The sequence below is a fragment of the Pleurodeles waltl genome, chromosome 2_2, assembly GCF_031143425.1.
Source record: "Pleurodeles waltl isolate 20211129_DDA chromosome 2_2, aPleWal1.hap1.20221129, whole genome shotgun sequence".
NCBI classification, from domain to species: Eukaryota; Metazoa; Chordata; class Amphibia; order Caudata; family Salamandridae; genus Pleurodeles; species Pleurodeles waltl.
The window spans coordinates 787,781,087-787,853,175 of NC_090439.1; positions in this window are offsets into that span (position 1 = coordinate 787,781,087).

Sequence of the window (72,089 nt, forward strand, 5' to 3'; positions counted from 1 at the left end):
CATAGTCATGCCACTTTTCGTGTGACTCCATTTTATTAGAATGCGTGCAGTTCCTGATGCTTTGCTCATCTTACTCCTGCTCATCCCCTCCTCCCACTCAGAGACTCGCTGCGAGGCTTCTCTCCTCATAGTTTCTGCGGAGCGCCGACGTGAAAGCTAATTGTATTAGAAAGCGTGTAGCGTGAACAAAACTTAGCGCCATGTACCTGATGTATAATTTTAAATAAGTTGCACTGAGGAAGGAAACAGAAGATTTTGTTTTAAGTTAGGAAATGGGTTACTGCTAAGAGTTGTAATTATTACAAAGTTGCTTTTGCTTTGCCAGTATGACCTAACGAGCTCTATACCTTGCTGAATCAGCAGTTTTGCTAATTTATTCATAAAACCGTTTGAAGGTTCAAGGGAGATTTAGGTATGTGCATGTTTACCTGCATATGTTTGTATGTAATCCACACAATGGCAACTAGACTGCTCCTGGTAATGTTGAGCCAAACGTCACCTGTGGGAGTAACACGCTTGTATGAGGGCCCGTCTCACAGACTGTGTGAACATTTAGAGTAAGTGGTGTATATACTTGTGGGAAGTAAGCAGATGGCATTATGGACTCCGATTTGCATAATTCATGAGTGAACTATGCATATGCTCCTGAGAGAACTTTCCACAAAGTTGCCCAAGTATTCCTCTGTGCACCTGTGTGTTTGTATGTGTTTGTGCATGCATGTGTCTGTATTGAGTGTGCATGAGTGTTTGTATGGGCATATGTGCGTGGGCAGGGTGTTTGTATGGACATATGTGGGTGTGCAGGGGCAAGGTGAGTCACACAGGACTATAGGGGGACAAGATGGGAGGGTCGTGTTTGGAGAGGCGGGAGAGCTATAGGTAGTCTTATTTGGGGGCAGGGTGGTGGCAGAGGAATGCCCTGGGAAGTTATAAGGGACATACCAGTGATTTTTGCGTTTCTCTCCAATCCTACCATCAGCCTCAGAACAACATTTCACCAACAATCCTGCTGGTCCTGGGCAGCGGAGGTGAGAGAATCAGTCACGAGTAACTTGACCGGCCAAAAAATCTATTAAAATGTCCCCCGCCTGTCTCTGGGCAAGCCAGAGGCGTTGAGGTTTATGGGCAATTAGTAGAAGCCTCCTTGGCCATTTCACTGACGCAGGAGTGTTTGGAGGGAGTTGCCTGCTGCCATAAGTAGCCTACTTTTGAATAGTCCTTTAGCAAATTCCTTACTGATGCTATATACAAGGCCATGTTGTTTTTTGCTTTTTCCCCTATGATCATGAACATCCAGTTTTTTTTCTTGCATTTGGGTCCTTTCTTAAGCAGGAAAAACGCACATGCATATATGTATGTGGCTTTGTGCACCTTTTTAATTTTATATTTGTTATGTATCCTGTTTTTAATCGCCCCCCACACACTTCTAAGTCATGTGGGTATATAATGGCAAGATTCACCTTCAGATTTCAGGTGCAGCAGGTTCCTACCACCTAGAGAGCTGAAGCATGTCACATGTGAACACTGAGGGCAAGATTCACAAAGGTTTAGCATCAGGTTAGCGTTCCTTTTGTAACACTAATCTGATGCTAACCTTTTTGGGGAATAACAAACCAACGCAAATTGGTATTTGCATTGGTTTGTATGGAAAAGAAATGCAAAGCAGCGCAAAATGCTGCTTTGCATTACTTTGCGTAAACGGGGCGTTACATGGATGGTATGTGGGCGTTCCTGTGCTACATCCCATGCTTTTTTTATGCTAAGCCCTGTTCACTAATGTAGGAAAATGGCTCCTTGTTGCAGTTATCCCCCCCACACTTTTTGCCTGATATTGATGCTGACTTGACTGAGAAGTGTGTTGGGATCCTGCTAACCAGGTCCCAGCACCAGTGTTCTTTCACTTAAAAATGTACCATTGTTTCCACAATTGGCACACCCGTGGCACACAGATAAGTCTGTGTAAAAGGTACCAGTGGTACTAAGGGCCCTGTGACCAGGGAAGGTCCCTAAGGGCTGCAGCATGTGTTGTGCCACCCTAAAGGACCCCTCACTTAACACATGCACACTGCCATTGCAGATTGTGTGTGTTGGTGGGGAGAAAAAGGCAAAGTCGACATGACACCCCCCTCAGGATGCCATGCACACAAACTACTGCCTGTGGCATAGGTAAGGCACCCCTCTAGCAGGCCTTAAAGCCCTAAGGCAGGGTGCACTATACCACAGGTGAGGGCATAGCTGCATGAGCAATATGCCCCTACAGTCTAAGTCCATTCTTAGACATTATAAGTACAGTGTGGCCATATTAATTATATGGTCTGGGAGTTGTCAAAACGAACTCCACAGCTCCATAATGGCTATACTGAATACTGGGAAGTTTGGTATCACACTTCTCAGAATAATAAACCCACACTGATGCCAGTGCTGGATTTATTACAAAATGCACACAGAGGGCATCTTAGAGATGCCCCCTGTATTTTACCCAATCCTTTAGTGCAGGACTGACTGGTCTGTGCCAGCCTGCCACTAAGAGACGAGTTTCTGACCTCCTGGGGTGAGAGCCTTTGTGCTCTCTGCGGCCAGAAACAAAGCCTGCACTGGGTGGAGGTGCTTCACACCTCCCCCCTGCAGGAACTGTAACACCTAGCAGTGAGCCTCAAGGGCTCAGGCTTCGTGTAACAATGCCCCAGGGCACTCCAGCTAGTGGAGATGCCCGCCCCCCTGGACACAGCCCCCACTTTTGCAGCAAGTCCGGAGGAGAAAATGAGAAAAACAAGGAGGAGCTACCCTCCAGCCAGGACAGCCCCTAAGGTGTCCTGAGCTGAGGTTACCCCTTCCTTATAACATCCCCCATCTTTCTTCAGAGGATTTCCCTGAATAGGATTAGGGATTTGCCCCCCAAACCAAAGGGAGGAGGCACAAGGAGGGTGTAGCCACCCTCCTTGATAGTAGTCCTTGGCTACTGCCCTCCAGCCCTAAACACACCCCTGAATTTAGTATTTAGGGGTGAACCTGAACCAAGGAAGACAGATTTCCTGACGACCTAAAGAAGAAGAAGGGCTGCTGACTTGAAAGCCCCATAGAGAAGATGGAGACAACAACTGACTTGGCCCCAGCCCACTCTGTCTGTCTCCAGACTCAAAGAACCTGCAACAGCGACCAATCCGCGGGACCAGTGACCTCTGCCGACTAAGAGGACTGCCCTGGAACCCAAAAGACCAAGAAACATCTGTGGACAGCGGCTCTGTCTAAACAGCAAAGAATAAACCATCTTTAAAGGGACTCCAGCCTCACTCCTGAAGCGTGAGTCCCCAACACTCTGCACCCAACGCCACCGGCTTGTGTCCAGAAAAAACAACAATTCAGCGAGGACCCCCAGGTGACTCCCACAATGTGGCCACCCTGAGATGACCTCCCTGCACCCCCACAGTGACGCCTTCAGAAAGAATCCAGGGTATCCCCCTAACCACGACTGCCCGGTAACAAAGAACCCGACGCCTGGAAGAAGCACTACACCCACAGCCCCCAGGCCTGAGAGAAACCAACTACCGGTGCAGGAGTGACCAGCAGGCGACCCTTTCCTTTGCACAGTCAGTGGCTGGTTCGAGAAGCCTTCCTGTGCGCTTCCTGCATCGCCATAGTGACCCCCGGGTCCCAATTGAAACCAACACAAAACCGGACACCTACTTTGCACACTGCACCCGGCTGCCCCTGTGCCACTGAGGGTGTATTTTGTGTGCCTGTTTGGGACCCCCCCAGTGCTCTACAAAACCCCCCTGGTCTGCTTCCTGAGGGCGAAGGTACTTACCTGCTAGAAGACTGGAACCAGAACACCCCTTGTCTCCATAGGTGCCTATGTTATTTGGGCCCCACTTTGACCTCTGCGCATGACCGCTAAACTAACTTGTACTTACCTCCCCCAGGAACTGTTGAACTTTGCATTGCCCCTTTTAAAATAGCTTATTGCCATTTTTGCCAAAACTGTGTACCTTACTGTTTTCATTCAAAGTTCTATATTTACCTATGCCAAGTGCCTTACAATTTATGTACTTACTTGAATTCTGAATCTTGTAGTTATAAAATAAATTAAGAAAATAATATTTGTCTATATAAAAACCTATTGGCCTGGAGTTAAGTCTTTGAGTGTGTGTTCCCATTTATTGCCTGTGTGTGTACAACAAATGCTTAACACTACCCTCTGATAAGCCTACTGCTCGACCTCACTACCACAAATAGAGCATTGGTATAATCTATTTTTGCCACTATCAACCTCTAAGGGGAACCCTTGGACTCTGTGCACACTATCTCTCACTTTGAGATAGTATATACAGAGCCAACTTTCTACGACGAACATTAGTAAACAGGGTTTAGTGCTAAAAATTAACACTTTTTAAAAACAAGTGTTAAACTGAGAAATGTTTTCATTTGTCCGTGCTTTTCTGACTTTGCATGTGTGCTGTACTGTACAGCACACATACAAAGTAGGAACAGCTTTTAAGCTTATCTAGACATAGCATTTTGTATCGGAAGGGTACCTTTCCTGTACAAAACCTATGCTGGGCTCATGCACACACCCTAGCACTTTGGCGCTAAGGTGTGTGTGTGGCACTGAAATCAGTGCCGGCACTAGGGACAGGGGAAGAGAGAGCCATATCTCTGTGCATATGGTGCTTTCCTGCTCTCTCCCTATCACGCAAATCAGTGCAACATCTTTTGGTGCTGCGCTGCATTATGTGACACCTTTAAGAACCTGGGCCTGAATTATGAAGACAGCGTTCACATTTGGTTGTCTTCAGGGGTAAAACGCAGGACCCTGCAGCCTTGCTGGCACAGAGAGACCCTCAACCATTCTGGGACCCCTCGAATCTTCAAAGGGGCCCCATTCAACCTCAGGGGGCATTCTTCATATTCTGCTGGGGGAGGCGCATTGTAGTGTACTGCTGGACACGTCATTCCGCAGCTCCTTCTTAGGGGCAGTGTTAAAACACACCCCACACCCATCCAACACAGACGTCACGAGTCAGTTGACCCTGCTAATAAAAAGGTGCACATGCCATGGGTCAGTTTACTAACCATATATGCAGTGCCTGTGTTATAATTCCTTTAGCATGTGGGGCTAGGGCTCAAAACGTTACAGGCATCATTTTGCCTTACGCCACTGCTTGTCATCTGGTACTCTTTCTGTAGCTGGCAGCTTGGAAGGTATTGAAGTGTGTTCCTGGAAAAGCTCGGATCTTGAATAGACCCAACAGTGCACCAAAGGGTGCCATACGCTCCCCAGATAACCCACGTGCCAGGTGCAGCCCAAAGCAACTGCCATTGCCTGGCTTTTGGCACTTGGTACTGCATATTGTCAATTCCAATCTCAACCTGCTTTCCCTCTCCATGCCTGGTTTCTTCTTTGTTTAGATGACTACAATGTCATCAATCTTCAAGTATAAGTGTTATTGTAGTACAAAACCTTGACACAGTTTTTGTCTGAATTTTCACAAGCTTGACAATTTCTTACTTTCCTTTCAATTCCTATATCCAAACCTGGCCACGTTTACAAATTTTTGACTCTACTTTTGGTCTTTCCAATGCCCAGATGTCACTCATGACAAATATTCAAAATTTCCGATCTTAGACATAAAGGTGAAATTACTCTGCCATTTCTCGTAATTAAACCTCCTTCAAAAGACAATTCATGTCTTAACTCCCAATATGCACAGTCTTTTTCCTACAAAAAAATCAGGCCAACCTTCATTGATCCTTTTACTGATAATACTTATATTTCATCTGAGTTCTGCACCTGTTCCCATTTATCTTTAGAAATGTCAGATGCTTCTTCAAGAACATTAGCTACACCGAATGTTTCCACATCTGTTTCATCTCCTTTTTTGAAGGCAACTGCATCCTACTTAAAAAATCCACCACTATGTTTTTAACCAGGTACATACTGTACATCATAGTTGCAGTCCATTAATCGTACAGACATACGTGCTAAGCAGGGTGAAGTAGACTGTAGTACTTTGGTGGTTAAAACTGTAGTGAGCGGTTTATTATCACTTCTCAGTGTAATTTTGTACCCCAAATGTATTGTCTGAAATGTTCCACACCCCAAACTCAAACTAATGCTTCTCGTTCAATTACTGAGTACCTTTCCTCAGTTGGGGTAATTGAGCGAGAAGCAAAAGCAATTGTTCTTTCCATACCATTGTGTCAACACTGCTCCAATACCTTCCCCCCTAGCATCTGTGGTGATTATGCTACGCCATATGGGGTTAAAGCCATGCACTGGTGGTGCTTCAGAAATTTCTCTTTTAATATCCACAAATGCTTTTTCACATTGTTTAGACCAATTGAACTTATTGTTAGATTTAAGTAGTTGCCTTATGGAATATGCACAATCTTGGCATAGAATTCTGCTAAGCCTAAAAATGCCCGTACATCATCTATGTTTTTTGGTGAAGGTACATTCTTAATGGCTTCTAATAACTCTTTTTCCAGTTTGATTCCTTCTCCTGAAATTTCATGACCTAAAGAAATAATTTTTATTTCCGCAATTTTACACTTACTTAATTCTGCTGTCAAGCCCTCCTCTTCCAATACTTTCAAAACGTTTGTAATTTTCAGATCATGTTTTTGCCTATCACTAGAATATCGTCTTGGAATATTAACAAATCTTGCACATCTTTGTGCATCAATCATTGGAACATTGCCACAGCAGAGGCCAATCCAAAGAGTACCTTTTTAAATCTAAAACATTTGAATGGTGTTACAAAATTAGTGAGGCATTTGCTCTCCGGGTGCAACGGTACTAGATGATATGCGAAGCTGAGATCAATTGTGGAAAACCATTTAATACCTTCTGGTACGTGAAAGCATCTCACTGATTTAGGTACTGGGAACTGGTCAATTAAGATATTCTTGTTGAGATCATGAAGGTCCACACATAATCTCAATTTTCCATAACTTTTTTTGCAACAACTAAAGGTGCTACCCATTCGGCAGATTCCACAGGTTCCATAATATCTGCTTTTTGAAATTTCAGTAATTCCTTCTCCACCTCTCCCTTTATGGAAATAGGAATATTCCTTACTTTGTGAATGTTGGGAGTCAAATTTGACTTAAGTTGTAATTTGTGTTGAAAACCCTTGAGTTTCCAGAGTTTTCCTGAAAATACTTTCAGAATTGTTTTTGCAATATCTAGATTCAATTGTGTTTCAGGTTACACTGCTATAACAGGTTCCCGACTATTAAAGTTTAATGTAATACCCAACTCACCTTGTTCCATCCACTGAAGGACCGATGGACTGATCCACTGAGTGACAGATACATACAATTTACTTAGAGTTTCTCTTTTCTTAAATTTAAATGATAATTTCCTGTACCCAATCATATCTATGGGTTCCATTGTGAATGTTTTAGGTAAAATGTCTGATTTTTCTAAACCATTTCAAACAACTGCCACAAATGTTTCCTGCCAAACTTTCTGATTCACAATGCTATGTGGCTCTCCAGAATGGAGACTTCCACCCCTCCCATAGACGTTTTGCACATTGTTTTTTTCTTGTTACCCTTTACACACAACAAATCTTCATTGACATTCAATATACATAAATTCAAGTCAGATTCTTCTGAAGAACTGGAGTGTGTCTCCTCATCTATAGCTACACATTTCACCTGTGTCTTACTTTGTTTTCTTCTGACACACTTCATCTAAATGATCAATTATACCACAATTTGAAAATTTCTGATTGCAAGCTTGACACGCCCTTTCATTGGCTAAGTGATATTTACTACCACATCTGAAACATGTTTTATTACTTATCATTTTGGTTTTGTTCATCTTCATTGTAGCTCTGTAATCATCCTGTGCCATTGTCTTTTGTGAAGACATTTTCATTTTTCTTACTCTAGCAACTATGGAATTTGCATCTTTAGTATTATGTGTTCTTTCCTCAGACAAAACAGCCTTAGCACATCTCCCTGTTAATTCTGCATTCTTAACTATACCTTCTACCTCTTGGAAGGAGGATTCTCCTTTGGTCCACAGTTTATCCTGTATGTTTGGAATTACAGTGTGCATCACTATTTGGTCTCAAATCCATTCATCATGAAAAGTGCCAAACTGTTTAGAGCTGCTACAAAGTCTTCAATCGATTCATCATGTTTTCTATAGAAGAACTTATAACAATCAATTATGACACAACAGTTGGTTTAAAATAATTTGTTAGATCTCCTAATGTATGTATACACACATCCCTTTGACCCTCTGGTCTAGGTTTTTTGTTTATTCTATTGTATACTTTTAATCCTTGTGTTCCTAAATAATGTAGAAATATTTTCATTTGTTTTCTCAGCTGTACTTTCTTCATCCTCCTCGAATGTAGAAATATAGCTTTCAAAATACTCATGCCATTCTTCCCTTTTCAACTGTGGTTCGCCGCAGATGGTAAAAATGGTTGAGGAGGGGATGGGTTCCATACATTCCCAGACGCCATTTTAGTGCAACTCAAATAACCTAAAAAATGAACTGATGACCCTTGCGAATTGAAACATAATTTCTTTCTGTGAATATTCAGTACTGCCCTAATGCAGGGGGGGACATTTTTTGCTGAATTAGTAATCAATGATAAACGAAAATGAAGTGTGTGTATCACTGAAACATTGAGGATTCCAAAATAATGTGTGTATCACTGACTTGATTATAATGTTTTCTGAATAAATAATCAATGACACATGAAAATTAGGTGTGTGTCTCACTGGAAAGGTAGAGGATGCCAAAATAATGTGTGTGTCACTGAATTACTTGCAATGACACACTTTAGTCCAGTGTGTGTGTCACTGATCATGCATAATGCTTTGTTGTGCTTAACAAAAATGGCTGACAGCTTTCTCCCTCAGAAATCAACTGGAACGCTCTTACTGCTTCACAAAGAATATGATTCAAAAGCTCCTTTATGTGCACCACTGCATTCAAATGACGTGTTTTTCAGGTGTATGAAAGTGATGTCCATGTCATCTTAAGCATGCCCTCCCATGCATTTCACTTACACTGTGTTCCACTGACATGCCACGTACAACATTTCTCCCTGCACATGGCTATTCATCCAAACAGTATTTAATGGAAATGTTCAATAGAAATGTTTCTCTAATTATAAGGCTGCTAGGGCTGCAGCGCAATGTTACACGGTGGAAACTCATAAATACCTTTACACACAGTTAAATAATTATCTTCCCGCGATGCTCAATAGGTTATGTACCACAGTCAACGTTGCACCACACGCTCGGCTAATGATCCAAGCACAAAATTATTATAAATATTACTTACAATTGTATTTTCTAAGTATAAGCTGCACATGGTTGCTAGTGTTACACAATGAAATTTCATATAAACCGCTATGCGGACAGTTCTGTGATAGGCATGCAGTGATGGTCAGCAGGTTACAAGGATTCTCGAAAGTGTCAGCGTTACTGAAGTTCATCGCCAACTTTGTTAAGATGACCACGACATTGTCAACTTTCAAGTATGAGTTTTATTGCCCTGATTACTTACAGGTAATCCCCATTACTCTTACTCCTACTGATCCTCGACCCCGTCCTGAGGTTTTCTCCCACCCACACAGGAAACAAAACAGGCAACACTCCCTAGCCCCACCCACCCTCCGGGTCAGGCATTAACTCAGTAACCAATAGGAGGACGGCCTATTATACCAAGCTCACAAAGGCCTGCCCCGGGAGGATGGGAGGGAAAAAGGACTGGGTTGAGTACGAGGAGGACTAAGAGTGATGGGGATTACCGGTAAGTAATCAGGGCATTATCTCTTCGTCCCTCGTCCTCAACCCAGTCCTGACGTCATGAGGCATCCTGAAGTAAACCCCATCAGAAGGCCTTTGTGTAGGCCCGTAAGGAAAGAAACACACACCACACAGCCCAGTGAATGCAGTGAGTCATGTTTATTAAAGAAACAAAATCAGCCGAACTATGGGTCACCGGCAACAGCCCGCAGAGCACCATGACCAAAAACACCAGCAGCGGGCTAGACACAATTCAGACTATAATGCCTGATAAAAGTAGAGTCCGAAGCCCAGGTTTTTCCCTACAAATCTCCACCAACAAGACACCCTGAAAAGCAGCCCAGGAGGTCAAGATACCTTGAGTGGACCGCGCCTGGATGGACACAGGATAAGCCTACCCCGCACTTTGATACGCTAGGCGGAGGGTCAATTTAGAGGCCGCTTTATCACGGCCAGCAACACCAAAAGTGGCAAAGAGATTGTTGGAGGTTCTGAAAGGAGTAGTGTGATCAACATAGATAGAAAAGGCACATTTCACATCCAAAGTGAAATGAAAGTGAAAGTAGAACTTCCTCTGGAGAAGAGGGAGAAGGACAAAAGGCAGGAAGAATCACTTCCTGAGTAGAATGAAAATGGGAGTCAAACTTAGGAAGGAATTCCAGATCCATACAGAGGACTGCAGTATCTTCCAAGAAGTACAGAAAAGGAGGAGAACATTACAGAGCAGTCAACTCTCCCAGCTGCCTTGCAGAGGTAATAGTCACCAGAAAAGCAACATTACTTGACCGAAACTTCAAATCAACAGAGGCCAGAGGCTCAAAAGGAGGAGAATGAAGGGCAAGGAGCACAACAGAAAGGTCTCAAGAAGGAACCAAGGATCACACCATAGGCACAGAAAGGGACAAAACTCCAAAACAACCGAGAAACCAAAGAAAAGGAAGAAGAGAACCAAGAAGAAGGGTCTTGAAAGACTCTAATAGCAGCCCATTGGCACTTCAAGGTGGAGAAGGCATACCCCTTAGGAAATCCATCCACAAAAACTGGAGGACAGCAGAAACTGGACAGGAGACCGGAGGGAAATCATGAAGGGAACACCAAGACGCAAAGTGAGCCTAATGTTTGGAATAGGCAGACAGAGAGTAGATTGCCTCCTAGAACACTGTACCAAAGAAACCAAAGGAGCAGGCAAACCATCCCCCATCAAGGCTCTCCATTCAACATCCAGACCGCAAGAGTCAGGAATGCCAGGAGAGGGGAACCCAGAAGCCGCAAGGGGGAGTGGTCCCTTGGAAGATTCCATGGAAGCTAAACCCCCAGGCTCTGCAGCAATGGGAACCTGGACCTGCAGGGCCAATTAGGAAGGACATCCACCCCCCAAGCACCCACCATCCAGAACTTCAGCAGAAAGGATTGGACGAGGGGTAAGGGAGGAAAGGCATACAGCAGACCCCAAGGCCAAGGAAGTGACAAAGCATCCATTACCCAGGCACCCCCCTCTGGGCTCATGGAGCAGACCGGGAGCAAAAGGGAGTTCCCCCTGGAGGCAAACAGATCCATGCGAGGACACCCAGATCATCTGCAAACTCCTCGAAACACTCAAGGAGAGAGCCTCAGGTCCAAGGAAGAGGGGAACTTCTGACTCAGAGAGTCCGCCACCACATTGTCCACTCCCCTGATGTGTTGGGCACAAAGGGATTGAAGATAATGCTCTGCTCACTATGCAATAGACAAGCCACCAGATTGAGAGAGCAACGGTGCGTGCTGACAGGATGGTTGATGTAAACCACAGTTACTGTGTTGTCTGACCAAACCAACACATTCCAACCCTTGAAGCGAGGCTGGAAGTGAGGCAGCGCCATGTCCACAGCTGACCGCCAGTTGGATGAATGACGTGACTCCAATAGTAGTCACCTACCTTGTACCACCTGAGTATCCAGTGTAGCCCCCCAGCCCATAAGGCTCACATCTGTCACCAATACCACCAGATGGGGAGGATCCATTAATACCCCTTTGGTGGAATTTGAGGTGTCCTGCCACCATTGTAGACAGGGAACCACTGCAGGGAACATTGTAACCAACAGGGACAGGTTTAATACACGCCGGGACAGAAACTGGCAGAGATGCCACAGCAATGGCCTCAGATGAAGTCGGGCACAAGGGACCATGAAGACTGTCACCACCATATGCCCCTGCACCTCCATTCACAGACCCAGGGAGGGAGAAGGGCAAGCCAACAGGGAACGAACCAGGGTCTGGAACTTGAGAATCTGCAACTGAGGAAGAAAGGTCTTGCCCAGAACTGTGTCGAACTCTGCACCCACAATCAATTTCCTGGTTTCTGGCAGGAGATGGCATTTGGGAAGATTCAGGAGGGAACCATGGTTGCCGACCGTATGAATGGTCAACTCCTGATGCTTCTGCAGCACCTAAATGGAAGGGGCCTGAAGGAGCCAGTCGTCCAGGTAAGGAAAGATGGACATCCCCTGAAGATGAAGATGAGCGACCGGGGGGGAAGCACAAGCTTTGTAAACACCCTGGGGGATGTACGAAGACCAGGGGGCAGGACACAAAACTACCAATGGTGATCCATCTGAGTGAACCGCAGAAAAGGTTGCAACTCCAGAGCCACCGGGACATGAAAGTAAGCATCCTGGAGATCCAACATGGTCATGACAGCATCCTTCTGAATGAATGGAATAATACACTGAATGGGATTTCCTGTACAAAAAAGTTCAGGCCCTTCAGATTGATCACGATCCGGAAACCCCCTGTCACCTTCGGCATCAGAAAAATGATGGAATACACTCCAGACCCCTTTTGGAGAAGAGGAACAAGCACAATGGCCCCTTTCTCCACAAGAGCCCGGATCCCCAACATCAAGGCCTGAAGTTTCACAGGATCCTGTGGGATTAGGGTCATCACAGTGCCTGATGGTTCCAGGCAGGAGAGGAACTCAATCCTGTAGCCCACTTCCAGAATGTCCAACACCCACTTGTCTGATGTGGTAAGGCACCAGGTGTCCCATAACCAATGCAGCCGCCCAACCACCACAGAGGGAACACCAAGAGGGGTGACAGCGGCATAGCCAGGACAACTGAAAGTCAGTGCCAGTACCCGGCTGAGATTTCTTCTGGAGCTACTCCTGAAACCCTTTAGTGTGGGACCTCTGCTGCAGGCTGGTGGCGGGAAGGCTGACGAAAGGACCTGGAACAGACCCTCCCCACGGGAAGATCTGGATTTCTGAGGCTGACGAAAGGACAAAGAATGTTCCTGCTCCTTAAACACCTGATGCAATTTTTCCTTCAACTCATGCCCAAACAGCCGGGATCCAGTGAAAGGCAGTCATAGGACCATTGAGCGTTGTGCCGCATCTGTAGTCCAACCTTTCAAATACAGGTTACGGCGGGCCACAACTGACGCACCACAGAAAAGACCAGAGGCCCTCACAGAGTCGAAAGCTATATCAGGGAGTAACTCAGCCTGTTGGTCCATAGGCTCCAGATGAGCTGCACTTGCATAGCTGAATGCAGAGTCTTGAAGTCAGACAAGAGGGACGGTGCCACATAAGCCCCATATCCACCAGCACGTAAGGCGAATTGAGCCCCTGCCTAAGCCTTCTTCACAGAGGAGCCCACCTTTTTGTTTGCCCGATTTTTGAGGATATTCTCCTCCACCATGGATGAGCTACCCACTAAAATGGCCACCACTGAATCAAAGTGCACCACCTCAGGCAACTTCTCCATGTCCTCCAAGGGGGACATGAAATGAGGCAAAGCAATGGAGTCAGGATCCTTCCATTTCTGCAACAAGAAATCCATGAAAAACTGATGAATCGGAAGGGCCACACAAAGCAGGGAATGAAACTGGGGCAACACCGAGTCCTGAGAAGAACCAGGCACAGTATCCACAGGGAAATTCATATTAACACGCACATGATGTAGCAAGGCCAGCAGAAGAAGACGAGGTGTCCAGAATTAAACACCTCAGTTTTTCTTCCTTAGCTCCCCCTTTCAACCTAGGAGGAGATGTGGCAGGCACCCCCCCAGCTGAAGATGATGAGGAAACAGAAGAGGAGAGAGAACAATGTCTCTGCTTGGCTGAATGCTTCCCCATGACTAGGAGGGACACAAGACCAATCACAGTAGTACAGGAAAGCCCAGCACCAGAAAAAATGCTTTAAATAGTGCAAAAGCACCAACCATAACCCCAGCAAAGTGCATAGAAGGGACCGAAACTGTATGAGGAATGAAAACAGAGCACGAAAGGCTGCCACTGTAACTGACCCCGCGCCCAGGAATGCGGAAGCCCTCCGATGCAAAGAGAGAGACAGCAGAAATACCAGAGCACAGCCTGGTAGCGTAAAAGTCAGAGTCGTAACCCCGGAACGCAACAGGTGGCCCACCTGTGAGCCGTCTGGCCAGAGGGGAAGAGGTGGGTGGTGGCCAAAACCACAACCAACAGCCCTAACGAGAGCGCAGAGACTAGGCGATGGGAGGGGGGGCAAGTGCGGTTCCCAGGCACCAGCGGACACCAATCTGTAGTGTCCTGCTGGACACATTCTAGTGTCCACCCAACACAGGCATCACCAGTCAGGTGACCCTGCCAATAAAAGGGGCCGGGCCCACGTGCCCGTGGGCAGTTCTAACAACCATGCTACTGTGTCTGCATCAATGATTTTAGTAGCATGAGGGCCTATGGCCCCAACACTACACAGCCGACACATCGAAGAGAAGACCGGCCCACCAACAAAAAGCAAGAAGTAAGCAGCCAGAGCTCAACCACCCTCTGGCTGCCAAAATCAGTCCCCCAGCAGGAATCATGCAACGCTGCCCAACCCAGGGACCAGACATACCTGCAGGACAAGGCGGGAGGCCCATGCACTGCCACCTTCCAGGGTGCTCCCATGAAGGTCACAGGATCCCCCCAGAGTCCTGCAAAAGGGGGAACCCGTGCAACATGAAGGAGGCGAAAGCCCGGCAGTCACCTCATCGTCACTGATAGAATCTGGACATGAAACAAAACAGGCCGTCCTCCTATTGGTTACTGGATATATGCCTGACTTAGAGAGTGGGTGAGGCTATGGAGTGTTGCCTGTTTTGTTTCCTGTCTGGGTGAGAGATAACTGTTGTATTGGAGGGAGAATTAGAACCTCAAGAGGTTCGAGAATGCGGGGCGCGTGAGGGAGTGACGGTTGTGGTCCTGAGAGGAGGTTGGGATTTTTACTGACGGAAACTTGGATCTCGGAAAAGAAAGAATAAAGGGATTCTTACATGTTCTGAGTCCCTTATACTTTATTACAATAACCTCATGATATCAGGACTGGATTAAGGACGAGGGACGTAGAGGTAATGTACTATCGAACTCTGACCCAGCAAACAGTCACCACTAACCCGATTCTTCCAGCTGCCCTCTGTCAACTGCCATCCCGCTTTGAACACCCCTCTCAGATTCACAACAGAATCCTTTGCCCTCATAAAACACTCACACTCACACATATGTACGTCTTTAAAATACTGTTATGTAGGCTATGTACATTCAAAACATTCTTCCTTTTAACCGTGTTATGCACAGTTATCGAAATTTCACCCTGTCTTGCTAGGGACGTTAATAGTGAAAGTAGCTAAGTGGATCACAAAGCGTTACAGTATGTAATTTAATTCAAATAAGTGGTATCGACTACCATCTAGTGGCATTTAGCTATAATTGCAGACTAGCACTTGTATATCTGAAGTCACTTCTCATGTCTGTCAAACATACAAATAACATCAGCAGAACATTATTACCTCTCCATTGTGAACAAAATGCTCTTCTGGTTTGAGGTTAAAGTGAACTAATATACTTCTTAATGTGCTGTATCAAAACCAAGTGTTCAAGATAACTTGGCTGAGGTCCTAAGATATTTGCCCTCGCTCAGCTGCATCATTTGCCTAACTAATGTGAACATAATGTGTAACACTCCAATCAAAATCTTGCTAGTCTGAATCTTGGAATTACTTGTATGGAGAGACCATCAACATAACTATCTTTCACTCTCTCTTCCATCCCTTTATGAGATGGAAGAGTAAGAGAGAGAGAGCGAGACTCAGAAAATCACAGATTGAGAGAGAGAGGGAGAGAAAATGAGAGAAATAGATTGACAGAGAGAGCTTTAAACATTTGAAGATTGAAAGAAAATAAAGGAGGGAACACATGACTCCGTACAATTCAATTTTGAGACACACCTATGACATGCAACCCACAGTTCATGATAGCAAAGAGACATGAATGGTCCATCACTACTAAAGTGTAACAGTCAAGTGAAAAGTAAATAAAGAGACATACTGCCATTACATACTAGGATTAAAACCTTCCACCTTGCAATAACAGTCCAAGAGCTTTACCAGAAGGGCAGAAGTGACTCTGGTCTGTGTTGCATCAAAACGTAACTATAACATTCCAACCAAAGATCTTGCTAGTCTGACTCCTTAAAGTATATGTATGGAGAGACCATTGCAATAACAATCTCTCTCTCTTTCTTCCATTCCTTTATGGAGTGGGAGGCAGAAAGAGAGAGACTGAGAGAAATAGGTTAACAGAGAGAACTTGAGAGGGATAGGAGAGAGAGAGAGAGAGAGAGAGGTTTTTAAACCTTGATGAATGCTATACCTAGAATGACATATTTTAGAACAAAGTGAAAAGAAAAGTGTAATTGTCAATTAAAACGAGTGACATTTGCTTTAAGTATGAACCTTAAACATTTAGGTCCATATTTATACTTTTTCAGCGCCACATTTGTGTCATTTTTTTATGCAAAAGCAGCGCAAACTTACAAAATACAATTATATTTTATAAGTTTGTGCCGCATTTGCGTCAAAAAGCTGCGCAAGTGCGGCGCTAAAAAAGTATAAGTATGGGCCTTAGAGTTGAAAAGAAACTAAAGGAGGGAAATGTCTACAGACACACCTGGAGTAGAAACCTCTCCTCTCAGTGTAAGGATCTGGAACCTTGCCCATTAGGCCACAGGTGATGGTGCAGTGGGCTCTCTCTCGAGACATACCTATGACATGTAAACCACAGATTGTGATGGCAAAGAGAGGTGAATGTTTCAACGCTGTGAAGGTTTAACAGTCAAAAGAAATGTAAATAAAGAGGCACACTGCCTTGACATACTAGGATTTAAACCTTAAACCTTGTGAGAGACAGTCCAAGAGCTCTACCAGCAAGGCAGAAGTGACTCTGCTCTGCACTGCTTCAAAATATAACTATAAGGTTCCAAACAAGGATCTTGCTAGTCTCTGAAGTATTTGTATAGAGAGACCATTACAATAACAATCTCTCTCTCTCCCATCCCATTATGGGATGGAAGAGAGAGAAACAAAGTGACAGATTGAGAGAAAGGGGAAGAGATATTGAGAGAGGGAGAGAGGTTTTTTTTAGGCATTGATGAATGATACACTTAGAATGAGATATTTTAGGACAAAGTGAAAAGAAAAGTGTATTTGTCAATTTTATAAAATGAGATTTGCTTTCAGTTTGAACCTTAAACTTTTGTAGTTGAAAAGAACTTAAAGAAGGTATATGCTACAGACACCCCTGGGGTAGAACCCTCACCTTGCTGTGTAAGGGTCTGTGACCTTGACCAGTAGGCCACACATGACACCATGATGTGATGTGTCAAGACATGGAAGCAGCCTGAACAACGAAGTGGGAAAAATGAGGGTCGTTGTCCACGAAAGTGGAACAAAGCTTTCCTGAACAACGACCCTGTTTTCCTCTGCCTTAACCATGCATTTCTGAACAACGAACATACGTGGTTAAGGCAGAGGAAAACAGACTCGGGAATGGACAGGATGCAGTCAGGTAAGTGGGGCTGATGTAGGGCTGAGGGGTAGTTTTGTGGGCCGGGTGGGGGTACTTTTAGATTTTAGGGGTGGGGGTCGGAGTTGGGGTAATGTTAGGTGTTTGGGGTGGGGTAGGGGATCGAGGTCGTTTTAGGGGTGGGGTGTTGGACAGTTTTAGATTTTAGGGGCAGTATGGGAGGTCGGGATAGTTTTAGGGGTGTGGGTGGGGAGATTGGGTAGCTTTAGGGACGGGTAGGGGGTCGGGGTAGTTTTAGGTTTTTGAGACAGGCTGGGGGATCCGGGTACTTTTAGGTTTTAGGGGCAGAGGTGGGGGGGTTGTGGTAGTTTTAGGGGTGGGGGGTTGGGGTAGTTTAGGATTTAGGGGCTGGGTGGGGGGTTGGGGTAGTTTTAGGGGTGGGTGGGGGGTTGGGGTAGTTTTATGTTTTAAGGGCGGCGTGGGGGGTCGCCTCAGTTTTAGTGGTGGTGTGGGGGTTTGGGGTAGTTTAGGTTTTAGAGGCGGTGGGGAGGGGTAGTTTTAGGTCTTAGGGGTGGGGTAGTTTTAGGTTTTAGGGGCAGGGGTGGGGGTCAGGGTAGTTTTAGGTTTTGGGGGCTGGAGGGGTCGCAGTAATTTTAGTTTTTAGGGGTGGGGGTCAGGGTAGTTTTAAGTTTTAGGGGCAGAGGTGGGGGAGGGGTAGTTTTAGGTTTTAGGGGTGTGGTAGTTTTAGGTTTTAGGGGTGGGGTAGTTATAGGGGCGGGGTGGGTGGTTGGCATAGTTTTAGGTTATAGGGGCGAGGGTGGGGAGTCCTTGTAGTTTTAGGGGTGGGATGGGGGTTAAGGGGCTTGCATGCTGAAACCACACATGCTGTTCCATGCATACTTTTACCAGAAATGACTTTACAACGAAAAAACGTTGTTAAGGCATTCATGGTAAAGGCATCAGTGGTAACAACGCAGTCGTTGTTCCAACTGCGTTGTTCAGGCATGCTTGGTTCCAGCATGCATTGTTCCGACACATTCGTCGAGACATACCTTTGACATGCAATCCACAGATCATGATGGCAAAGAGGCGTGAATGTTCCATAATTATGAAGACTCAACCATAAAAAAAGTAAATAAGGTGAAGCACTGCCATGACATACTAGGATATAAACCTTCCACCTTGTGAGTGACAGTCCAAGAGCATTACCAGTAGGGTAGAAGTAACTCCGGTCTGTGCTGCATCAAAATGTAACTATAACATTCCAAACAAAGATCTTGCTTGTCTGAGTCTTTGAAGTATTGGTATGGAGAGAACATTGCAATAACAATCTTTCTGTCTCACTCTCTTCCATCCCATTAAAGGGTGAAAGAGAGAGAGAAAGTGACAGAGTGAGAGAGAGCGAGAGAAATTGAGAGAAATAGATTGAGAGAGAGAGCTTGAGGTTTTCTTTTTAGGCTTTGATGAATGATATAGGTAGAATGAGATATTTTATGAGAAAGTAAAAAGAAAAGTGTATTTGTCACTTAAAATGAGTGAGATTTCCTTTCAGTGTGAACCTAAAAGACTTGGAATTTAACAGAAAGTAAAGAAGGGGAATGTCTACAGACCTACCTGGAGTAAAACCCTTACCTCTAAGAGTGAGCATTTATGACCATGACCATTAAGCCACAGGTGATTTTGTACTATGCTGTCTCGAGACATACCTACGACATGCAATCTACAGATCTTGATGGCAAAGAGACGTGAATGTTCCATAACGTTGAGGTTTCACCAGTCAAAAGAAGGAAATAAAGAGATATGCTGCTGTGAGATACTGTTGTAAATTGCCCCTTTTTGCATGGTCATCCCCTACTTTTTTACTGTCAGATGCTGCAGTTTTTTACCTAATAGTGTACTGAGACCTGCTAACCAGGCCCCAGCACCAATGCTCTTTTCCTTAAAGTGTATGTCGAATTGCATGGGCCAATTGGCAAGCACCTTACCACCCCTGTAGATCCCTAGTAAATGGTAACCAGGGCAGTGTGGTAAAGAGGCTCAGCAGGGTTGCAGAACTGATTGTGCCACCCTAAGTGACCCAAACAAAAGAGAGCCTGCAAAGCTCCCATGTCAGCCTGCACGAGCAGCTTGCTGTTTAAGTGAGACTCTGACCACACCAGGCTCAGGCCGAGCCCCTGTTACTGCCCATGGACAGGTCAGTCACCCCTAAGGTAGGCCCCCTATAGCACAGGAGGCAGGGTGCACTGTTCCATTAGTGAGTACATATGTACAGGAGCACATATGCCCCCGTGCTGGCACTTAAACTGCAATACTGGCCTGAGTAACCAGCGGTCCATTGGAAAACATGGGCTGGCATCTGACCACTGCTCAGGTGTCCAGCTTTGCAATGGCCTAGCCGAAACCTGTTGTGTTTGGTATCAAACACTATGGGGGTCATTATGATCCCAGCAGTTGGCGATAATGTGGTGGTAGTACCGCCAACAGGCTGGTGGCACTTACTGCCACATTATGACATTGGTGGGTTGGCCGGATCCAAATCCCGCTAATGTACCACTCTGCCCGCCATGGCATTAGCAGCCGCCGGGCTGGAGATAACCATCTTTAGCCCAGCAGCCGCCATTGTGCCACCTGCGGGATTATGACCCCGCCTACCACCATGGTTTTCCTGGCGTTTGTAACGGCACAAAAACCATGGCGGTAGGCCTTATCAGTGATAGGGAATTCCTTCCCTGTCACTGATAGGAGGACCCCACCCCCCACCTCTCCAAACACCCCCCACCTACCCTAGCTCTCCAAACACCCCGTAGCCCCCTACATCCATGCTCCCCATTCACACTCACACATGCAGACACACACTCATTCACACATACATACACGCATGCATACATCCAATCACACACACATCCACACACACTTCAAAACATACATGCAGACACGTATTACGATTTCTATACATACACGCACTCACACTTCCATACATTCATGTACGCAATCAACACTCAACACACACCCGCAATCATGCACACACATACATGCACACCCCCCCCACACACACACACCACCCCCTCCCCTGTCGGAGTTCTGACTTACCTGGATTCAGGGGGTCTTCTGGCAGGAGACGGAATGGGGCGCTGCTACCGGCAGGAGCGCCCACCATCAGAACACTGCCAGACCATATTATTTGTCATAATACGGCTGGTGGCGATCTACTGGAGTAGCACTTCTGGTGGTAGCAGCGCCACCTTACCACCATCCACCAGTATGACCACAGCTGAATTTCTGCCCTTCTTGTGGCAGAAATCTGGCTGTGGTCATTATATGGCGGTAGGCGGTTTTTACCATCAATGTCATAATCAGGGTCTATGCTTTTTAACCCTGAATCTGTTGCTCAGGTTCAGGATTCGAAAGCAGATGTCCAGGTGGTACCCTTAGAGGGTGCCTGCCAAGTTATCGAGTCTGTACTTTTTTAGCAGGCTCTCCCGAGCCTCTGCCCTCACAGACAAGAGTCTGCCCTTCTGCTGATAGTGTTAGCACCTTGGCAGGATGGAGGACAAAGAGCCTGGGCAGGAAGGTGGTTACACTTCTCCCTCCCAGGCTGGCTAGTGAGATTAGCATCAGGAGGGTGAGGCTCAAACACTTCCCCTGTCTTAGATGTTCAAGTAACTATCCCCCCAGTGAAGGACAAAGCTCTTCCCGCCCTACCTGGCGAGGCAGGTGGGAAATCAGATATGCAGGAAGTGTTCACCTCCCACAACCAGCCACACTTTTGAGGTGGGCTAGGAGGTCTGCACAGGCAAAGGAGGATTCTGACATCTTGGCACACCCTAAGAATAGTGGGTTCTGGGTGGAAAAGTGACGTACTCCCACAGGAAGTCATCACTCCAGGGGTGGATCAGCTGCAGGGACAGTGCCCATTGGCCACTTTCCCTCACACCCTTAAACGCCCCCTAAACCAGGATTTAAGGTGCTCCCCAGGCACCAGCACTCAGATTTTCCCTGGAAAGAAAGAGAGAAGCACAAAGAGACATCTTCACCATTAACAGGACTTGGACTCCAGCGTGAAGAAGAGGACACAGTGTGACCTGAGGGGACCCGTACTGGAACCGAGTACCTGATGTGTGCTAGAGGTGAAAAGTCATTGGTCCCAACCAGAGGGACCCCAGTGGACAACAAAACCCCAAGGAAAACTCCCCTGACTTGTGGTACCAGTCCCCTGTAAACTGCAGGAGTAAAGAAGGGCTGATATCTAAGAACTGCAACCTTTCAGTCTCTGAGTGCCTAAGCCTAAAGAGTGTGAGGGAGGCCTGTGGCAAGTTTCAAACCTCTTCTCCATGTCGAACAACCTCCAGCTGCCAGAAAGCCCATGGAACACCCTTGCAGTTACAAGCCTTGTCTGTCGCCTGCCCAGAAACCAACTGCCACACGACGTTCACTGGCTCCAGAGCAACCCCCTCAGCATAGGGACCGACGTCACCAGCGACCCCCATCCTGTATGTTTGCAGCCTGAAGGAAGTAACTTTGACTGGAGCAGCAAAGCATCTTCTGCAAAACCAACCCATAATTGACAGCTAGAGGCCACCTCTGCATCCGGAGCCGCCGGTTGAAGTGGTGAAGATCCAACTGTCGATACCTGGACCTGGCTCCCCAGAGACCTCTACATCCGACGATGTCCACCCTAAAGCCCAGTTTTACAATGGATTACAAAGCACACCAGCCACTGAGGACCATTCAGCACCAAGGAATGCCAAATTACCTCTGCAACCAGACTCCCTGGCCAAAGTAGCAAGAGTTTGACTGCTAACTCTCTGGGCCCCCGCAGAATCTTAAATTCCTGCGGATTAACCAGAACTCACTATACTAGTGCCTGAGTGCACACTGCTATTTTTCCCTTTGACTTCAATGGAAGCCCTTTAAAACTACAAAGTACTGTGTTTCAAAATGCCACAACTCCGGTTGAACAAAAGTTACTAAGTTTGTTTTGGTGTCTAAAATAAGATTAACCAGTAATCTAATTTGACAAATTGGTGTTGGATTTCTGTTGAGTCATGTAATTTACTTATCGTCCATGTTTGTAATGTGAAATGCTTTAAACATGTTCCTCTAAGAAGCCTGACTGCTCTTTGCCACACTACCAGGGCTGAGCAAGGGTTTAGCAAGAGTGAATCTAAGGTCCATTCCTGGGTATTTTGCTGGTATTCCATGGAAAGACTATCTATTCATACCACATAATACCTTTACCTTGCTACATTGGTGTTATGGCGGTGCAATTCTTGAACTTGTGTTTCACTTTACCACTAAGAGATAAGTATATTTTTGGGTACACAAGAAATCCTCAATTGACTTTAGACTCAAAAAGTATTTTTTAGATTTTTTCTAAATAGAAAGGTATTTGGAATTGCTAGGGCCCTGTGTTACATCCCAATTCCAATAGGCCATAAAAGTTGGAAAAAGCCTTTTCTAAGGAATCTAAGGGGCAGATTTCTGGAAAGTGGCACTGCACAGAGTACAGCGCTACTTCCCCTGCGCACCTTAGCGCCCCCTACCACCACCATGTGTGCGCCGTATTTAAAATACGGTGCACCATGGCTCAGGGTAGGGGGCAGTAAGGATCATTCTATGTGATGCTATTGATGTACTCTGCAGGAGGAGTGCCAAAATGTTGGCACTCCTCCTGCAGAGTACATAGGGGCTCATTATAAATAATGGAAGCCCCCTTTTAACACTTGTTCTGAGCAGGCATTAAAAGTGCCAAAAAATGGAGCAAGGAACTCTCATAGATTTCCATGCGCCATTTTTGTGGCCCTCCTAACAGGGCAAAGCCCCCTTTGCATACATTATGCCTGGTGCACGCACAATATAGCGCAAAGGTTTACAGAGTGGCGCAATGCATGCATTGCTCCACTCTGTAAATATGGCGCTGTGATTTTGGTCTTGTTGGGCCACATTAGCATCAAAAATAATGATGCTAATGTGGCACAAGGTGGCTCTAGGGGCTCATAAATATGCCCCTAAGTTAGTTAAAAAAAAGTTTTCAAAAGTTCCCATCTCCTAAGGTAAACTAGTGTACAATAGAGAGGGTCCTGAGCCTTGATCAGCCCATCCTCTCCATCCACAGGATAAATGATCTGAGGGCAATGTGCAAAGCTAGGGGCATCTGCTTTAGATCTGCTGCCTAGAGAGGAGACCTTGGAGAGGCCCAAACTAGTTTTGAAGAAGAAAGAAATAGAGAAGAAGCATCCTCCTCAGAACCAGAGTCTGTGAGAGAAAAGACTGAAGTCTTAGCCCAAGTAAGTGAAGGGGAAGGTGTAGAGGGCTTTGACCATCTGTCCTTCCCCAGGCTTCCCTCTTCAGTGGGAAGTGTCATAAGTAACTCTATTAACCCCCCTCCTCCCACTGGTAGAAGGAGTAGGAATCTTGAGGACAGGTCTCAGCAACACTCCCTGGAGGGGAAGAGTCTTGAACTTGAGGAAAGGAGATTAGATTTAGAAGAGAAGAGGGCTAGATTGGGACTAGTCCCAGAGATGATGGCAACAAAAAAGTAAGGGAAGTGAGGGTTCTTGTGACCCTAAGGTCCCCAAAGGGATTGCACCAGTATATAGTGCAGGAGATGATGTAGGCAGATGGTTTGCAGAATTTGAGAGATGTTACAAAATGAGGAAGGTTCATCCACAGCACAGAGGATCTCAACTTTGGGAGCTGTTCCCAGTTGAGGGCAGAGATAGAATTCTAATCCTACCTGAGGAAGAGTGGGGTCCTATCGCCATATGAAAGAGACCCTAATTGAAGGATTTGGACTTACCACAGAGGAGTACAGAGTCAGGTTTAGGGACACCTGAAAAGGCCAAGGCCAGGCTTGGGTGGATGCTGTGGACTCCTCAGTCAAAGCACTAGAGAGCTGGATAAAGGGCAATAAAGTTGATACTCATGAAAGGCTATATAATCTACAGATGAAAGAGCATATCCTGACCAATTGCTACACAGAGAAATTGAGACAGCATCTGGTAGATTCTGAGTTGTCTGCCACAAAAACCGAAGGTGGAGGTGACTCCAAGAAGGGTGCATAAACTGATCAGCAGGGGAATAGCACTGACAAGGGTAAAATGACAGAGTCCTCACCCAGACCCCAAAATAATTCCAAAGAATGTGGGCCCAAGTCCAGGAAAGGGGTGTCAGGGTAAGAATTGGGATCCCAAGAAGGCTCGGGTCATGCTTTGACTGTAATCTGCCAGGGCATACGAGAGGTGATTCAGTTTGCACCAAGATGTCCCCCACTTAAGGGCAGTCCAAGGGCATTGTTAGTGTTGGGTTGGGAGTAGCAGTGTACTCTGGAGAGGCCAGATACCACACTGAGGCTACCTTAGTCTCCCTGGGCGGGGTAGACATTGAATCCTTGCCTGTCTTACCTTCCAACCTGGAGAAGTACAGACAGTGGCCAAGAATCAAAGGAACTGAGGGAGAGAGTCTAATGGATACAGGTGCCAGTGTCCCTAAGATGACGGCCAAACTGGTTTCCCTAGACCAGATGATCCCTGGTGAGGATCACCTTATTGCCAAGGCTGATAATGAGACCAGGTCCCACCCATTGGTTTTGGTGAACCTAGAGGGGGGAGGACTAACTGGTCCAAAGAAGGTGGCTGTGTCTCCTGCTTTCCCAGTAGGGTGTCTGTTAGGAAATGATTTTGAAACTTCTGCCTGGGCATAGGTTGAGAAGAGGGTTCATGCAGAAATGTTGGGTCTCCCCTGGTGGGTGGGTGTGTGACTGCAAGGGCACAGGCTGCAGGTCAGGGCAAAGAGAAAGAACTGCAGCCTGAAACTATGGTCCAGCACCTTAAGAGCAAGAAGGAGGGCAAATTGACTGCTGACCCAGCCTCTACTTTGACACTGGACCAAGGGGAGAACTCACCCCAGAGTGGGATCCTGATGCCTGAGGAGGGAACTGCAACTGAGGACGCCTAGCCTGACCTGGCAAAGCTACTCAGTGCAGGGGGACACTCCAGCTAAGAACTTTTCAAGGAGCAAAGAAGTTGCCCAACCCTTGTGAACCTAAGGCAACAAGCTGCCTGGCAAGAATAAAGAGATACCAGTTGTACTCACCGAGTCTATTGGGAGAATGGCCTACTATTCACTGATGCCAGGGACCCCATACCAGGAGCAGCCAGGAGAATGGTGGTCCTCAAAGTATACAGAGAATACATCCTCACTTTGGCTTATGATATCCCACTGGCTGGACATTTGGGACAGTCCTAGACTTGGGACTGGTTAGTGGCCCACTTTTGCTGGCCTCAGATGTCTTAGACAGTGAAGGAGTTTTGTCGCTCCTGTGTGACCTGCCACGTCAGTGGCAAGACAGGCACATAACCAAAGGTTCCCTTAATTCCACTACCTGTGGTTGGGACTCCATTTGAGAGGGTAGGGATTGACATAGTTGGTCCCCTTGACCCACTCAATGCATCTGGGAACAGGTTTATTCTATTGGTAGTGGACCATGCCATTAGGTACCCAGAGGCAATCCCACTTAGGACTGCCACTGCACCTGCAGTAACCAAGGCCCTCCTGGGTATCTAGACCAGAGTAGGGTTTCCTAAAGAATTGGTCTCTGATAGAGACAAATTTCATGTCTACATACACAAAAGATATGTGGGATGAATGTGGTGTGAGTTATAAATTCACTACCCTCTATCACCCCCAGACTAATGGCTTAGTTGAAAAGTTCAACAAGACCATTACAGACATTATGATGGGACTCCCAGAAAAACTCAGAAGAAGTTGGGATGTCCTCTTGCCATGCCTTCTGTTTTCATACAGGGAGGTTCCTCAGAAGGGGGTTAGCTTCAGCCCCTTTGAACTTCTGTTTGGATACCCTGTAATGGGTCTTCTGATTTTATGAAGGAGAGTTGGAAAAAGTATCTCAAACAACCAAGCAAGACATAGGGCCTGATTCTAACTTTGGAGGACGGTGTTAAACCGTCCCAAAAGTGGCGGATATACCACCTACCGTATTACGAGTCCATTATATCCTATGGAACTCGTAATACGGTAGGTGGTATATCCGCCACTTTTGGGACGGTTTAACACCGTCCTCCAAAGTTAGAATCAGGCCCATAGTGGACTATGTACTAGGCCTGTGATCTCGCATGGCAGAGTACATGAAGAAGGCAAGCAAGGATCTTCAGGCCACCCAGGAGCTTGCAAAGCCCTGGTGGCCAGCTGGTGTGGGAAATGGTGCTTGTGGCATCCAGGGCTTTCCTGGACAAGTGGACTGTGCCCTATCCCATTGTGGAAAGAAAGGGTGAGGCCACCTACTTTGTTGAATTTGGCACCCCCAGGAATTCTCACAGAGTGATTCATGTCAATCGCCTAAAACCACACCAGGACAGGGCTGACGTGACCATGCTGTTGGTCACAGATGGAGGGCAGCAGGAGGAGAGTGAGCCACTCCCAGACCTCCTGTCATCCAACCCACAAGATGGTACAGTAGAGGGTGTAGAGCTGTCAGTTGCCCTCACTGGATCACAGCAGGCTGACTGTAGACAGGTTCTTAGTCAGTTTGCAGAGCTCTTTTCCTTAACCCCTGGACAGACAACATGGTGTACCCATAATGTGGACATTGGTGACAGCCTACCTGTCAAGATCAAGTTGTACAGACTGTCTGACCAAGTTAAGGATTGCATCCAGACAGAGGTCAAGAAGATTCTGGAGCCAGGGGTGATTGGACTGGGCTAATCTGGTGGTACTTGTCCACAAATCCTCACTCAAAAGGTTGGAAACCTGAGATGAGCTTTTGTGTGGATTATAGAGGGTTGAATGCAGTCACTAAAACTGATGCACCCCTCATTCCGAGAGTGATGAGCTTATTGATAAACTAGGGGCAGCCAAATTCCTAAGTACCTTTGAATTGGCATCATGGTACTGACGAATTGGACTTACCCAGGGAGCAAAGGAGGGATCTACATTTTCCACTCCAGAGGACCACTTTCAGTTTAAAGTGATACCCTTTGATTTGAAGAATGTACCTTCCACTTTTCAGAGGCTGGTGAATCGAGTTCACTCAGGCCTCGAAGACTTTAGTGCAGCTTACTTAGATGACATAGCTGTCTTTAGCTCCACCTAGGAGGATCACCTGGTCCACCTCACAAAGGTTTTAAAGGCCCTACAGAAAGCAGGCCTGACTATTAAGGCCAGTAAGTGCCAGATAGGGCAGAGCTCTGTTGTCTACTTGGGTCACCTGGCAGGTGGAGGCCAAGTTAGACATCTCCAGGCCAAAGTCTTGCCATTCTGGATTGGCAGCCTCCCACAACCCTGACCCAGGTCACAACCTTCTTAGGTCTGACAGTGTACAATAAGAGGTTTGTGAAAGGGTAGGGGGCCATTGTGTGACCTCCCTCACTGAGTTGACCTCTAAGAAACAACCCAGGAAATTCATTTGCAGAGCAGCCTGTCAGAATGCTTTTGATGCTGTGAAAGCAGCCATGTGTTCAACATGTAGGAGGCTGGCTCTCTCGATGTTGTGTGTAAAGCTAGGCACACTGTGCAGGGAGTCCAGGCAACCACTTGTTGGTTTACAGGGGTAAAAACTAGACCACCTAATGCTCCAATTTTTATGGTAGCTTGGTGGAGCAGTGAAGCCGATCCTGGGGAAGTGCAAAGCATTTGGTGTACTCAAAGTATCAATCCTGCAACTCACACACTCAAAGGAATAACTTGAGACCAATTTATAAACATACTTCTGATTTTGTTTTAAATGTTAAGACCAAAATCATCAGAATTGGATAAGTACTTTTCAAGATATTAATTATTAATGTTTAATAGAAATAGCCTTTTTAGGCGTAACTACACACAATGGGAATCAATGGAAGATCACCTTTAAAAATATATATAAAATCATACAGTTGGTTTACCAAGTTCTTCTTTTGCAGGCTGGTCAAGGTCATCATGGGCACACAGTGCCAGCTGGAGAAGTTTGGGGGACTCCTGGTTCCAGCGGGAGAATGTTTCTGGAGCTGGTGCAGGGCCACTGTGAGGGACCACCTGGAAAAGCACTGCACAGGTAAGTTTAACAGTGAATCCTGGGGATCCTCTTGGAGTGTCGAGGCTGCAAGGGGTGGGGGATCCTTAGGGCACAGTCAGTTCTTCGGTGCAGGGCACAGGGCATCTGGGTGCAGAGTGAATCAGTGAGCCAGGTACTCTGCGCAAGGATGCCCTCAGGAGCAGGAGGTAAGTTAGTTCAAGGGGTGTTTACAGGACAATGGGGGCACTCTGGTGGGAGGTACAAGTTGTTTCTGAAGTTCTTTGACTGGGGATTCCTCCTGGTCCTTTTGTAGCCCCAGGCGGGCTGTTTTTTCAGGTGTCTGACATTGGCTGACCAATACCCACTGTATTGACACAGTTTGACCACTGGATGATGCAGAGCCACAAAATTTGGCACACTGGCAGAACTCTCCTCGTAGTCATCGGGGTGCAATCTGGTCTAGCTGCATCATCCAGTATGGGAGTTAGCAGCTGGTCAGGGACGTGACCCTCACTGGCTTGCAGGTTTCTTGATTTTTTAGAGTGGTACCTCCACTATGGAGGAAGTTCTCTTGCAATTGATGAAGCCTGGAGGTCCTCTGTTTTTTTTAGAGTTGTCTAGTTGTCCAGCTGCTCCTCAGTGGCAATTCTTTGGTCCTGGGTGCAGTTTGGCACCTTTTCTTTGGTGCAGCAGGACCACAGTTCTCGTGCCTCAGATCTTCATGTTGTTGGTCTTCTTTTGTCCATTGAATCGAACATCTTGTTCTAGGGCTGCCCTCTAAATACTAAATTTAGGGGGTGTTTTAGGAGGAACCTGGTAGTAGCTAATGGGCCATCTACCTTAGGGTGGCTACACCCACTAAGTGACCACTTCCGGTAGGCAGAACTCATATCCCTATACCTGATTGAATATTTTCCTTCCATACAAGATGGCAGAAATTAAATGTGGTGTCCACCTCGAAGGGAACACCTTAGGGGTAGTGCATAACAGATGAGGCTACTCATCCTATCCTTTGTGTAATTTCCCACCATTGCCCCACCAAAAGTGGGGTTTTGCAATGAAGGAGGCCATCTGCTGATGGAGGCAGGCTTGGGGGTTGAGATTCAAGGGTGGTAAGCCCTTTGAAGCTCTTAGGCAGGGCTGTGCACATTCCTCGGAGAGGTGGGGTAGCGCCTCTGCCTACAAAGGGCTTTGTTCTCAGGCCCCAGAGAGCAATGGCTCTCTCCTCAGGGGTCCAGAATCCTGTCTGGGGGTGGCAGGCTGGTTGGGACTGGCCAGCAACCATGCCAGAGTAGTTAGCTTTTGCAAGAGACACCTCCAAGGTGACCACTGGGTACATTTTGTAATAAATCCCATACTGGTACCAGTTTAGATGTATCATTCTGAGTTGTTTGATACCAAACAACCCAGGGTTCAGACTGGCTATCATGTAGCTGTGAAACTCGTACTGACCAGTGTCCAGCACATGCATTTAAAATGGCTGCTCTGTTCACTCACTATGTTCCAGGTTTGGCAAGGACACAGTAGGGGCATATTGCTCATGCAGCTATGCCCTCACATACAGTATATTGAACCCTGCCTTAGGGCTGAAAGGCCTGTCAGAGGGGTGACTTATCAATATTGCATGCAGTGTGTAGTGGACAGGGCACTCAGGTTGTGCGCTATGTCTAGTTTGCATTTTGGGATTGCGCCAGGACACTCAGCCTGCAATGACAGAGTTGGGTGCATCTGGATGCACGGCCCTAGAGGGTGGCACAATCAGTGTTTCTTCCCTCAGTCGCTTACCCCTCGTACCCCTGCCCTGGGTACCTAAGTACCATTTACTAAGTACTTATAGTGGCAGCTAAAGGTGTTGCCATTTACCTTTGCAATTGTTAAGGAAAGAGCACTGGCACTGGGAACCTGGTTAGCAGGATCTCAGTGCACTACAGTCAAAGTTGCATCCAGAAACCAGGCACAAAGTGGGGGGGGGGGTTCTGCAACAAAGTGCCAGTTTCCCACACAGCACTTGTCCTAAAAGCACCTGATTATGGGAAGCAATTCTTTGTCTAGACAGATACTTCTGAACTAGGGATTGAGGAAGTGTTGCCACAGACCAATGATGAAGGTCAGGATCAGTTACAAGCTTTCATTAGCAGGCGACTCCTTACCAGAGAGCAGTACTGGAGTGCCATTGAGAGGGAAGCCTTTGCTGTGGTTTGATCCCTGAAGAAGCTGAGAGCACGGTTGTTTGGGACTCACTTCAAAGTTCAAATCGAACACAGGCCTCCCAGGTGCAGATGGGAAGAGATAACCCCAAATTGATGAGGTGGTCTATTTTCCTACAGGGGATGTACTTTGTAGAGGAACATAGATCAGGGATTAACCATGCCATTGCAGAAGGCCTTTCCAGGTTCTTCCACGTAGAAGATGAGGACTACCAGAAGGGAGGTTAGTGCTCACCCCCCTTTATCTTGGGAGGGGGGTCACGTTGTAGAGTGCCCTTTTTAGATGCTCACCCCGCAGATTTTGCTGTCAGATGCTGTGGTTTTTGACCTGTTAGTGTACTGAGGCCCGCTAACCAGGCCCCCGTACCAATGCTCTTTCCCTTAAATATATGTTGAATTGCATAAGCCAATTGGCAAGTACCCCACCGCCGCTGTAATGTCCCTAGTAAATAGTACCCAGGGGACCCAGGGGACGCAGGAGACCCAGGGCAAGGGTGGGAAAGAGTGTCCGCATGGCTGCAGCACTGATTGTGCCACCCTGAGTAAAAGAGAGACTGCAGAGCTGCCATGTCAGCCTGTATGAGCAGCCTACTGCTCGAGCGAGACTCCTTCCACACCAAATGCAGGGAGAGCCCCTGTTACTGCCCATGGACAGGTAAGTCACCCCTAATGTAGGCCCCCTTTAGCCCAGTAGGCAGGGTGCACTGTTCCATGAGTAAGGACATATGTGCAGAAGCACATATGCCCCCGTGCTGGCATTTAAACTGCAATAATGGCCTGAGTAATGGGCAGGCCATTAGATAACATGGGCTGCCATCTGACCACTGCCCAGGACCACTGCCCAGATGTCCAGCTCTGCAGTGGCCTGGCCAAAACCTGATGTGTTTGCTGTCAAACATTGTGCTTTTTAACCCTGAACATGATGCCCATGTTTAAGATTAAAAAACAAATGCCCAGGTTGCACCCTTCGAGGGTGCCCACTGAGTTACCCAGTCCTGTAGTGTTTTGGTGGGATCTCCTGAGCCGCTGGCACCAGAGACAGAAGTTTGATTTTCTGCCAGTAGTGCTAGCACCTTGGCAGGACCTCATCTCTTTTGAAGAAAAAAGAAATAGGGAAGAGGCATCTTCCTCAGAACCAGACTCGGTAAGAAAGGAGAAGGCGGCCTTAGTCCCAGTAAGTGAAGGGGGAAGGTGGAGAGGACATTGACCTTCTATCCTTCCCCAGACCTGCCTCTCAAGTGGGAAGTGTCATAAGTCATTCTAACACCCCCCCCCCACACACACACACACTGGGAGACGGAGTGGGATCTTGGATGACAATGTAGGAAGCTGGCCTGGTGTGTGGTGGGTACCTAAGGTACTTACACCTTATACCAGGTATCCCCTATTAGTGCACTGTAGACAGTTCCTAGAAGCCAGGTTCTCTAGAGGTAGCTGTGGATGAGCAGCCAAGGCTTATCTAGGAGACATGCAAAGCTCATGGAATACACCTGTAGTCACACAGCACTTACACACATGCAAGAAAACACTCAGGCGGTCATTACGACCCTGGCGGTCGGCCGAGAAGCGGCGGTCTTACCGCCAACAGGCTGTCAGTAAACATTTTGAAATTATGACCATGGCGGTTACAGCCATGGTAATCCGCCACTTCCCCGTTCCGCCCGAGACGACCGCTGGGCTGGAGACCTGGGTCTCCAGCCCGGCAGTCGTCACAATACCGCCGGCGGTATTATGACCCGGCTGACCGCCATGGATTTCATGGGGTTTGGAACCGCCATGAAATCCATGGCGGTAAGCACTATCAGTGCCAGGGAATTCCTTCCCTGGCACTGATAGGGGTCTCCCCCATCCCCCACCCGAGTCCTTCCCCTACACCCCCCACCACCCCTGCCCCCCCAAAGGTGGCAGGACCCCCCTCCCCACCCTTACCCCCGACATTACCTTACAAATACACACCCGACACGCACTCAGGCACCACCAACACACATACACGCACACACACCAACATACATGCCAACTGCCACACACACAGTCATACACACACACCCTCATTCAGACATACACGCACACATCCATACAGACATACATACAGACAGACACGCACTCATTGCCAAACACACAACACCCCGCATGCATACACGCACTCACACACCCCCTCTACATACATACACGCACACCCCCCATGCACACACACAACACCCCTCCGCCCCCCTCCCCTAACGGACGATCAACTTACCTGGTCCGTTGATCCTCCGGGAGGGGACGGGATCAATGGGGGCTGCTCTGCCGCCACCACACCGTCAACAGAACACCGCCACGCCGAATCACAGGACGTGATTCGGTGGGCGGTGTTCTGTTGACGTGGCGGTGGAGGTGGAGCAACCTCCACTTCCCCAGCGCCCGCCAGTATGGCTGCTGGTGGCTCTCCATCCAAAAAAGGACGGAGGGCTGCCAGCAGTCATTATGCGCGGAGCGGAAAACCGCCACCACTGGCGGTCTTCAGCACGGCGGTCCCTCGGCGGTCTTGTAAAAAGACCGCTGAGGTCAAAATGACCCCCTCAGTGTTACGAAAATAAAGGTTCTTTATTTTACTACAGTAACACAGTACCAAAACACTAGATAGGTAATACTCCAATAAGAGGTAAGTAAACACACCAAATATGTACATTATTAATCAGTAATAGGCATAAAATGAGATAGAAAACAGTACAAATAGCAATAGACAATAGTGACTCTAGGGGAAGCCCAAACCATATACTAAAAAAATGGAATGCGAATGTCGGACCCGGACTTAGGTAAGTGGAATGTGTAGAGGGGAGTAGGGGGAACTAGGAACCCCCAAAGGTAAGTACCACAGTGCCCTCCAGCGACCACGAAGAAAGAAGTTAGTTACTGGATTTTACACAAACCATCCAAAATGACTAGAAAGAAGATATTGCACCACCCAGACAAGACTGCAAGAAACCAGTTGTGGATTCCTGAAGAGGAAGACCTGTGGGAGAAGGGGACCAGGTCCAGAAGTCACAGAAGTGTCCGATGGGGCAGGAGCCACTACCCACCCTTCTGTAGTTGCAGGAGTTGGAGAAGAGCTCCTGGAGGATGCAGTCGACGTTCCACGCCTGATGGAAGATTGCCGTTCATTAGTGTGTGAAAAAAACACCAACAAGCCTTGGCAAAGGCAGAAGTTGCGAAGAAGCTGCCGGGGACTAGCAAGGTCCAGGAGGACTCAACCCACAGCGGGAGTTCTGGTGGGAATCCCTCAATGCAGAGAGTCCACAGAAGTAAAGGCAGCTCCCACAGGAGACCCACTGGACGAGGAACCAGGAGTCGCAGAGGATCCCATGCAGCACATCTGAATAAGGGTCCATTGCCACAGGAGAAGCATGCAGAGGGATGTGTGTCACAGGGAAGAGTGCTGGGGCTACATGGAGCCTGAAGTTCCCTTGGAACAGATGCCAACAAGCCTTAAGATGCGTAATGGACCTTAGTTGACTTTGTCCATGGTGTAAAGACGACATGTCACTCTGTACTGTGTCTATTGCTGAAGAGACAATGTTATTTAAAATGTATATCTGGTCAGACAAGGTGTTAATCCCTTTATCTACGATGGCTAATGCTTTCTGTAAATTGTCCTGATCCGTTTGCCTTAACTGGACAGCCGCTTCCCGTTGGGAAAGTTTCCAGATGTCATTATATACTGCACACAAGAAACACTTTCTGTGTTGTCTTGTAGGGCTTACCAGGAAATCCTATACATCTGTATAGTTAGACAGGAGACTCAGGTGTTCTTTAACAGCATCAAATGAGGAACTTTTCAACCTTTGCAGGCATAATTTCCCTACACTATATGTTGTCACCATACCCAACTGTTCTGATGACACATAGCAAGGGTCCAGCCTATTTGTTTTAAAAACCCCAGTGGAGTTTACAAAACACGTATGGCACACATTGGTGTCTACTGGCCACAATAACCACCCACCAGGATGAGAAAGTGATGTGTTAAATGTTCCATTCTGTACCCACTCAATAAGCTGATCTTCAGATGCATTTATGTACTTTTGCCATCAGTAAAATTTTGCAGGGGCAGGAATACTGGGTGCCTTCAAATCATTCATTTTTGCCAAGCCTAAAAAAACTTGTCTGTTGTACAGTTTCATTTAAAAATATAACTTGAACAGGTATCAAGTATGCTCTAAATAAAGCTTCCTTTTCCCCTATTTGACAATTTTTTGTTCTCCACATACTTTTTAAGTCTATCGACTTCAACCAATATTCATAGCCTTCTACAGCTAACCAGGAAACAAAAGTACCAGAATAAATCAATCTTGTGTCAATCAATAAAATGTGTTGACTTTCCATTACTGCAATTTAAAATAATATAAGAAATATGCAAACTTTTCAACATGCGTTTTGGAACTCCCCACTGGAGGAGTGTGACGGTGTTCCGACTGCATAGAATTAAAAATAGTCTTTGTGGTACTTGGCTCTGTGAATGAAATGACATCCATAATAATTTTAACAGAACAAATCTCCATAATTATTTTGGATTGACAAAAATCCACACTTTACTATTGCAAATCAGACATCAAAACTGTTTTCACATCCTAATCATCAGAAACTACTCCAGATTGTTCATAGAAAGTTTGAATATATAAGAAATAATCGGGCCATATATATCAAATAATACTTAATCCCAAACAATCCCATCAGGAATTGGTATAGAGGAAATGTTCATTAGGGACAAGTCTCTGTGGACTTTGTGAGAGGAAAAATGTGGTTTTAGGACCTCATCCACCAGTTCAACCGTAGAGCGTTCAGGAAGGTAGTGACCATGTGTCAGTAAAAAGAAAATGATGACCAACCCAATCCATAGGAGGAAGGCAAGCACAGTTAATAAGAGCCACAGATAGTTCCATGGAAGAATAAAACAGCTCATTTTGAGCCAAATTATCAGCTTACGTGCTCTTGACAGCTCTGTTGTAGTAGAGGCAGATGAGTCAGTGGAAATTTCATTAATGTTGGCAAAATATCCAGAAGCAGTTCGTACAAGAACTGGAGCCGTGTTTGGAAGAGGAGGGGTCTCAGAAGTCTCTTGCGGTGGTTCACTGGTAAACTATACCATCCATTTGTGTCAAATTTGAGTAGAATTTCTCAATGTTGTTGACGTTTCTTGTTACAGAAGAAGTTAGTGGAACCAATAAAAAATCATTTTCCACCTGCCGCAAGTTCGGAGAGGTGTCAGCATTGTTGTTTCAAGCCTGCAGAGGAACATCCTGGTCTGTATTGATAGGGATTCAGTTACTAACCGGGAGTCCTCTAGGTCTGCTGTGCAGGATCGGCCATACAGTGTAGCTTGACAGGCAGCTTTGGTAGAATGGTGGTTCTGGCACTGTGAAGTCCCAGGACAGGAACCGGTGCATGATAGGAAAATCAAACGCCTTTTTCACAACAATCGTTTTATGCACTAGATCCACAACTTTTGGAATCCAGACTGTAGATGTTAATGGTACATCCCTTATTCTCAAGGAGGCGGCACTGGCAAATGCGTTGTCATCACGGAACTGTTGTAAGTCCTGCCAGACAGTGACACGTTCATTTATGTCTAAAGGTGTATCTGCCGCCTCCAGGCCAGGACCATCAATATCTACAACATACATTTGTGTTCAGAAAAGGACCTTCTGGGCAGATTATTAAGTGCTCTCTGGACTCCATACAGGTGATTAGGCCAACTACGACCTGTGAGTGATATTCTGGCTGTTAAGAATTGCTTTAAATCCCCATTTCTTCGCTCCACAACACTATTTCCCTCCGGATGAACTTGAGACAAATAATGCAGTTGGACCCCTAAAGAAGCCATGGCATCCCTGAAAGACCCTGAGGCGAATGCAGGGCCCTCGTCCGAGTGGAAAGCCGCAGCTGCATATGTGCAGACAAAAACTTGCAAATCTTTAATGACAGTTCGAGCATCAGCCGAGTGTTGTGGCCAAACACATAGAAATCTGGAGCATGAGTCAACAGCATCTAAAATGTATTTGTAGGCACTATACCAATAGCTTAATATAAATTAGTGACAGCTGAGCAAGCTGAACACGCTTCACAAAGAGCTGTCCAATCTGCATATTATTGCTTGCATCCACATAGGACAGCTCAGCAGGTTCACCATCTGTCAGAGTTCTGTGTATAACCTGAAGGACCGAAGCTTACAGATCAAAAAGTTTGAATCAGGTGTCAGGGGACCACAATGCTCCAAGTACACACATTTTAATGATTTGTTTGAAATTAGGAGGGGTGTCTGTGGCGGGCGTTTGACAGTGGACCCTTTTATTTGTTGACAGATGTCACAACAAATAGACATACTGCTTGGTCTTTTTATACAGACCCGGCCACCAGTAACATGTTTTTAACAATGAAATTGTAGCCGCCACACCAGCATGGGCATCAGCAACTCTCTCATGTGCTGCTTTGATCAATTCTAGTCTTTGATCGTTATTGGGAATCACTTGATTACCAACCCCTGGTTTTACCACTAGGTTGTATTGAGGCATGATATGCGGTAGGAATATTTGGCAGAATATGCCTTTGGCAAGGGTGTGCCCTCAGCCGAAGCTTTCACAGCAGCCAGTATTTCCTCCTTCAATTTCGTTCTAGAACAATTTACTGCAGCAACAGAAGCTGTAGCTACTGCTGATTTGGCTGATTCATCAGCCAAGGTATTGCCAGCAACGTGTATTCCAACACGCTGATGTCCTAGTGTATGTACAACATGGACATTCGGTAGCATTTCCTTTAGATCCTCTACTTTCCCCCACAAATGTCTGTGTCTGATAGTGTTACCTTTTGAATCTCTGAACCCATTCTGGCACCAGTAATGCAGATATTCTTTGAAGGACTGGACACAATAATACCAATCACAGACAATCAGCGTCAGCTGTTCAGGGTGCCTGTGTTCCATTGCCATCGCCAGAGCATGGATGTAGTGCTTTAGCATTGGGAGCGCTATCTTTATTAACAGCCTAAAGGCCGGGATCGGAGATACGACAATGATACATTCTCCGTGGTCCAGAGGTCTCTCTTTGATGACAGCCATCTGAACAGCAGTGAGAATTTCCTCAGTAGGAGCCAAGCGTTGTTCTGCTGTAGAAAAAAAATGTGATTTGTATGTGTTAGAAATGGGGTCTTTGGTTGACAGTCAGGTTACCCCCTGTTCAAGCAAGGACCCTCACTCTAGTCAGGGTAAAAGAGAATCACTCTCAGCTAACCCCTGCTTACCCCCTTGGTAGCTTGGCAGAGCAGTAGGCTTAACTTCAGAGCGCTAGGTGTAAAGTATTTGTACCAACACACACATTAACTTAATGAAAACAATACAAAATGACACAACACCAGTTTAGAAACATAGGAAATATTTATCTAAACAAAACAAGACCAAAACGACAAAAATCCGACATACACAAGTCAAGTTATGGATTTTTAAAGATTAAACTCAAAAATAGCGCTTAGAAACAAAAATGCTTTGATGAGATGTTAGCACGGTGTCATGACGGAGTCGTTCCCAACAAGCCGACACCAGCGGCGCCGGACACGGAGTCGTGTAGACCCCCAAGTACAGTACCTTTGGTGAAGAGTGAAAACAAGCCGATGCGCGAAGTCGGGAATCGCGGCGTCTGTGCGAAACGTTGAATCCGTGCACTTCAAGCAGCGTCGGTCACGACGTGCTGCGGCGACTTCCACGGAGTCGCGGACTTCAGCGGGGCTGCTGCGGCGTCGGGCCTGGGAAGAGCGTCGCGTTCCAGCGAAGGTCACGGCGTCAGGTGCAGGCGGCGTTACCGGATTCAGCAGCGGCGTCGGACCGAAGTCGATTTCCTTGGATTACACCAGCTTTCCTTTCAAGGGCCCAGGGACTGGATAGGGCACCACTTGTCAGAGCAGGAGTCTCTCCAGAGACTCCAGGTGCTGGCAGAGAGAAGTCTTTGCTGTCCCTGAGACTTCAAACAACAGGAGGCAAGCTCTAAATCAAGCCCTTGGAGATTTCTTAACAAGATGGAAGGCACACAAAGTCCAGTCTTTGCCCTCTTACTCTGGCAGAAGCAGCACTGCAGGAAAGCTCCACAAAGCACAGTCACAGGCAGGGCAGCGCTTCTTCCTCAGCTATCAGCTCTTCTCCAGGCAGAGGTTCCTCTTGGTTCCAGAAGTGTTTCTCCAGTCTGTAGATTTGGGTGCTCTTCTTATACCCATTTTAGTCTTTGGAGTCACCTTTCTTCAAAGGGGACTCACACCTACTTGTGAAATCCTGCCTTGCCCAGGCAAGGCCTCAGACATATACCAGGGGGTTGGAGCCGGCATTGTCAGAGGCAGGCACAGTCCTTTCAGATGAGAGTGACCACTCCACCCCTCCCTCCTAGCAGAGATTGCTAATCAGGAAATGCAGGTTACACCCCAGCCCCCTTTGTGTCACTGTCTAGTGTGAGGTGAAAAACAACCCAACTGTCAAACTGACCCAGACAGGGAATCCACAAACAAGGCAGAGTCACAGAATGGTTTAAGTAAGAAAATGCTCACTTTCTAAAAGTGGCATTTTCAAACGCACAATCTTAAAATCAACTTTACTAAAAGATGTATTTTTTAATTGTGAGTTCAGGGACCCCAAACTCCACATGTCCATCTACTCTCTAGGGGAATCTACACTTTAATCATATTTAAAGGTAGCCCCCATATTATCCTATGAGAGAGACAGGCCTTGCAACAGTGAAAAACGAAGTTGGCAGTATTTCACTGTCAGGACATATAAATCACATTACTATATGTCCTACCTTATCCATACACTGCACCCTGCCCTTGGGGCTACCTAGGGCCTACCTTAGGGGTGCCTTACATGTAAGAAAAGGGAAGGTTTAGGCCTGGCAAGTGGGTACACTTGCCAAGTCGAATTTACAGTGTAAAAATACCCACACAGACACTGCAGTGGCAGGTCGGAGACATGATTACAGAGCTACTTATGTGGGTGGCACAACCAGTGCTGCAGGCCCACTAGTAGCATTTGATTTACAGGCCTTGGCACCTCTAGTGCACCTTACTAGGGACTTACTAGTAAATCAAAAGGCCAATCATGGATAAACCAATTACATACAATTTACACGGAGAGCAATGCACTTTAGCACTGGTTAGCAGTGGTAAAGTGCTCAGAGTTGAAAAGCCAACAGCAACAGGTCAGAAAAAAATAGGAGGCAGGAGCGAAAAAGACTGGGGATGACCCTGCATAAGCAAAAGTCCAACACGACCCCCTACCAGCCTAAAGCCAGGGAAGAACAATCAATACCTTGATGTACTTCCCTGATTGGGGCAATAGAACAAGGACCCAGGCCCACAACAGCAGGGGCATGTTCCAGTTCTACGCCTTCCTGACTCCAGTTGGATCCCTCTGTCCATACTTTCAGGGCCCACTAAGCTAACCCATGGGGAACCCTTCTCCACATCTGCAGACACCATCTGTGCAGCGCCTAACTTTACTTTGCTCACAGATGTATTGCAATGGGCAGATAGTACCACCAGGGCCAACACAGTGGTGTTGCCCACTCCACCCCTGGGGTGTGACTCTCGTTCCCCCCCCCAGGGGCAGCTCTGTCCACCAGGACAGCAAGCCACAGTAACTCCTGACATCTGTCAGGGATGAGAGCCTGACCTCAGGCCTCTCCAACCACTGTGGCTGTGGAGAGAGGGGGGCGGTAGCCCCAGGTGCCTGACACTCTTTGACCACTCTACCTTCCACCAGGTCAGAGAAGATAACCTGACCATCGTCCTCCCCTTTGGGGCTCTGTACCCTCCCTCCAGGAGCGGCATCCCCAGAGAAAAAAAATTGTCAGGGTGCTTGTAGAAGCAGTCCTGCACAATTCTTCCACCACTGCAGGGATGTTAACCTGCAACTGGTCCTCCAACCTGGGGTCTGTACCTTCAGGTTGAACCAGGGCCAGGGGTGAGGCTTCCCTCCCCCTGCCCTCTCTTCTGGGGTCCTGAACCACCCAACTAGGAGTGCCCCCCCAGAAAACAACATGGTAGGGGCACTGTTAGCAGTAGCCTCTTCCTTCAGGTCAGGGTTTATCCCCTGCACCTGATCCTCCAGTCCAGGGTCTGTACCCACAGACTGCACCACTGCCTGACAACCCAGGAATTCCTGGGGGGCATACCTACCCCCCACCAGGTCAGAGTTTACCCTCTGAACCTGGTCATCCAACCCAGGGTCACCACCCTGCGGTTGAACCACTGCCTGGCACACCAGGACTTCCAGGGGGGCACACTTGCCCCCCTCAAGGGACACACTGTCCCCAAGGGCAACACAAGAGTCTGGCTGGCGCAGGTCTCCCGACCTCTGCCCATCTGACAGAGTCTGGATTCCCCCCAACAGAGAAATGGTCTCACCAAGGTCATTCCTGGGGGGCTCTGCTCTCAGAGCTGACCCCTGACCCTCCAGGTTCTCCACTGGGGTCCGCAAACCCCTCTCAACCCTCTGTCTGGACTTCTGCACCCCCTCACTAGGAGTGGTACTGCCAGACACCAGAACTGGTGGGACACTGGCTACAGCTGCCCCCCCAAATTCTCCTGACACTGTGGGATCTCCCTCAACAGATGGCCCTATGGTACAGGCTAGGCTCCCCTCCTGGTGTTCCCTCATGGAACCCTCCAGGACCTGGGGCCGGATCTCAGGCACCTTGGACCTCAGCCCATCCCCATTCCCTCTCCTCAGAGACTGGACATGGGGTCCCTCACCCATCCCACTACACTGGGACCTACCTGGAACAATACAATCCTTCCCTACCTCACCTGGTTGGGAAATACCTAGACCACTCCTCTCAGGAGCCCCCTCAAATGCCTCTTCAGACTCTCTGGTACTCACCAAGAGGTCTGCCTCCATTGTAAGCTCCCTGGGGTCAGAGAACTCACACTCCACCTGGTGTTGGCGTAGCTCTGGAAAATAAGGACTAGACTTATGCTCTCCAGCAATTACATCACTCAGCCCTTTACATGAATTAACCAAAGTACCCTTCACCCAACCATCCAGTGACTCTGCTTTGAAAAAGCACCCCACATCACACTCCTGAGACTGGTGAGACAGTACCTGACTGTCCCTGACACTCAACCCACACTCTTCTGGGATGTCTTCACACTCCATAACCAGGACGTCTACCTGGGGGGAACCCCTCTCCCTGTCACTCTCACCTAGAGTCAGTAGAGTGTCCCTCCCACCAGTAGGAATATGACTCCCCATGCCAGTTCCCCAATCCACCTCAAGGACCCTGTGCATCACTGGAGCTACCTCATACCCCTGAACCTCCTGGCGTGTGTTAACTCCCTCCTTCAAGTAGGGCACCACATCTCTGGGCATGTGCACTTTTTCAGCAGTACTGGATACAAGATTTTTGCTGCCACCATCTGAACTGGACTCAGCCCTCATGGCCTCCAGCTTCAGCTCTTCACAGCTCAGCTCTTGAGCTGTAATCCTTTCTTTTTCCAGGACTAAGGCTCTCTTCTCCTCAGCCCTCTCAAGCTCTGCATCTAGCTCTTCCAGACTCCGGATTCGAGCTAGGAGCCAATCATCTCTTTTTGTTCCCTCCTCAGGGCCACTGCCCTCCTCCTCAGAGTAGTCCTCCTCCTCAGAGTAGTTATCCTCCTCAGACTCATTTGGTGGTGTTGCCTGACAACATTTCAATTCATACTGAAACAGGGCTGACTCAAGATCCTCCCTTCTGGATTTCTTGTTCACAGCCAGTCCCCTTTCCATGCAGAATGCTTTAAGCTGCCACTTTTTATACATAAATAGGTCCCAGAAATTGACTTACATTCTGCAAAGGCTTCACAACCAAAAACCAAAGTCCAAAAATATTAGCAATACTTCCAGGAGGACATCAGAGAACAAAAAGCAGAATCACAAGACAAGTAGTATGTGGTCACGTAGTGGTCTGAACTCAAACAGTAGTGTACACTTAATTACTGTATGTCAAGTACAAATACAAGTCCAAATCCCAACCGCTGATCACCATTGTTAGAAATGGGGTCTTTGGTTGACAGTCAGGTTACCCCCTGTTCAAGCAAGGACCCTCACTCTAGTCAGGGTAAAAGAGAATCACCCTCAGCTAACCCCTGCTTACCCCCTTGGTAGCTTGGCAGGGCAGTAGGCTTAACTTCAGAGTGCTAGGTGTAAAGTATTTGTACCAACACACACAGTAACTTAATGAAAACACTACAAAATGACACAACACCAGTTTAGAAACATAGGAAATATGTATCTAAACAAAACAAGACCAAAACGACAAAATTCCGACATACACAAGTCAAGTTATGGATTTTTAAAGATTAAACTCAAAAATAGCGCTTAGAAACAAAAATGCTTCGATGAGATGTTAACACAGTGTCATGACGGAGTCGTTCCCAACAAGCCGACACCAGCGGCGCCGGACACGGAGTCGTGTAGACCCCCAAGTACAGTACCTTTGGTGAAGAGTGAAAACATGCTGATGCGCGAAGTCGGGAATCGCGGCGTCTATGAGAAACGTTGAATCCGTGCACTTCGAGCAGCGTCGCTCACGATGTGGTGCGGCGACTTCAACGGAGTCGCGGACTTCAGCGGTGCTGCTGTGGCGTCGGGCCTGCGAAGAGCGTCGCGTTCCAGCGAAGGTCACGGCATCAGGTGCAGGCGGCGTTACCGAATTCAGCAGCGGCGGCGGTCCGAAGTCGTCCGAAGTCGATTTCCTTGGATTCCACCAGCTTTCCTTTCAAGGGCCCAGGGACTGGATAGGGCACCACTTGTCAGAGCAGGAGTCTCTCCAGAGACTCCAGGTGCTGGCAGTGAGAAGCCTTTGCTGTCCCTGAGACTTCAAACAACAGGAGGCAAGCTCTAAATCAAGCCCTTGGAGATTTCTTCACAAGATGGAAGGCAAACAAAGTCCAGTCTTTGCCCTCTTACTCTGGCAGAAGCAGCACTGCAGGAAAGCTCCACAAAGCACAGTCACAGGCAGGGCAGCACTTCTTCCTCAGCTATCAGCTCTTCTCCAGGCAGAGGTTCCTCTTGGTTCCAGAAGTGTTTCTCCAGTCAGTAGATTTGGGTGCTCTTCTTATACCCATTTTAGTCTTTGGAGTCACCTTTCTTCAAAGGGGACTCACACCTACTTGTGAAATCCTGCCTTGCCCAGGCAAGGCCTCAGACACACACCAGGGGGTTGGAGCCGGCATTGTCAGAGGCAGGCACAGTCCTTTCAGATGAGAGTGACCACTCCACCCCTCCCTCCTAGCAGAGATGGCTAATCAGGAAATGCAGGTTACACCCCAGCCCCCTTTGTGTCACTGTCTAGTGCGAGGTGAAAAACAACCCAACTGTCAAACTGACCAAGACAGGGAATCCACAAACAAGGCAGAGTCACAGAATGGTTTAAGCAAGAAAATGCTCACTTTCTAAAAGTGGCATTTTCAAACGCACAATCTTAAAATCAATTTACTAAAAGATGTATTTTTTAATTGTGAGTTCAGTGACCCCAAACTCCACATGTCCATCTACTCTTTAGGGGAATCTACACTTTAATCACATTTAAAGGTAGCCCCCATATTATCCTATGAGAGAGACAGGCCTTGCAACAGTGAAAAACGAAGTTGGCAGTATTTCACTGTCAGGACATATAAATCACATTACTATATGTCCTACCTTATCCATACACTGCACCCTGTCCTTGGGGCTACCTAGGGCCTACCTTAGGGGTGCCTTACATGTAAGAAAAGGTAAGGTTTAGGCCTGGCAAGTGGGTACACTTGCCAAGTTGAATTTACAGTGTAAAAATACACACACAGACACTGCGGTGGCAGGTCGGAGACATGATTACAGAGCTACTTATGTGGGTGGCACAACCAGTGCTGCAGGCCCTCTAGTAGCATTTGATTTACAGGCCCTGGCACCTCTAGTGCACCTTACTAGGGACTTACTAGTAAATCAAATAGGCCAATCATGGATAAACCAATTACATACAATTTACACGGAGAGCATATGCACTTTAGCACTGGTTAGCAGTGGTAAAGTGCTCAGAGTTGAAAAGCCAACAGCAACAGGTCAGAAAAAAATAGGAGGCTGGAGCGAAAAAGACTGGGGATGACCCTGCATAAGCAAAAGTCCAACAGTATGCAATTGGGACGGTCTCACCCTCATTGAACGTTACACAGGTGAAACCAATGGCACCAGCAATCACTCTGATGATCAAGTGTTTTTTGTTGTCCCTTGTGTGTAAGTGTTTAGCTGCAAGCATGTCTTGTTGTAATGCTCTGAGAATGCGTTTGTGTCCAACTGTCCAGTATTTACTGGAAAAGTCAGGACGTATCAAGTCATATAAAGGCTTAATGCACTATCCATAATCTGGAATGTATTTTCGGGCAAAGTTTAAAAAGCCCACAACTGACTAGAGCTTTTTGATTGTGTTTGGAGATTATAATTATGCAATTTTTTCTGAAAATTGAGGCACAAGGCTCTTGCCTTCATCTGATAATTTGTATCCCAAGAACAGGACACTAAGGCCCTCATTCTGACCTTGGCGGTCGGCGGAGAGGCGGCGGTCGGACCGCGAACAGACCGGCGGTCCAAAAAATGGCATTCTGACCGCGGCGGTCACCGCCGCGATCGACCGCCACTTCCCCACTCCGACCGCCACGGCGGTCATGACCGACGGGCTGGAGTTTGCGCACTCCGGCCCGGCGGTCGCCCCAAGACCGCCACCCGTATCATGACCCTGCTTACCGCCGCGAACCATGGCGGTAGGCACTATCGGGGCCCGGGAATTCCTTCCCTGGCACTGATAGGGGTCCCCCCCACCCCCCACTGCCCCCCCCGAGTCCTCCCCCCACCCCCTCCACCCCCCTGCCACCCCCCAGAGGTGGTACGAACCCCCTCCCCACCCCCGCCCCGAAATGCACATACACGCACCCCGACATGCACGCACCCCAACATGCACATCTGCACACCCCCATGCACGCACACATCACACAACACCCCCCCACCCCCTCCCCTCACGGACGATCAACTTACCTTGTGCGTTGGTCCTCCGGGAGGCGACGGGAGCCATAGGGACGTGACCGCCGACAGCACACCGCCAACAGAAGACCGCCACACAGAAATGTGGGTCGTAATTCTGGGGGCGGTGTTCTGCTGGCGTGGCGGTGGAGGTTGACCAGTCTCCACTTTCCCGCCGACCGCCCGTCTGGCTGCCGGCGGTTTCCCGGCGGAACGCTCCCAGCGGTCAGAATGCGCACAGCGGCATACCGCTGCGGGCGGCGGTCTTCACCGCGGCGGTAACTCGGCGGTCTTGCGAAAAGACCGCTGAGGTCAGAATGAGGGCCTAAGTAAGGCTATTTTTGTTTTCTTGAAATTGAATTTGTAGCCTATTTCGGCAAATCCCACAACAATACGGGCTAAGGGTCTTATATGCTGCATGAGGTAGATACCATCTATGTAGGACAATGCCTCAGGGTCAACATTGTGTAAAATAGATGTCACACAAGCTGAAAACAGTCCTGGACTGTTCTTGTACCCTTGTGGGAGTTGGCAATTTTTTTTCTGAGAGCCTAAAGGGCTGAAATTTGTTGAGCACCTACTTTCAGGCGCTATATTTTGGCAGAAAAATCCCTTGGAAATGTCTGCTTTTGTTTTATATTTTTTGCGCACTAAATTGCTCATAGGTGCTGTGCTGTGTGCATTTTGTATAGCAAATGTGCGTGTGTAACTGTTTAAATGTCTTTAGTCTAAGACTATTCTGTATGAATGGTCTGGTTTAGCTACGGGGAACAATGGATTGGTCATTGGTGAGACACAGGGTTCAATTACGCCCTAGTACTCTAACTGTGTGAGGATTTCCCTCACTGGTGCTTTAGCTTCATGTTTTATTGGATATTTGGGTTGAGGTTGGGACTAAATGGGTATTACATGTTAGGGGGAATCTTTATGCCACCCTACGTGGTTGCAATATAACACAGGTGCCTGCGCCACTGCTCAATCAGTGACATGAATTTGTTCGAGCTTTCTGGGAGCAAGGGGTGAGAAAGACTTTTCAACTATTTCTTCCCCATGAGGAAGATTACAAACAAATTCTGGTGGCCAGTCCTTCATGGACAGAAAAATATCATAAGTGGTAATGGTAATGATGCGATCCCAAATGATGGTGTTGATTGTGCGTTCAATGTCTCCTTCTCACTGTATGGTTACTTTATACACTCTATCGGGTGTGGAGACATGCATGTCCGCAGTCTCAACTGTCATCAGTTGCTTTCACCTTCACGTGCTCTTGAAGATCCTGGCAAACTATTGTGACCTCTGCTGCACTGTCTAGCAGTGCCAGTGCCCACTTCCTGTTCTGCAGTAAAGCCCTCTCCCTGGGTGGAATGTCGTATTGTAACTGCTGCTACCTTTTTCATTTTGAATTGGGTTTTTTATTGGGGAAGTTTCTCTTCTTTCTTAACAGAAACTTCAGACGACTGTTGTGAGTCCTTTCTTGGTTTCACATACCCTGTTCACTGCTCTGACCACCCACCTCTCTCACTGCATTTTTTCCGGTGAGCCCTGAAAGGATAGAGGTGTGTATCAGTATATTGATATCTGTCAGGCATTTTTGTATTATTTCTATTTCTAAGATTATAGCAATTTTGAGGGGTCTCAGAATGAGGAGATTCTCCCCTTTCTTTTTTAGGTGTTTGCTGTTTTTTTCCCAACCTTTTCTAAGACCTTGAGGTGCTTGCCTGGTGGAATCCTTATTAGATTTACCCTGTAATTGTAGTTTAATGAGTCTGGCCTCCAGACTATCTCGACCAATACTAGAGTGGGTGTCAGTGATAATCTTGGGAAGCTCATAGTCTTGATCCTGTACAGGAACGTCTCAGAGACACATGCACACTGCTAGTGCAACTGCTTCCCCTTTAAGGTTACTTAACATAATGGAAGACACAGTGGCAACATTGCTCATTAATTGCATCCCCAAGTCCAGGACCGGGGCAGCCCCGTATTTGTTTTGAATTTGCTTTAACACCTCCGGATAATTGGATTAGTATTTGATGTTTGCATTACGAACTGTATTAACAGTCTGTATATTGCCGTGAGCTCTGTATATAAGCGGCGAACCTCAGCTACTTATAAGGTTGCTGCATCAGGGTGCAGTGTGTATGTGGCCTGTAGAGGCCAGGTAGAACCATTTTTGCACAGAGGACTTAACCTAACGTGTAATATTGTATGTGGTATGGCGCTATCAAGCCAGTTATCATGGTCATGATAAAATAGAGGTATCTCTAAGTATGCATAAGCTCTATATTGTGCAGGTATGGTAGCAGGTGTGTAGTGGTAACATTTATTAGTGTTCCCATTAACTGTTGGAAAAGTGACCCAAGAATAAAATATTTCTGTTCTATAGGTGGTATGAGCCTCAACAACAAATGTAACTGCACCCCTCTGGCCCGTGAGGCCATTTGCCAATAAATGTGCTGTGAGGGGTGATTGATTGTTAAGTGCAATTGCTACCCGTGGCAGGTTGACCATGGTAATGGTAGTTATTCATTCAGAGATAAGAACACAAAATGGGGACTGATCATTTTATGGTTCAAGCTTGAACAACCTACAGCATCAGTTAGATACTACCTACTTAGCTGAGGAGTAAAATCCTCAATACCACGAACGTCTCTGTATATAGTAATTAGGTGCCTTTAGCACATAGTGAGACAGAGATACTTAGGAAGAAATTAGTGCCTGACCAAATGTTGGGTGCCATGTTATGTAGCTTCTCATTCTCCTAGTGAGGCTACTGGATTTGGGTGGCAGAATCACCTGAAGTACGGGGAACTGAGTCCAAGGCCACACCAGGTGACATCTGATGACTGTGGCAACTGGGCGTATGACAAAAGGACTCCTCAGGGGAATCGTGGTCGATCAGGTCTCATCCCTTTCTGTCAGTTACATTAGCTTCACAGACGCAAAGATAAACAGAAGTAGAGTAAAGTTCAAGAAGGTTTATTGAAATAACTGCATCTTAGGTAAAATGTTATGTAGTGCAATAACTAGGATGATAAAACACAGTAGAAATAAAATTGTGACAAGGAGAGTGAAACACAAAAACAGTCCCACCATACTGTCACTAGAAATATATATATATTTCCTACCTAAGCTATGTTAGAGCACAGCATGTTAAGCCCTAATCTGCCCTTCAGGTTTCTCCCCTGGGAAGACATCATCCCCCATACCTGACCAAGGAAGCCTGTTGTCTAAAAAGACACCATCCCCATATAATCCAGGGATTCAGCGGTCTAAGCAAGCAGCTGTAGCGAAGGCATTCAGCAATCAGCATGCAATCGTGGTCAACTGGCTGGAATCTCCCTCTAAAGTGTATGGGACAGAGAAGGGACTTTATAGTAAAACAACTGATGTTCTAAGAAAAGGTCCCCACATAAGGATATGTACGTTTCTGTGAATATCGGAGACACAGCGTACCACTTTTGCCCTGTCTGACTGCAGCCTTGAGGAAACACAAAGTGAAATAAATGCAGTGCTAAGAATTAAGATGCTTTCGATTTTGAATAAAATGTAACTGGGCCAAAGTGCGTAACGGCAAGCCTAGTTTTCTAAAATAACGTGTCTAAAACATGGCTAAAATAGCTATACAGTACCACAGAGGAGTACAGGGACAGCCGAAAAGGCCAAGACCAGACTTGTGCGGACTTTGTAGACTCCTCAGTCAAAGCACTAAACGGCTGGATAAAGGGCAAGAAAGTTGACACTTATGACGGGTTATATAATCTTTTGATGAAAGAGCATATCCTGATTAATTGTTCCATAGAGAGATTGTAACAGCATCTGGTAGATTCTGAGTTGTCTTCTCCAGATTGCTGGGGAAGGTAGCTGACAAGTGGGTTAGGTCCAGGGTAACCGAGGCCAAATCCCAGAGTGGAGGTGACTCCATGAAGGGTGCACAAACTTCTCAGCAGGGGAAGGGGAATAGCACTGACAATGGTAAAAAGACAGAGGTGGTCATTACAACCCTGGCGGACGGTGTTAAAGCTGCGGAAATACCGCAAACAGGCCGGCGGACAAAAAAAGGGAATTACGACCCTGGCGGTAACCACCAACAAAGACAGCCACTTTAACACTTCGCCTGCCACGGCGGTACAGACAAACAGCGTGGCGGTCACCGCCAACAGACAGGCGGGAGACAATGTACCACCCACACTATTACAACACACCAATCCGCCACCTTTTCCGGGGCGGATTCACCGTGGATAAAAACGCGGCAGAAACAGCCATTTCATAGGGAAAACGCTCACCTCAACACACTCCACGTGGAACGACGACTCCATGGAGCCAGAACTCCAAATCCTACCTGCCCTTGTCTTTCTGCTCCTCTACGAACAACAGCGACGTAGGCGCAGAACATACCGGTGAGTACTGCATCTACGACACGGGGGAGGCAAAAGTTAGGGGGACACCCACCTAACACCCCCACACCCACCCTCGCATATGACAACATACACACCAAAGCAGTCAAAAATATCACATTAACAACCCACAATTCCCCCGGAAGAATGCAAAGACAAAGCGAGATCCATTCAAATAGTGTAATGTGCCAATAAACATGTCATATAAAAATATACTGAATCATATCTCGAAATCTGTCATAATTATATATACAATACAAGAAGTAGTGCAGACATGTACACAACAATGTCCGTGCACCAACAGTCCAAAAATGCATGGGCGAGGCCCACAATAGATACTTGACCAAAATCCGAGAGAACACTGCCAGGGCATCAGATAGAAACACTACAGGCACCTCAGGGGGAAGGGAAGGGGGGGGCACCTCAGCCGGATGAATGCAAAGCCAGATCCACGACGGGGCTCCATGCCCACTGTACCATCCTGGGGAGTGCAAAGCCACAGTCTCTCAAGTCTATAAAGTGGGTGGCTTGCCCACTGTGCCATCCTGGCGAGTGCAAAGCCACGGTCTCTCAAGTCTATACAGTGGGTGGCTTGCCCACTGTGCCATCCTGGGGAGTGCAAAGCCACAGTCTCTCAAGTCTATACAGTGGGTGACTTGCCCACTGTGCCATCCTGGGGAGTGCAAAGCCACAGTCTCTCAAGTCTATACAGTGGGTGGGTTGCCCACTGTGCCATCCTGGGGAGTGCAAAGCCACATTGACACAAGTAGATGCAGTTCTCAACTGGTACTGGGTGGGACTGGTGGCCAGACTGGATGAGTCTCCCCGTGAAAGTTCATGTCCTGTCACTGTCCCAGCTGCACATGGGAGAAGGATGCCTGATGTTGCGGCCTATTCATACCCACACGGTGTTTGCCCTGTTCAGCGGTCTTCACCATGGCGGTCTTGGCCTTGTTCAGTGGTGCTTTGCCATGGCTGGCTATGGACTGTTCAGCAGTCTTCACCATGGCGGTCTTGCCCTTGTTCAGCTGTACTTTGCCGTGGCTGGCTATGGACTGTTCAGCGGTCTTTACCATGGCGGTCTTGGCCTTGTTCAGCAGTGCTTTGCCGTGGCTGGCTATGGACTGTTCAGCGGTCTTCACCATGGCGGTCTTGGCCTTGTTCAGCGGTGCTTTGCCATGGCTGGCTATGGACTGTTCAGCGGTCTTTACCATGGCGGTCTTGGCCTTGTTCATCGGTGCTTTACCATGGCGGTCTTGGACTTGTTCAGCGGTGCTTTGCCATGGCTGGCTATGGACTGTTCAGCGGTCTTTACCATGGCAGTCTTGGCCTTGTTCAGCAGTGCTTTGCCATGGCTGGCTATGGACTGTTCAGCGGTCTTTACCATGGCGGTCTTGGCGTTGTTCAGCGGTGCTTTGCCATGGCTGGCTATGGACTGTTCAGCGGTGCTTTGCCATGGCTGGCTATGGACTGTTCAGCGGTGGCCTGACATGGCGGTTCAGATACTGACATTGGTGTGTGGCATGACGAACTCCGCACTGGACATTGGTGTGTGGCATGACGAACTCCACACTGGACATTGGTGTGTGGCATGACGAACTCCGCACTGGACATTGGTGTGTAGCATGACGAACTCCACACTGGACATTGATGTGTGGCATGACGAACTCCACACTGGACATTGGTGTGTGGCATGACGAACTTCACACTGGACATCGGTGTGTGGCATGACGAACTCCACACTGGACTTTGGGGTGTGGCATGACGAACTCCACACTGGACATTGGTGTGTGGCATGACGAACTCCACACTGGACATCGGTATGTGGCATGACAAACTCCACACTGGACTTTGGGGTGTGGCATGACGAACTCCACACTGGACATTGGTGTGTGGCATGACGAACTCCACACTGGACATCGGTGTGTGGCATGACGAACTCCACACTGGACATCGGTGTGTGGCATGACGAACTCCACACTGGACATTGGTGTGCGGCATGACGAACTCCACACTGGACTTTGGGGTGTGGCTTGACGTTCCATCATCGCCCATCGGGGCTGTGGGATCCTGGTTCCTCCTGGCCCCTGACTCCGGCGGTGGTCTCCTGACCAGTGACGATACTTGAGCCCTCCTGGGCACTGACTCTGGCGGTGGTCTCCTGACCAGTGACGATACTTGGGCCCTCCTGGGCAATGACTCCGGCAGTGGCGGTGGTCTCCTGACCAGTGACGATACTTGGGCCCTCCTGGGCACTGACTCCGGCCGTGGTCTCCTGACCAGTAACAATACTTTGGCCCTCCTGGGCACTGACTCTGGCGGTGGTCTCCTAACCAGTGACGATACTTGGGACCCTCCTGGGCACTGACTCTGGCCTCCTGACCAGTAACGATACTTGGGCCCTCCTGGGCACTGACTCTGGCGGTGGTCTCCTGACCAGTGACGATACTTGGGCCCTCCTGGGCAATGACTCCGGCGGTGGTCTCTGGACCAGTGACAACGGTGCTGGCGGTTGTGTCAGGACCGCCGGAAATGATGGCGCACTTCTCCGCCGTGACACTCACAACAGACTGGGCAGACTTTCTCTGAACCTTCCCCACCTTCTTTGGAGTTACAGCTGACTCACCAATCGCCTTCGATCCCATTTCACTTGTTGTCCACTCTCCAATTTCGGTGCCTTTACAGGGGGTGGGCTGACAGTGCCTTGGCTCGGGTCCTACTGCCTGCCCTGGTGGACGGTGCACCCCAAAAACCTGGAACACACACCACTGGTACTGGAGGCTTTTTGGCTGAGGCGCTACGACAGGACTGATGAACTGGAGGGGGGGTGGGGGCAAACAGGTCAATTTGACAGAGGGACAGTTTCTGACGGACACTGGGATGGGTAGCTAGAGGGGGTCTGGGAGTGGAGGTAGAGGAGGTGGTTGTAGGAGGTGTCACTTTAGCTGTTTTGGGTGCAGGTACTGGAGGCTGTCGTGAGGTGGATGGATGTTGGGTGAGTGATTGCCGGCGTTTGTGTACTTTGGGAGGGGGCGTCACAGACACACTGGGAGAGGACACAGGGGACTTGTAAATGGCAGTGGAGGTGGTGAGTGCAGGTGAGCGGCTTGTGGTGCTGGGTGTTCTGGTGCGAGTCCTAGTGCCTGTAGATGTGGTGCATGCAGGTGTGTGTGTAGACGAGACTGGGAGGGAGGAGGGAGAAGAGGAGGAGGGGGACACAGTGGAGACAGTGGATGTTGCTGTGTCTGTATGGGTGTGATGCTTGTGTGAGTGCCTGTGGTGTGTGTGGTACCTATGTTTGCTTGAGCTACTTTTGGGTGTTGACTTGTGTGCATGCTGGTCTGTAGGTGTGCTTGGGATGGGCTGGGGTACAGGCGATTGGGTCTGGGTGGAGGAGGTTGGAGGGGGGAGGCTGGACACAGGGACAATGGCTGCCATCAGTGCTGAAGCCAGAGATTGCAGGGTTCGCTGAAGGAGAGCCTGACCAGAATGAATGCCTTCCAGGAATGCATTACCGTGTTTCAACTCTCGTTCTACACCCTGGATGGCATTCACAATGGTAGACTGCCCAACAGTGAGTGACCTGAGGAGGTCAATGGCCTCCTCACTGAGGGAAGCAGGGGTAACTGGGGCAGGGCCTGAGGTGATTGGGGCAAAGGTGATGCCCACCCTCCTGGGTGAGCGGGCACGGGACACACGCTGAGGGGCTGCTGGGAGGGGGGTGCTGGTAGGGGAGGTGGCGGCTGTACCTGTAGAAGTGGGGCGCACAGATGGTGCCGCCACCACAGGGGAGCTCCCATCGGTGGACGAGTCTGTGTCGCTGGTTGCTGATCCGGTGGCCGACGTGAAGCTCCCCTCGCCCTCCGTCCCACTGGTGAATTCACAGTCTGTGGTGTGGCCCTCCATGGCCATGTGGGATGCAGCTCCCTCGTGCTCCGGTGTCACTGTACCTCCGCCTGTTGATGCTGATGTACAAAAGGACAGGGAGAGCAGGAAAAGGGGGGAGACAGAAGAAAGAGAGTTTTAGTGCATGGCATACCGCTACCGTTGGCGGACAAGACAGACGCAGCAGCCCCATGCATTACGCCGTGCTCCTGCCCTCTGCACATGCTATTTCTGGGATATGGCCTACATGGCAATGGTAGTAATCTGCCCACATGGATGGCAAAGAGGCAATTATACATCAACTTGCCTCTGTTTTGAGCTGGGGTAGAGTGCCACATGGCCTACATAACGGAGGGGCCTTGCCTACCTAACTCGCCCTGGCCTAGGGACACCCATAGCCCACCACCCCCACCCAGACACCTCCACTGCACGCAAAGTCCATAGGATGAGGTTGTACTCACCCCCTTGTGTCTGCTGTGATGTCCTTAAGCACCCATCCAACTCCGGGTAGGCCACCGCCAGGAACCGGAACATCAGGGGGGTCATGTTGCGACGGGCACCCCTCCCACGTTGGGAGGCCATCCCCAGCTGAGCCTCCGCCGTCTTCTTGCTGCAGCGGCGAATGTCCTCCCATCTCTTACGGCAGTGGGTGCCTCGTTTCTGGTGGGCCCCCAGGGTCCGGACTTCCTTGGCGATGGCACGCCAAATGTCCCTCTTCTGGTGGGTGCTGACCTACGTGACATGCACAAGGAAAGAGGAGCAGTCATTACTTACTGCACCGTCGTTGTGATTGGCCCACTCCCAACTCTATCCCTGTGGCCCATTCATCCCCATGCATAACTGTTCTATGTACTCTGCCCCCTTCCCTCCTCCCCCCAGCCCTCTCCACCCAAGCCTTGCCCATACAACGTGCTCCATGTGTACTAACCTGTTGGTCTGGAGGACCGTAGAGTAGCATGTACTGGGGGAGGACCCCATCCACAAGTTTCTCCAACTCCTGTGCAGTGAAGGCAGGGGCCCTTTCCCCAGACGCAGCAGCCATCGTCGCTTCCAGACCGAGGTCACAGCAGCACTAGCAGTGTAGGTCCTCTCCTGTCGAAGGTCGGGTATCTAGTGATTGAAGAGATAGAAAATGGTGGTGACGTCCGCGGCGGTGACGTCTACGGCGGGGCGCATCATCACCGCCAGCGCACCTGTTCATTGGCTCCTGGGACCCATACGGTCCAATGTTAACCAATGCAGCATTGCGCCGCGCTCTACGACCGCCTACCGCGACGGTGTCCAATGCCAGCGCAGTTACCCCACAATTCCATTGTCCCAGTTTAGAGGTCAGGCAGCCGCCATTTCAGGGGCCCACATGGCTTCAATTACTACTGCGTCACACATACCGAGGCCTACACTTAAAACCTTTCCCGGATGGGTTAATTGTCTGTTGTAGTCTTGTGTGTGACTGTGGGTACATACCTGGAGGAATGCTGACAGTTTCTTTGCTGTTGTCCTTCTTAGGCACCGTCAGTTGGGACATATTGGAAGAGGGCGGAATCCGCCGGTGTACCGACCGCTGGTGGACCTGTTGACAATGGAAGAGCGACATGTCATCGTGACCTACCGGTTTGACCGTGCCACAATCCAGGAACTATGAACCCAGTTGGAGCCAGACCTGATGTCACCAATCCGCCATCCGACTGGAATCCCCCCTGACGTGCAGGTGCTGTCAGTGCTCCATTTGCATGCAAGTGGGTCTTTTCAGACAACAGTGGCCATGGCATCAGGGATGTCCCAGCCTATGTTTTCCAACGTGTTGTCCAGAGTGTTGTCTGCCCTGCTGAAACACGTAAGGAGATACATCATTTTCCCTGGGGTGGAGGATTTGCCTACAGTGAAAGGTGACTTCTATGCCCTTGGACATATCCCCAACGTCATAGGTGCCATTGATGGGACCCATGTAGCTCTGGTCCCCCCCGCAGGAATGAACAGGTGTACAGGAACAGGAAGAGTTACTATTCTATGAATGTCCAGATGGTCTGTTTGGCAGACCAGTACATCTCTCAGGTAAATGCTATGTTCCCTGGCTCAGTGCATGACGCCTACATCCTGCGGAATAGCAGCATCCCTGATATGATGGGTCAACTCCAGAGGCACCGTGTATGGCTATTGGGGGACTCTGGTTACCCCAACCTTTCGTGGCTACTGACCCCAGTGAGGAATCCCAGGACCAGGGCAGAGGAACGGTACAATGAGGCCCATGGGCGGACTAGGAGGGTGATCTAGCGGACCTTCGGCCTCCAGAAGGCCAGGTTCAGGTGCCTCCATATGACAGGTGGATCCCTATTCTACTCACCGAAGAAGGTGTGCGACATCATCATCGCCTGCTCCATAATTTGGCATTGCGACGCCAGGTGCCTTTTCTGCAGGAGGATGATCCAGATGACAGTGTTGTTGCAGCGGGGGAGCCTGTGGAGAGTGATGAGGATGAAGCTGATGAAGATGAAAATGACAACAGGGAGTCAGTCATACAGCAATATTTTCAGTGAGACACAGGTGAGTACATTTTCATGTTTCACATAATATTAACTTTCACACGTCTACCTCTATCCTGTACCTGCATTTCACTCACTATTTGTTAACTGAGTTGTCTACTTCCATTTCAGTTTCACTAATGTGGTAACCTACGTGTCAACAGCTTGCACCCTTGAAAGGCTTGTGATGTGTGACATTGGTATGTTGGCCTTCCAATGGGTAACCTTTTTTAACACTGTAATTGACAATACAAAGTTCACAATCATTGACTGACTCCAGTTTTATTAGTGTTTCAAGGGTGTTTATTTAAGTGCATAACAATGAAGGGGGGTTGTGAAATGGTGATGGGTTATGGTGGAAGAATGTCCATGGCAGAGTCCAGTCTATTAGTCTCACAGGTACATTGCACATTTGGCCATTGGAAGTGGAGCTGGGGCAGTTCCGATTTGGACAGGGTAACAAAGTGGGACAGTGGGAGGATGATCAGGGTAGTCTTATTTCCTGGCGGGGGTCTTGCCATCTTGCTCTGTCCTGTTCCTCGATCTCAGGGACCGCTTGCGTGATGGTTGTCCGTCTGCAGGGGGTGGGGTGCTGGTGTGGTTGTCCTGTCCACTAGTGCCGGCGGAGGTGGTGGGCATTTCATCTTCCTGGCTAGTGTCAGTGGCCCCTTGGAGTGCCACGGTGTCCTCAAGGTCTTTTGAATGTCCGTCAGCACCCCTACAATGGTGCCCAGGGCGGAGCCGATGGTCCTGAGCTCCTCCCTGAACCCCAAATACTGTTCCTCCTGCAGACGCAGGGTCTCCTGCAACTTGCCCAGTACCATAGCCATCGTCTCCTGGGAGTGGTGGTATGCTCCCATGATGGAGGAGAGGGCCTCGTTGAGAGTAGGTTCCCTTGGCCTGTCCTCCCTCTGTCGCACAGCAGCCCTCCCAGTTCCCCTGTGTTCCTGTGCCTCCGTCCCCTGGACCGTGTGCCCACTACCACTGCCCCCAGGTCCCTGTTGTTGTTGGGGTGGTGGGTTAGCCTGGGTGCCCTGTAGTGGTGGACACACCGCTGATTGACCTGTCCTGGGTAGGGAGGTTTGGGCCCGCTGGGTGGGTGCTGTGCTGGTGTTCCCAGAGGGTGGCAGTTCGGTGTTGGGCTGTGGCTGGGCAAGGGGAACCAACTGTCCTGAGGCCCACGATGGTCCGAGCTGGTCATCAAGATCCAGTGGGGCAGAGCTGTTGTCGTCACTGTAGGCCTCTTCTGGGGCTGGAGTGGTGTTGTCTGGACACTCTGGTGTGGTGACGTTCCTTCGGGTTCCTGCGGGGGTATGAGGACATGATTATTGCATGTGTGTGTTTCATGATGTGCAATGTTTGGGTGTGCGTGTACCCCAGTGCAGGCATTCCTGTGTGTGGGTTTGTGTGGTGATGGTTGGGGGGTGTTGTGGGTCTGTGCAGTGGGCATGCTTTAGTGATGGGTATCCATGCTTAGTTATGTCATGCAGGTCTTGGGGTTGGGATGGGTGGTTGGTGTCATGGGTAGATTAGTGAGGCTTTGGGGTGCTAGGCGATGGTGTGAGGGTGGGGGTGTGTGACAGCATGCAGGTAGGGTGGGGGATATGATAGTTGAAAATTTACTTACCAGTGTCCGTTCCTCCAACGACTCCTGAGAGGCCCTCAGGATGCAAGATGGACAAGACTTGCTCCTCCCATGTTGTTAGTTGTGGGGGAGGAGGTGGGGGTCCGCCGCCAGTCCGCTGTACCGCGATGTTGTGCCTGGATACCGTGGAACGCACCTTCCCCCGTAGGTCGTTCCACCTCTTCCTGATTTCCTCCCTATTTCTTGGGTGCTGTCCCACAGCGTTGACCCTGTCCACTATTCTTTGCCATAGCTCCATCTTCCTGGCTATGGATGTGTGCTGTACCTGTGAGCCAAATAGTTGTGGCTCTACCCGTAGGATTTCCTCGACCATGACCCTGAGCTCCTCCTCGGAGAAGTGGGGGTGTCTTTGGCGTGCCATGGGGTGGTGTGTGTGATGTGTGGGGTGGTGTATGTGTTGATGAGTGTGATGAGTGTTGTGGTATGTGGTGTTTTGTGCGTGGGTGTTGTGTGGGTGATGGTGTAGTGTGCCTCTGTGCTGTCTCTCTCTGGCCTTCTCTCAGAAATTGTGGTCGTAGGGGTTTGTGGGTGATGTGGGTGTGTGTTTTATATTGTGTTGGGTGTGTGGGAGTGGTGTGTGTATGTGTATCAGGTGTGTGTATTTGGATTTGTCCAATGTGGCGGTGTTTTGGAGCTGTGTGTGTATTTTGAGCGCAGCGGTGTGTACCGCCAATGGAATACCGCGGTTGAAAGACCGCCGCGTGGAGTCGTGGGTCATAATAGCATGGGCGTGTTTCTGTTGGCGTGGAGGTGGAGGATTTGTTTCTGCATGTTTATCGCTGACCTTTGGTGTGGCGGTGTTGTGTGGGTGTCGGAATTTCTGCGGATTCCGAGATGTGGGTCATAATAGCTGTGGCGGAATTCCGCGGCGGTGTATTGGCGGTCTTCTGCACGGCGGTAAGCGCCTTATACCGCCAAGGTCGTAATGACCCCCAGAGTCCTCACCAGGCCTGCAAAAGATCTCAAAGGAGGGTCGGGCCGAGACTTTTCCCAGACCAAAGGAAAGGGGTATCAGGGTAATTATTGGGATCCCAAAAAGACTGGGACATGCTTTGACTGTGGTCGGCCAGGGCATAAGAGAGGTAATTCAGTTCGCACCAAGATGTCCCCCACTGAGGGGCAGGCCAAAGGCCTTGTTAGTGTTGGGTTGGGAGTAGCAGTGTGCTCTGGAGAGGCCAGAGCCTACACTGAGGCTACCTTGATTTCCTTGGGTGGGGTGGACAATGAACACTTGCCTGTCTTACCTTTCCACTTGGAAATGTACAGACAGTGGCCAAGAATCAATGGGACTAAGGTAGAGGCTCTGAGGAATAGAGGTTCCAATGTCACATGGTAACAGCCAAACCGGTTTCACCAGGCCAGATGATCCAAGGTAAGAACCACCTTATTAACAACGCTAATAATGGACTAGGTCACATCCAATGGCTTTGGTGAACATAGAGTGAGGAGGAGTAACTGGCCCAAAGAAGGTGGCTGTGTCTCCTGCCATCCCAGTAGAGTGTCTGTTGGAAAATGATTTGGAAACTTCTCCTTGGGCAGAAGTTGAGAAGAAGGTGCTTGCAACAATGCTTGGTCTCCTTGGGTGGGTGGGTGTGACCACAAGGGCACAGGCTGCACGTCAGTGCAAAGATAAGGAACTGGAGACTGAAACTATGGCCCAGCACCTTATGAGCAAGAAGAACGGTCAAGGACTGCTGACCCATCCTCTACTTCCACACAGGATCAGGGGAAGAACTCACCCCAGATTGAGGCCTTGATGCCTGAGGAGGGAACTGCAACTCCGGAGGCCTGGCATGACTTACCAGTGGAGGGGGACCCTCCAGGGAAGAGCTTTGCACGGAGCAAAGAAGTTGCCCTACCCTTGAGAGCCTCAGGCAGCAAGCTACCAGGCGAGAACAAGGAGAAACCAGTGGTAACCACAGAGTCTATTGGGAGGATAGGCTACTGTTCACTGAGGCCATGGACCCCAAACTATGGGCAGCCAGGAGAGTGGTGGTCCACCAGGTGTATAGAAAATGTATCCTCACTTTGGCTCATGATATTCCACTGGCTGGACATCTGGGAAAGTCCAAGACTTGGGACCAATTAGTGACCCGTTTTTACTGGCTTCAAATGTCTGAGAGAGTGAAGGAGTTCTGTCATTCCTGTGTGACCTGCCAAGCCAGAGGCAAGATAGGCTCACAACCAAAGGTTCTCTTAATCCCATTACCTGTGGATGGGGCTCCTTTTAAGAGGTTAGGGATTGACATGGTTGGTCCCCTTGACCTACCCACTGCATTTGGGAACAGGTTTATTCCATTGGTTTTGGACCATACCACTGGGTACTCAGAGGTAATCCCACTTACGACTACCACTGCACCTGCAGTAGCCAAGGTCCCGCTGAGTATCTTTACCAGGGTGGGGTTTCCTAAAGAAGTAGTCTCTGATAGAGGACCACATTTCATGTCTGCTTACCTCAAAGCTATGGTGTTCACCAGCCACTATCACCCCAGGACTTAGTTGAGACTATCACATACCTTAGTTGAGAGATTCATCAAGTCCATTAAAGGCATGATCATGGGACTCCCAGAAACACTCAGAAGGAGGTGGGATGCCCTCTTGCTATGCCTCCTGTTTGCATACAGGGAGGTTGCTTAAAAGGTGGTTGGATTCAGCCCCTTTGAACTTCTGTTTGGACACCCTCTAAGGAGTGATGGGAAATGCCTCTCAGGGAACCTAGGCAAGACACAGTGGACTATGTACTAAGCCTTCGTTATCACATGGCAAAGTACATGAAAAAGGCAAAACAGAATCTTCAGACCAGCCAGGAGCTCGTAAGCACTGGATTGATCAGAAGCCAGCCCGGGTTGAGTATCAACCTGGCCAGCCTGTGTGTGTATTGGAGCCTGTAGCTCTCGGAGCCCTCGAGGGCAAGTTGAAGTTACCTACTTGGTTGATTTAGGCAACCCCAGGAATCCTCAGAGTGATTCATGCCAATCGCCTAAAACCACACCAGGACAAAGCTGACATGACCATACTGTTAGTCACAGATGGAGAGCAGGAGGAGGAAAGTGAGCCACTCCCAGACCACATGTCATCCAATCCACAAGATAGTGCAGTGGAGGGTGTTGAGCTGTCAGCTACCCTCACTGCACAGCAGCAGGCTGACTGTGGGCAGGTTCTTAGTCAGTTTGCAGATCTCTTTTCCTTAACCCTTGACCAGACAGCATGGTGTACCCAAGATATGGATGCTGGTGACAGCCTCCCTCTAAAGAATATGTTGTACAGACTGTCTGACCAAGTTAAGGATTGCAGTATGAGAGAGGTCAAGAATATGCTAGAGCTAGGGATGATTGAACCCTCTGATAGTCCCTTGGCTAGCCCAGTGGTACTTATCCTCAACTCTCACTCAAAAGGTAGGAAACCTGAGATGAGATTTTGTGTGGATTAGATGGGATTGAATGCAGTCACTAAAACTAATGCACATCCCATTCCAAGAGCAAATGAGCGTATTGATAAGCTAGAGGCAGCCAAATTCCTAAGTACCTTTGACTTGACATCAGGGTACTGGCAAATTGGTCTGACCCAGGGAGCAAATGAGAGATTTGCATTCTCCATTCCTGAGGGTCACTTTCAATTTAAGGTGATGCTTTTTGGTTTGAAGAATGCACCATCCACGTTTCAGAGGTTGGTGAATCGAGTTCTCTGGCTTGGAAGACTTTAGTGCAGCTTACTTTGATGACATAGCTGTCTTAAGTTCCACCTGGGAGGATCACCTGGTCCACCTCAGAGAATAATTACAGGCTCTACAGCAGGCAGGCCTGACTATCAAGACCAGTAAGTGCTAGATAGAGCAAGGTTCTGTTGTCTACTTGGGCCACCTGGTAGGTGGAGGCCAAGCTAGAACTCACCAGGTCAAGATTCAGACCATTCCGGCCTGGGAACCTCCTACAACCCAAACCCAGGTCAGAGCTTTCTAAGGCCTGACAGGGTTTGTGAAAGGTCATGGAACCATTGTAGCCCCTCTCACTGAGTTAACCTCTAAGAAACAACTCAGAAAATTCATTTGGACAGCAGTCTGTCAGAATGCCTCTGATTCCTTGAAAGCAGCCATGTGTTCAGCACCTGTCCTAAAAGCACCTGATTATGGGAAACAATTCATTGTCGGGACAGACACTTCTTAAACAGGAATAGGGGCAGTGTTGTCGCAGACCAACGATGAGGGTCAGAATCAGCCAGTAGCTTTTATTAACAGGAGGCTCCTTCGCAGAGAGCTCTGTAGGAGTGCCATTGAGAGAGAAGCCTTTGCAGTGGTTTGGTACCTGAGGAAGCTGAGACCATAGTTATTTGGGACCCACTTCAAAGTCAAAAAAGACAACAGGCCTCTCAGGTGGTTAATGGAAATGAGAGGAGAGTACCCCAAAGATATTAAGGTGGTCCATTTCCTTACAAGGGATGGACTTTGTAGGGGAACACAGACGAGGGACTGACCATGCCACTGCAGATGGCGTTTCCAGTTTCTTCCACTTAGAAGATGAGGACTACCAGAAGGGAGGTTAGTGCTCATCCACTATCGTCGGGGGTGGGGGTCATGCTGTAAAGTGCCCCTTTTTAGATAGTCACCCCCCACGTTTTGCTGTCTGATGCTGTGATTTTTGACCTGTTAGTGTACTGAGCCCTGCTAACCAGGCCCCAGTACCAATGCTCTTTCCCTTAAAATAAATGTCGAATTACATAGGCCATTTTGCAAGCACCCTACCACCACTGTTGGTCGCCTGTAAATGGTACCTAGGGCAAGGGTGATAAAGGGGGTACCAGGGCTGCAGCACTGATTGTGTTACCCTGAGTACCCCAACTAAAAGACAGACTGCAGAGTTGCCACGTTAGCCTGCACAAGCAGCCTGTTGCTCGAGGGACTCTGCCCACACCAGGTACAGGCAGAGCCCCTGTTACTGCCCATGGACAGATCGATTGCCCCTAAGGTAGGCCCCCTCTAGCCCAGGGCACAGGGTGCACTGTCACATGAATGAGAGCATATGTGCAGTAGCACATATGCCCCGTGCTGGCATTTAAACTGCAATGCTGGGCTGAGCAACAGGGGGTCCATTGGATAACATGGCCTGGCATCTGACCACTGCTCAGATGTCCAGCTCTGCAATGGCCCAGCTGAATCCTGCCCTGTTCGGTAACAAACATTGTGCTTTTTAACCCTGCACATGATGCCCATGTTTAGGATTGAATAGCAGGTGCCCAGGATGCAACCTTAGAGGGTTCCCATTGAGTTACCCATTCCTGTACTGTTTTAGCAGGTTCTCTCAAGCCACTGCTACCACAGACAGATGTCTGACATCCTGCTGGTGGTGCTATCACCTTGGCAGGATGTACGACAAAGGGCTTGGGTAGGGAGGAGGTCATGTCTCCTCCCTCCCTCCCTCCTAGACAGAATAGTCAGAAAAGCATCAGGGTGGTGAGCCTCAAAGGCTTCACCCACCTTTGATGTGCAAGTAGTTGTCCCCAAGTGGAGGCCAAAACCTTCCAGTCCTGCCTGGCCAGTCAAGTAGGAAATTAGGTATGCAGGAGGTGTGCACCTCCCTCAAACTAGCCACACCTTTGAGGATGAGCTAAGAGGTCTGCACGGTCAAGAAAGGGTTCTGCCATCTTGGCAGACCCCTAGAATAGTGGGTTCTGGGTAGAAAGTGACGTACTCCCCACAAGAAGTTGTCACTGCAGTGGCAGACTAGCCGCAGGGACAGTAGCCCATTGGCCACTGTCCCTCACATCCTTAAACACCTCCTAAACCAGGATTTAAGGGGCTCCCCTGGCACCAGAGCTTAAATCTTACCTGGGCAAGAAGAGAGAAGCACAAAGAGATGTCAGCAACAACAAAAGGACCTGGACTCCAGCCCCAACGCAAAGAACTGGGCACAGAGTGACTTACAGAGACCATTACTGTTGTGCCTGGCATGTGCTAGTGGTGAAATGTCATTGGTCCCTACCAGAAGGACCCCCATGGACACTGAAACCCCAAGGAAAACTCCCCTGACTGGTGGCACCAGTCCCCTGCACATTGCAGGAGTAATAAGTGCTGAGGATGCAGATCTGCGACCTGACTGGCTCTGCATGCCTTAGCCCAAAGAAACTCAGTGACCAGCATCTAACAAGTGGTGATGAGGCCCGTGGCAAGTTTCAAGTCTCTACTCCCCACCAATCAACCTCCAGCTGCCAGAAAGCTCATGGACCACCCTTGCAGTTACCAAGGTTTCTCTGTCACCTGCCTGGGAACTGAGGGCCACACAATGGTCACCAACTCCAGAGCACCCCCCACAGCATAGAAACTGACAGCGCTAGTGACCCCCATCCTCTGGGTTTGCAGCCTGAAGGAAGTGCCTTCCACTGGAGCGGCACAGCTTTGTCTTTGTCACGGCCAGCCCGTGGTTGACAGCTAGAGGCCACTTCTGCACGGGGAGCCATGAAGATAGTGAAGATCCAACTGTCAAATCCTGGTCCTGGCCCCCCAAAGACTTCTACATCTGAAGGGTAGAGTGTGTGTCTATCCCCAAGTACAGTTTCCAACAGAGTGCAAAACGCACCAGCCACTGCGGACCATTCAGCACCAAAGACAGCCAAGTCACCTATGCAACCGGACTCCCTGGGCAAGGTAACAAAAGTTTGACTGTTGACTCTTGGTCTAGGTCCCTGCAGTGCATTAAGTTCCCGTGGGTTTACAGGAATTCATCCTAGAAGTGCCCAAGTGCACACTGCTATTTTCCCCTTTGGCTTCAATGGAAGCCTTTTAAATCTGCAAAGTACTATATTTTTCAAAGACTTAAAAATTCACAACTGCAGTTGTACAAAAACTACAAAGTTAATTTTGGTGTCTAAATTAAGATTAAAATCTAATCTATTTTTCTAAATTGGTGTCAAATTTCTGTTGAGTCCTGTCACATACTATTGGGTATTGTGTATGTATTATATGATAAGACTACGTTGTCATACCATATAATACCTTCACCTTGCTACAAGTATGAACCTTAAACATTTGGAGTTGAAAAGAAATTAAAGGAGGGGAATACCTATGACACACATGGAGTAGAACCCTTACCACTCAATGTGAGGGTCTGTGACTATGACCGCTGGGCCACGCCTGATTCTGTGCAGTACTCTCTCGAGACATACTTATGACATGCAATCTACAGATCGTGATGGCAAAGTACATGAATGTTCCATCACTACGAAGTTTTACCAGTCAAAAGGAAAGGAAATAAAGAGACACACTGCCATGACATACTAGGATTTAAACTTTCTGAGTGACAGTCCAAGAGCTTTACCAATCGGGCAGAAGTAACTCTGCTCTGCGCTGCATCAAAATGTAACTATAACATTCCAACCAAAGATCTTCCTAGTTTCTGTCTTTGAAGTACTTCTATGGAGAGACCATTGCCATAACAATCTCTCTTTTCTATCCCATAGAGACAGAGAGAGAAAGAAACAGAGAGAGAGAGAGAGAGAGAGAGAGAGAGAGAGAGAGAGAGAGAGAGAGATAGAGAGACATAGAGAGACAGAAAGTGACAGATTGAAAGAGAGGGAGAGCCATTGAGAGAAATAGATTGGCAGAGAGAGCTTGAGAGAGAGGGGGAGAGAGGGTGAGAGGTTTTTTAGGCTTTGATGAACGATACACGTAGAATGAGATATTTTAGGACAAAGTGAATAGAAAAATGTATTTGTCAGTTAAACAAGTGAGATCTGCTTTCAGTATAAACCTTATAAATTTGGAGTTGAAAATAATTTAAAGGAGCAGAATGTCTACAGACACACCTGGAAAAGAATCCTCATCTCTAAGTGTGAGGGTTTGTGACTGTGACCATTAGGCCTCAGGTGATTCTGTACTGTCCTGTCTGGAGACATACCTATGATTTGCAATCTGCAGATCGTGAAGGCAAAGAGACGTGAATGTTCCATCACTACGAAGGTTTACCAGTCAAAAGACATGGAAATATAGAGACACACTGTCATGACATACTTTTGTTAAGTGCCCCTTTTTGGAAGGTTATCCCCCACTTTCTTGTTGTCGGATGCTGTGGTTTTTGACCTGTTAGTGTTTTGAGGCCTGCTAACCAGGCCCCAGTTCCAATGCTCCTTCCTTTAAAGTATATGTCGAATTGCATAGGTCAATTGGTAAGCACCTTACCACCCCTGTATGTCCCTAGTAAATGGTAGCCAGGCTACCCAGGTCAAGGTTGGTAAAGAGGGTCAGCAGGGCTGCATCACTGATTGTGCCATCCTGAATGATCCAAATAAAAGAGAGACTGCAGAGGTGCCATGTCAGCCTGCATGAGCAATTTGCTGCTCGAGTGAGGCTCTGCCCACACCAAGCGCAAGCAGAGCCCCTGCTACTGCCCATGGACTAGTCAGTTACCTCTAATGTAGGCTCCCTCAAACCCATGAGGCAGGGTGCACTGTTTCATGAGTGAGGACATATGTGCTGGCATTTAAACTGCAATGCTGGCGCAAGTAACCAGCAGTCAATTGGATAACATGGTCTGATATCTGACCACTGATCAGATGTCCAGGATGTCCAGGATAGAGGACAAAGGGCCTGGGCAGGAAGAGGTCACACCTCCTCCCTCCCAGGCTGGCTAGTGAGATTAGCATCAAGGCTGTGAGCCTTCAAGGCTTCCCCCACCTTTGATGTGCAGGTAGCTGTCCCCCCCAGTGGAGGACAAAGCCCTTCCCATCCTGCCCTGTCGAGCAGGTGTGAAATTATCTATGCAGGAGGCGTGCACCTCCCACAGGCTAGCCACACATTTGAGGTGGGCTAGGAGGTCTGCACAGCCAAAGGAGGGTTCGGCCATCTTGACAACCCTAAGAATAGTGGGTTCTGAGCAGAAAAGTGACATACTCCCATAGGAAGTTGCCACATCAGGGGTGGAATAATTGCAGGGACAGTAGCCCATTGGCCACTGTCCCTCACACCCTTAAGAATGCCCTAAACCAGGATTTAAGTGGATCCACTGGCACCAGAATTCAGATCTTATGTGGAAACAAAGAGAGAAGCGCAAAGAGACGTCTCCAACTCTAACAGGAGTGAGCCTCAAGCCCCAGCACAAAGAAGAGGACACAAAATGACCTGAGGGGACCCATACTGGAACGAAGTGCCTGACATGTGCTGGAGGTGAAAACTCCTTATTCTGGACCAGAGGGACCACAGTAGACACTGAAACCCCAAGGAAGACTCTCCTGACTGATGGCACAAATCCCCTGTAAACTGCAGGAGTAAAGAAGGGCTGAGGTCAAAGATCTGCATCCCAACAGTCTCTGAGTGCCAGAGACTAAAGGAACTCAGTGTCCAGCATCTAAAGAGTGGGATTAAGGGACGTGCCAAGTTTTACATCTCTACTCCATGAAGAATGACCTCCTGTAGCCAGAAAGCCCATGGAACACCCTGGCAGCTACCAAGACTTGTTTGTCACCTGCTTGAACACCAATGACCACATGACGTTCCCTGACTCCAGAGCACCACTGCAACTTAGGGACTGATATCACCAGTGACCTGCTCCTGTATGTTTGCAGCCAGAAGGAAGTGACTTTGACTGGAGCAGCAAAGCATCTTCTGCACGACCATCCTGTGATTGACAGCTAGAGGCCACCTCTGCACCCGGAGCTGCCAGATGAGGTGGTGAGGATCCAACCGTCGAATCCTGGTCCTTCTCCTTCAAAGACTTTTACATCCGAAGTGTAGAGTGTGTGTCCACCCCCAAGTCATGTTTTGCAACAGAGTGCAAAATGCACCAGCCACTGCGGACTATTCAGCACCAAGGGCGGCCAAGTCACCTCTGCAACTGGACTACCTGGGCCAGGTAACAAAAGTTTGACAGTTGACTCTTAGCTGGGGACCGTGCAGAACCTTAGGTTCCTGTGGGTTCACAGGAACTCACCCAACAAGTGCCCGAGTGCACACTGCTTTTTTTCTCATTTACTTCAGTGAAAGCCCTTTAAACCTACAAATGGCTGCATTTCAAAATGCCACAACTCTGGATGTACAAAAGCTACTAAGTTTGTTTTGGTGTCTAAAGTAAGATTAAAGAGTAATCTTTTTTTCTAAATTGGTTTTGGATTTCAGTTAAGTTGTGTCATTTACTTATCGCCCATGTTCGTAAAGTGAAATGCTTCCTCTAAGTAGCCCGACTGCTCTTTGCCACACTACCAGGACTGAGCTAGGGTTTACCAAGAGTGAATCTGAGGTCCACTACTGGGTAAAGGTTAACTCAGTGAGAGGGGCCATAATGGTTCCATATTCTTTCATAACCCTCCTATAGTACCTAGGAAGGCTCTGACTTAGGTCTGGGTTGTGGGAGGCTGCCAGTCCAGAATGGTCTGGTCTTTGGCCTGGAGAGGTCTAACTTGGCCTCCACCTACCAGGTTGCCCAAGTAGACTACACAACTCTGCTGTATCTGGCGTGTACTGGCCTTGATACTCAGGCCTGCCTGATGCAGGTCATGTAAAACTCCTCTGAGGTGGACCAGGTGGAGCTAAAGACAGCTATGTCATCTAACTAAGCTGCACTAAAGTCTTCCAGGCCTGAGAGAACTTGATTTACCAGCCTCTGAAAAGTGGCAGGTGTATTTCAAGCCAAAGATCATCACTTTAAAATGAAAGTGGCCTTCAGGAGTGGAAAATGCATATCTCTTATTTGCTTCATTTGCTCCCTGGGTCAGTCTAATTTGCCAATACCCTGATGTCAAGTCAAAAGTATTTAGGAATGTGGCTGCCCCTAACTTATCAATAAACTAATCTGGTCTGGGAACGAGGTGTGCATCAGTTTTAGTGACTGCATTCAACCCTCTATAATCCACATAAAACCTCATCTCAGGTTTCCCACCTTTTGAGTGAGGTTTGGGGACAAGTACCAGTGGGCTAGCCCAGGGACTATCAGAGGGTTCAATCAACCCTAGCATTAGCATGACCTTGACCTCTGTCTTGATGCAATCCTTAACTTAGACAATCTGTACAAACTGATTTTGACAAAGAGGCTGTCACTGGTGTCCACAGCATGGGTACTCCATGGGTACACCATGTGGTCTGTTCAGGGGTTAAGAAAAAGAGCTCTGCAAACTGACTAAGAACTTGTCTGCAGTCAGCCTACTGCTGTGCACTGAGGGCAGTTTACAGCTCCACACCTTCTACTGTACCATCTTGTGGGTTAGATGACAGGAGGACTGGGAGCGGCTCACTCTCCTCCTCCTGCCCTCCATCTGTGACCAACAGCATGGTCATGTCATCCCTGTCCTGGTGTGGTTTTAGGCAATTGAGATGAATCACTCTGTGAGGATTCCTTTGGGTGCCTAAGTTAACCAAGTAGGTGACCCCCCCTTTCTTTCCACAATGGGATAGGGCCCAGTCCACTTATCCTGGAGGGCCTGGGAGCCACAGGCTCCAATACACACACTAGCTGGTCATGTTCATATTCAAGCAGGACTGTCTTCTTAATATACCAGTGCTTTACAAGCTCCTGGATGGCCTGAAGATTCTTGTTTGCCATTTTCATGTACCCTGCCATTCGAGAACGCAAGCCTAGTAAATAGTCCACCATGTCTTGCCTAGGCTGTTTGAGGGACTTTGAGGGACTTTTCCCATTCCACCTTGACAAGATTCAGTGGACCCCTTGCAGGGTGTCCAACAAAAGTTCAAAGGGGCTGAATCCAACCCCCTTTTCAGGAACCTCCCTGTATGCAAACAGGAGGCATGGCAAGAGGACAACCCACTCCTTCTGAGTTTTCCTGGGAGTCCCATGATCATGCCTTTAATGGTCCTGTTGTATCTCTCAACTAACTCAACTAAGCCATTAGTCTTGGGGTGATAGTGGGTGGTAAACCACATAGGTTTGAGATAAGCAGACATGAGATGTGTTCCCCTATCAGAGACTACTTCTTTAGGAAACCCTACACTGGTGAAGATACTCAGGAGGGCCTTGGCTACTGCAGGTTCAGTGGTACTCCTAAGTGGAATTGCCTCTGGGTACCTAGTGGTATGGTCTACCACCCCTACAATCAACCTGTTCCCATATGCAGTGGATAGGTCAACGAGGCCAGCCATGTCAATCCCTACTCTCTGAAAGGGAGTCCCAAGCACAGGAAGTGGAATAAAGAGAGTCTTTGGTTGTGTGCCTGGCTTGCAACTGGCTTGGCAGGTCACACAGGAAAAACAAAACTCCTTCACTCTCTCAGACATCTAAGGCCAGTAGAAATGGGCCACTAACTGGTCCCAAGTCTTGGACTGTCCCGAATGTTAAGCCAGTGAAGTATTGTGAGCCAAAGTGAGGATGGATTCTCTGTACACCTGGAGGACCACCACTCTCCTGGCTGCCACTGGTTTGGGGACCCTGGCCTCAGTGAACAGTAGGCAATCCTCCCAATAGACTCTGTGAGTACCACTGGTATCTCCTTGCTCTTGCTTGACAGCTGGAGCCTGAGGCTCTCAAGGGTAGGGCAACTTTTTTGCTTTTGCAAAGCTCTTCCCTGAAGGGTCCCTCTACACTGAGTAGCTTTCCCAGGTCAGGCCAGGCCTCCTCAGTTGCAGTTCCCTCCTCAGACATCACTCTGGGGTGAGTTCTTCCACTGATCCTGTGTGGAAGTAAAGGCTGGGTCAGCAGCCCTCTTTCCCCACCTATTGCTTTTAAGATGCTGGGCCATAGTTTCAGGCTCCAGTTCCTTATCTTTGCCCTGACATGCAGCCTGTACTTTTGAGGTCACACACACCTACCCATCCAGGGAGACCCAGCATTTCTGCATGGACCCTCTTCTCAACTTCTGCCCAGGCAGAAATTTCCAAATCATTTCTCAACAGACACCCTACTGAGATGGCAGGAGACACAGCCACTTACTTTGGTCCAGTCACTCCTCCTGACTCTATATTCACCAAAGCCATTGGTCTCATTATCAGCGTTGATAATAAGGTGATTCTCAGCAGGGATCATCTGGTCACGGGAAACCAGGTTGGCTGTCACCATATTGACACTGGCACCCATATCCCACGGAGCATCTTTCTCAGCGCAGTTGATTCTTGGCCACTGTTTGTACTTTTCCAAATTGGAAGGTAAGACAGGGAAGGGTTCAATGTTCACCCCTCCCAGGGAGACCTCTGGCATCTTCAGAGTACACTGCTACTCCCAAACCAACACTCACAATGCCCTTGGACTGCCCCTCAGTGGGGAACTTCTTGGTGGAAACTGAATCACCTCTCTGATGCCCTGGCAGATTACAGTCAAAGCATGTCCCTGTTTTCTTGGGATCCAAGTTCTTATACAGATACCCCTTCACTTTGGCCTGGGAAAAGTCTCGGGCCCACCCTCCTTGGAATTCTTTTGGGGCATGGTGAGGACTCTTTCTTTTTACGCTTGTCAGTTCTATTCCCCTTCCCTTGCTGAGAAGCTTGTGCACCCTTCTTGGAGTCACTTTCACCTTGAGATTTGGTCAGAGTTAATCTGGACCTAACCCACTTGTTAGCTATTATTTTCTCCAGCTCTCTGGGAGAAGACAGCTCAGAATCTACCAGATACTGTCACAGTTTATATGTGTAACAAATACCCAGGATCTGCTCTTTCATCAAAAGATTATATAGCCCTTCATAAGTGCCAACTTAATTCCTCTTTTCCAGTCCTCTAGGTCTTTGACTGAGGAGTCCACAAAGTCCTCCCAGGTCTGGTCTTGGCCTTTACGCCTGTCCCTAAACGTGACTCTGAACTCCTCTGTGGTGAGTCCAAACCCTTCAATGAGGGTCTCTTTCATATGGGGATAGGTCTCTGCCATTTCCTAGGTAGGGTCAGACGCCTATCTCTTAGCTG